The sequence below is a fragment of the Vitis riparia genome, chromosome 19 (genome assembly GCF_004353265.1).
Source record: "Vitis riparia cultivar Riparia Gloire de Montpellier isolate 1030 chromosome 19, EGFV_Vit.rip_1.0, whole genome shotgun sequence".
Taxonomy (NCBI): domain Eukaryota; kingdom Viridiplantae; phylum Streptophyta; class Magnoliopsida; order Vitales; family Vitaceae; genus Vitis; species Vitis riparia.
This window is the reverse complement of record NC_048449.1, coordinates 9,345,296-9,408,900: the sequence shown is the minus strand read 5'-3', so window position 1 is coordinate 9,408,900 and position 63,605 is coordinate 9,345,296. Positions and strand designations below refer to the sequence as shown.

The following is a 63,605-nucleotide window of genomic DNA, read 5'->3' as shown; positions in this document are numbered from 1 at the left end:
ACATAAAAACCACTTTTTAAATGAAGTCACTTCCAAAAAATTTGATAGAATAAGAATTTTTTAATAAAAGATAAAAGAAAGAAAAAAAAGGAATTTAAGAAAAAATAAAATTATGTCTAGGTTTCAACTACAATGTTTATAATAATTATTTTTAAGATAATGGTCAAATATCTTAAAATATATTTGAAAGTTTAATACGATAGACGACGGTACAGATTTCTACTTATATTTAATTAAAACCTTACTAGATCTTTCTAACAAAGTTTATGCGAAAAAAGGGAAATACGATATTTTTAATAACTTGAATAGTTAGAATTATCTATAAAAAATTTTGTGAATAAATCTTCATAAGAAAAACCCTACATGAAAACAAAAGCAAAATAATGTAAGAACATTGATATTGTATATTCTCCCCTAAAGTAGATATGATTATGCTTTATTAATAATGATGTTATCAAAGAAATCTTTTATGTTCAATGATCTAAATGATAATGATCAATATTATTCGATGGCTATGGCGATTCTATTAAGTTAAAATTTGATACTTATTATAAGGAATATAGATATATCAATTGATTGATCATATAAATGTCGAAGAATAAAAATGTAATTCACATGGTAGATAAAAAATTCTAATTTGAATTATAGATATCTACTCATAAGTAACATCCTAAAATGATATGGTAGGTATTGGATAAAATATTTATTACTTAATTACTTATAATTTTTTATAAAATTATAGAGTGCAATTAATCTTTAGTGGAGTGAAGGTTAATTATAATTTTTGTAAATTTTTTCTATAAGACCCATTTTATTAATGTAAAGCCCTTAAAAACAACGACGTGGTACAACATTTTATTTCATTATATATTTTATCCTATTTATATTATTATGGTCTATTTAAGCATTCAAATATAATCACTTACATTGTATATGACTTAAATGTATTAAGAGTTACATAGAAGGTTCAAGTCATGGACTTTTTATAAGTTGATAAATTTATTCATAATTGGTTTATAGACTCAGACAATTCATTAAAAATCGTAGTCACTACCTCCTAATTGATAAAATGACTTGTCTTAGTTATTGAGATATATTTCGCATAATGAATATGGTAATGTGTATTTTATACATTGAATATGAACCTATGGAGAGTCATGACTCAATGACTATCTGATTGTTATGAGTACTCCAAACTACTATGTTGTATGAGTTCTCAACCCTAAAAGAATATAACTTTAACTTACGAATAAGATCTTAAAGTGATCACACATTTCCTATGATATTTTATGGGTTTGAAACACTATATTATCTCAAGTGAGATTTGACTAAGGTTTAAAATATTTGGATACGTCCACAATATATCATATTTTGTCATATTCTGACATAAAATTTGTGAAGATATATCTAAGGACTATTTTTTTTATTTATCAAAATTTTCTAACATTTATCGATTTTTGTGTGCGAAAAAAAAATTAAACATGTATGATAAATAAAATTATAAATATTTGTAAATGGAAAAAAAATGACACATGGCATAAAGTAGATAAATTATTATTTTAGTGTTAAATATATTTTCAAATTCTATATCTTACCTAACTGATTGGAGAAAGAAGACTTGATTGATATGAAAATAATGACTTCAACCTACTTTAGGCTAGGATAATTTGATTCTCATTGTTTGACCAAATTGAATGAACTAATCTAAGTATGGCTCTTCCTAAGCCTATAAGGAAGCTTATAAAAAAAACCCCTTAAAGGTTAGGGTTTTAATCTTAATGTTCATTTTTCTGAAATTCTAAAGAGATGAACCCTAGCTACCCATTAGAGAAAAAGAGAGAAGTCCACCATTCTCTCCTACCAAGATTTATGGAGGAAAATATTGTGTAGAAGATAGTTAGGTAGATGTGTTCTACAATAACCACTACCATTTCAAAGTCTTCATTGGATGGAAATCAATTTGAGAACACCCAGATCGCAAGTATGAAACTTTAATCTTTATATTTAATATGGTTTATGGTTTTTAAAACCATTATTTTTCGTTGCATTAGATTTAGAGGAGCCTAGGATAGTTTGCATGCACCCTACATGATCCAGGGCAAAGAATGGAGCAATCTAAATTTCCCAACATCTAATACCGATCATTCCTGACCATTCTAGTACACTAATGTCTCATCATAGCGCAAAAGTTGTTGTACAACCAAACCAATTCATGTATTTAGGAGAGGTTTTTTAGACAATCTTAAAGAAACATGATATCAATCCCACAAATTATGATGAAGTAATTAGAGATGTGGATCTACATCTTTAGCAAGGAGTTATGAAAGCAAAGCAATGTGGATGCGCATCTTTGGCAATGAGTTATAAAGAAAAAGTAAGTATATATATATATTTTAACAAAGTTTGGGAGCTTATAGAATCGCCTAAAAAGATAAAACCCATAAGGTGCAAGTGCGTTTAAAAGAGGAAAAAAGAAGTAGATGAAAAGGTTGAGACATATACGGTTATGCTTATAGCAAAGTGTTATTCAAAAACCTGGTTTTGACTATAAGGATGCCTTCTTGCCAGTATCCATGCTCAAGTCCATCAAAATACTCCTATGTATTACGACACATCTCAATTATGAGATATGACAAATGGATGTCAAGACAACATTTTTGAATGGTTATCTTGACAAAAGCATTTACATGATGTAATCAAACAATTTCATAGCAAAGGATTAAGAACATTTGGTATGCAAGTTACATAAATATATTTATGGATTAAAGCAAACATCGCTTATGGAACAAACGTTTCAATCAAGTAGTCAAGACCTTTGACTTTGATTAAAATAAGGATGAGTCTTGTGTATACAAGAAGGCATAAGATGTTAGGATAGAGTCCTTAAAAGTGAGACATGATGTAACAAACTCAAACTTGAGTTTCCACTTCTCTATCCATTGAATGCATTGATAATAATTTGAGGATTTAGTGTTATGATAGAACCCTTAAAAGCATGACATGATAAACTTTGGAGTTTATTATTTATTAATAATGTATTATTTCACTTTTTATCTATCCTTATTCCATATATTATATTTTGTAAGCATTCTAGCCTACACCTCTTGCATTGTACATAGCTTGGATGCGTTAGAAGTTGTATAGAAGATCTAAGTTATGGGTTCCTTGGAAGTGGATGACTTATTCACAGTCAGTTCATGGGCTTGGGCAACCTATTAGAGTCTATAGTGCACTACCTTCTAATTGGAGGAATAGTTGGTCTTGGCTTTCGAGATGGGTTTCCATGGTGAGTGCACTAGTGTGTATGGTTACACATTAGACATGACCTACAATGAGTTGTGACATAAGACTATAAAGTTGTCATTTGTTTCATTGTGTTTTCTCTTAACCTTGAGATAATATTGAGTTTATGCTAAAGTTAGCAATGGTTTTAATCTACGGGTGAGATCCTAAAGTGATCATATATTCCCTATGGATTGGGTCACTATTGATAAAAGTATATAGTAATAGGTATTCTTAATAGAGTCATCATATATCTCATGAGATTGAGACAAATTGTCTTTTTGGGTGATCCTAAGGAGGTATGTTCATGTAAGATATGGTCATAGTAATTCCTTAAGTGGAACTTGACATAAGTTCTTGGAGAGCTAAGATATCTCAATTGATTACATAATAAGAGGATCCATAACTCAAGTATAATAGACGTAGTCTTAAGAGGCTTATAACTTTCACTTTGTTAAACTACATATACCAATTTGTAGGGAGATTGTACGCAATGGATAGCAAGTCACAAACTCAAGCACTCAGTGTCTCGTTATCATTTACATAAGGAATTGGAGTGTAGTTGATTCTCTGTAATGAAATATTGAATCAATTGTAGAATTGGACTCTAAATGAGCCAATACTGCCCTATGAGTCCTAATGATCCATACTCGAATTCATATACCTTGATGGCATAGTTTATGAGGATTGGATTAGATCTTGGTTCACTTATGTGCATAAGAGTGTTTTGGTAATATCACAAGATTATACAAAGGTTAGTGAACGGTATATTTGGATTGGGTTAATTGATTAATTGGACAACAATATTGGGTAAATTAATCAATTGGAACCCTTTTTAGACTAGATTTAATGAATGAAGTCCTTCATGGGCTCAAGTCATTTAAGCTTAGTATGAAAACCTATAAATACCCCTATAAGGGTTAAGGTTTCTAGTTAGTCATTTTCTAGAACCTAGAGAAAAAAGAAAGCCCCAACCTTCTCCCTCTCAAACAACCCTACCATTTGTGTGTCAATGATCAAAGTAAAGCCATTAGGAAGAAGATCATGGGTCTATGGGACTTCTTAAGACCGTAAATCTTGTTTTCTCCAAACAAAATTGATTTAGGAACATCCCAATCAAAGGTAAGCACACTAAAATTGATATCTAAATCTTATAATCATTTTTAAATGCATGTTTCCATTGTATAGGATTTAGAAAAGCCTAAGGAGTTTTTCAACCCTCCAACTTGGTCTTGGGATAGGGAACAGAGATATTTGTGTTTCTCTACAACTGGTATCTAAGTCATAGGTTACCAAAAGCATGATACAACATTTCTAGGATGTGTTAATCTTGGTTTTACAAGATATTATTATACATCAATGACCCAAGGGATAAATGTTTGTGCATAATACATTGTTATCTTTCATATGATGATTATATATTGTGATTGTTGTTAGGATTGCTTTTTTTTTTTTCCTAGATAAGTTGTAAGCCCCATAAAAGGCATAGGATTTTTGTTGTTGTTCTTTTATAATAGATTGATTTGTAAACTCTAAATAACCAATATAGGAATTTTTATGTAAAGATCTAGTTTTTATCTTTTTATGAAACCCACAAAAAGTATGGAAACAATTCGAACTATCACAAGGAGTTCATGCACATTACCCCACCGGAAAATGAAGATTTTTTTAAAGAAAACAATCGTTAGAGATTAAGAAAATAGCTCTTTGAACCTATAGATTTGCATCAGCCCTTGAGTGGTTGGATTAACACTCGAAACACTCAAGTGTTGCATCTAACGCTCAAAACTGCATCCAACACTCAAAGCTGCATCCAATGCTCAAAGCTTTTTAATCATAGCAAAAGTTATCAAGCATTACTAGCAGCTCCTTTGGCCATTTTAGGGTTTTTAAGGTATTTTGGTCCTTTAAAAAATTCATCACCCCTAATTTTGTTGTAGGTACATTTGGTATGTTTGAATTTATGGAAATCTAAATATTTAGGTTATCAAATAAGCAATAGAATCCCTAAGGATATGGGATTATCTTTTATTTATTTCCTTATTATGCTTTATTTATATCACATATGTGATAGGAAATAACCTTTGAAATTTTTTCTAATTTAGTAATTTTGGATTTTCTTAAAAGAATAAATTTTCTTCAAGATTGCTTCTTTTATTTATTTATTTAAAGAATTGGTTGTTACTATTTAAATTGCAATTCCTTTTGAAATTTCCTAATTACAAATTAGGTGGTTCTCTAGGCTTTCCTACCATGAAATAAAGAGAACAATACCTAAGGTGGTCCTTTAGACTCACCCACCTAGAGAGAAAAAAAACTACGTTTAGGAAAAGAAAGTTCAAGCATAAGGAATATAAATGCAATTTCGTTTTTAGCATAGGAGTCCTAATTCAAGAAATAAATAAGTGTTAGCCCAAGGGTTCTCCTAATCAGGTTTTAATGATAACAAATCATGGTTAAGTGACTAATCGGTTTGAATGATAAAGAATCTCAGGTATAAATTTGGAAATTCATCAAAGGGCCAAATGGATACAAGATCGAGACTTTTGGAAAACTTTTGATCATAGGAAACCAATGTAAGATGAATGCATGGGTGCACTTAGGTTTTTCATATCTTTTCATGCATCTTTGAAAACTCGGTTTATTCTTTCAAATTACAATTTCATTAAAACCCGAGTTTTATCAAATGTACCTTAGGCAAAAGGTTTCAAAATTAGCATATTAATTTACCTAAAGACCTTGCCTAAGTGTTAGAAAGGAAAAGAATTGAAAATGATAGGTTTTCGGGGCCAAAAGGTTGAATCGATCGAGGGATAGGCCAACCGGCCAAGGAACCGGTCGACCGGTTACTCTTGTCCGGTCGAGGTCTGGTCAAGGAGTGTCAAAAACACTTTCTCTCTTCCAATGACCTTCCCTTCCTGGTTGAGGTTCCCTCCTTCCCAGTCGATCTCCGGTTGAGGCAATGATAACTTGCCAAAGCATTAAATGTTCCAACGACTAGTGAATCGATCGACCCCCAACTCGACCGGTTGAGGTTGTTTTTAGTTGTTCTTGGTTCCTAGGCTTAGAAACCTATAAATAGAGAGCTTCAATTCATTTATGATATAGATAACACTTGCAATCAATTGTCTACCCACTTGTTCTTGCCTTAAAAGCTCTCATTTCTTTCTCAGTGCATTAAATCCTCACTTGCATATCTTTTAGTGCACCCTTATGAGTCATCCTAGCTTTGATTTGTATTTGTTCTATCATTGAGTTAGGTTGAGGAATTTGTTCTTGTAAAAGTTAAGTGTTAAAGCCTTTAAGAGGTTTGAATCTTGAAGAGTTTGTGTAAGAGCCCATTAGAGTTGGAATTCAAGTGTACAGAAGTTTAGAAGCTTGGTTGAAGTTTCAAGTTAGTAGAACCCTTACTCGGTTAGGAACTTGAGGAGAGTGGACATAAGCAAGGAAGTGTTGAACCACTATAAAATCCAAGTTTGAATTCTCTAACTCTATCTCTTTATTTTTTATTATATTGTGCTTGAATTTGTTATATTGAAAAAGTTTTTTGAAAAACCCAATTCACCATCCTCTCGAGTGTTTTTCTCATTTAAGTATAGCCTTATTTTCTCAATTGGTATCAAAGCTAAACATCTTGTTTAAGACCTAATAGTCTAAGAGGAAATGGTTATTCCATCAAGCTCATCTCACAATGAAATTTTTGCAAAACATAAAGCTCCATTTTTTACGGGAACCGACTATCCCTATTAGAAAACTAAAATGACTTGGTATTTACAATCAACCGATTTAGACGTATGGGACGTCATTGAAGATGACCCAATTTTTCCTACAAAACTAGTTGATTGAGTCATGGTTCCAAAACCCAAACAAGAATGGAATGAGCTTGATAGAAGAAATGTTCAATTAAAAGCTAAGGTCATTTTTACTTTGTAATGTGTTGTGGGTAGAAATGAATATAATAGAATATGTCAATGTAAATCGGCTAAAGAAATTTGGAGATTACTTGAAATAACTCATGAAGGAACAAATCAAGTGAAAGAGTCAAAAATAAATTTACTTGTTCATAACTATGAATTGTTTTTTATGAAAGAAAATGAGACTATTGTTGAGATGATCACTAGGTTCACTGACATTGTCAATGGTCTTAAAGCATTGGGAAAGACCTACAAGGAATCCAAAAAGGTGATGAAGATATTGAGGTCACTCCCATCAAAGTGGCATACAAAGGTCACTGCAATTCAAGAAGCAAAAGACTTGACCAAGTTACCTATGGAGGAGCTCATAGGGTCATTAATGACATATCAGATCAATTTGGCAAAGTATCTACAAAATGGTGAAGATAAAAAGAAGAAGAGCATAGCTCTCAAAGTTACAACTAAGGAAGAAAATGTTGAAGAAGAAAAAACAACTGAAGAAGATGATGATTAAGAAGAAAAAACAACTGAAGAAGATGATGATTTAGCCCTCATCACAAGAAAGTTCAAAAAATACATGAGAGATGAAAGGTTTAAAGGAAGAAAATTCACCTCTAGAAGTGACCTTTCTAAAAAGGAATCTTCATCTCATGGTGACAAGGAGAAATGGGAAAAGAAAAGAGATTTGGTGTGTTTCAAATACAAAAAATCGGGACACATTAAATATGATTGTCCTCTCTAAAAAAGTGAAGCCAAGAGAATAATGAAAAAGGCAATGATAGCCACTTGGAGTGAAAGTGAAGAATCCTCCGAAGAAGAAAATGAGAAAAAAATGGCAAGCGTGTGCTTCATGGCAATGGATGAACTTGATGAGGTAAACTCTAACTTTAGTGATAAAGATATGTCTGATGTTTTTGAAGAAATATATAAGGATTTTGAAAAACTTAGTTTGAAAAATAACTCTCTCAAAAAGATAATTCAAGAACTTGAATAAATGAAAGAAAAATTTTCAATTGTTGAAATTTCTAAAACCCATCTTGAAAAAGAAAATGAGATTTTGAAAAAGAAAAATGAATGGTTGACTTCCTCTCTTTCAATTTTTTCTTGTGGAAAAAATTCTTTTGAAATGATTTTAGTTAGCCAAAATTGTGTTTTTGACAAACAATGACTAAGATTCAAATCTTCAAAAAATCAAAAGTATTTTAAAAACTACTTTATAAAAAAATCCTCAAGTGCAAGTCTTTATACCACTTGCAACTTTTGTGGAAGAGGAGGGCACATTAGTAGTACATGTCCCTTAAAAAATTGTTCTCAAAAGAATTCAAATGCAAAAGCTAAAAAGGTTTGGATTGAAAAATCCAAACTCACTAACCCTCAAGGACCCAAAAAGATATGGGTACCTAAATCAACTTGAATTTTATTTTGTAAGGTTCAGAGAAGGATAAGTGGTTCTTGGATAGTGGATACTCAAGACACATGACTAGGAATGAATCCAAGTTTGCTTTCCTTACAAAGAGAAATGGAGGATATGTTACCTTTGGAGACAATGCAAAAGGAAGAATCATTGGTCAATGCAACATTAGTAATGACACATCCTTTATTATTGAAAGTGTTTTATTAGTGGATGGTTTAAAACATAACCTTTTAAGCATTAGTCAACTTTGTGACAAAGGTTTTAAAGTGATTTTTGAAGCATTTCATTGCATCATCATGGATATTCAAAATGATAAAACCATCTTCATGGGCCATAGATGTGATAATGTTTACGCTATAAATATTTCAAAATATGATGGTCATAATATATGTTTTTCAAGCATGCATGATCAAAGTTGGTTGTGGTATAGGAGGTTGGGACATGCTAACATGGACTTCATTTCCCAACTCAACAAAGATGAACTTGTTAGAGGCCTTCCCAAAATAAATTTTCAAAAAGACAGTTTGTGAAGCTTGTTAAATGTGAAAGCAAATAAAAAACTCTTTCAAAAACAAAAATTTCATTTCAAACTCTATGCCTCTTGAGTTGTTGCATATGGATTTATTTGGTCTCTCTAGGACACCAAGTCTTGGAGAAAAATCTTTTGCATATGTTATTGTGGATGATTTCTCTAGATACACATGGGTCTTGTTTTTAAGTCAAAAGAATGAAACATTTTATGAGTTTTCAAAGTTTTGCAAGAAGGTTCAAAATGAAAAAGGTTTTACAATTACTTGTATAAGAAGTGATCATGAGATAGAATTTGAAAATATTGATTTTGAAGAATATTGCAATGAGCATGGTATTAACCACAATTTTTCGACTCCTAGAACTCCTCAACAAAATGGAGTAGTTGAAAGGAAAAATAGAACTCTTCAAGAAATGGATAGAACCATGCTAAATGAAAACAATTTACCAAAATATTTTTGGATTGAAGTGGTTAACACTTTATGTTATATTTTAAATAGAATATTATTGATGCTCATTCTTAAGAAAACTCCCTATGAGCTTTGGAAAAATAAGAAACCCAACATTAGTTATTTCAAAGTTTTTAGGTGCAAATGTTTTATATTAAATACCAAAGACAATTTTGTAAAATTTGATGCAAAATTGGATGTTGGAATTTTCCTTGGTTACTCAACTTCAAGTAAAGCCTTTGAAGTTTTCAACAAAAGAACCATGGTTTTAGAGGGGTCCATCCATGTTATTTTTAATGAATCTAACAATTCTCTTCAAGAAAGAGAGAGTTTTGATGATGATTTAGGCTTGGAGACCGCCATGGGAAAATTGCAAATTGAAGATAGAAGGCAACAAGAAGAAATTAGAGAGGATCCCAAGAAAGAAGAATCACCATTAGCACTACCCCCTCCTCAACAAGTGCAAGGTGAATCAAACCAAGACCTTCCTAAATATTAGAAGTTTGTCATCAACCACCCACAAGATCAAATTATAGGTAATCCATTTAGTGGGGTAAGAACTATATCATCTCTTAGAAATATTTGCAATAATCTTATTTTTATCTCTCAAATTGAACCTAAAAATATAAATGACACTCTAGTTGATGAAAATTGGATGATCGATATGCAAGAAGAGTTAAATCAATTTGAAAGAAGTGAAGTATGGGAATTAGTGTCAAGACCTTCAAATCAAAGTGTTATTGGAACTAGATGGGTCTTTAGAAATAAAATTGATGAAAATGGCATAATTGTTAGAAATAAATCAAGATTGGTAGTCCAAGGTTTTAATCAAGAAGAAGAGATAGATTATGAAGAAACCTTTGCCCCTGTAGCTAAATTGGAAGCCATTAGGATGCTACTTGCATTTGCATGTTTTAAAGACTTTATTTTATGTCAAATGGATGTGAAAAAGTGTTTTCTTAAATGGCTTTATAAATGAAGTATATGTTGAACAACCACCCAGTTTTCAAAGTTTTAACTTTCCTAACCATGTTTTTTGAACTTAAAAAAGCACTTTATGGTTTGAAACAAGCACCAAGAGTATGGTATGAAAGATTGAGTAAATTTCTTTTGGAAAAGGGTTTTAAAATGGGAAAATTTGACACAACTCTTTTCATAAAGACCAAAGAAAAAGACATGCTCTTAATTCAAATATATGTTGATGATATTATTTTTGGAGCTACTAATGTCTCTCTTTGTGAAGAATTTTCTAAGTGCATGCATAGTGAGTTTGAAATGAGCATGATGGGAGAACTCAACTTCTTCCTTGGACTTCAAATCAAGCAACTAAAGGAAGGAATCTTCATCAATCAAGCAAAATATATAAGAGATCTTCTCAAAATGTTCAACATGAAAGAAGCCAAAACAATGAAAACTCCAATGAGCTCATCCATCAAGCTTGATAAGGATGAGAAAGGTAAATCCATTAACTCAACTATGTATAGAGGCATGATAGGTTATTTGCTATATTTGACTGCCGGTAGACCCGACATCATGTATAGTGTATGCTTGTGTGCTAGATTTCAATCTTGTCATAAAGAATCTCACTTAAGTGTCGTAAAACGAATTCTTCGATATTTGAAAGGGACAATGGACATAGGTTATGGTATCCTAAGAGTGATAAATTTGAATTAATTGGATTCTCGAATGTCGATTATGCCGGTTGTAGGGTTGAAAGAAAAAACACTAGTGGTACTTGTCATTTCCTAGGACACTCACTTGTTTCATGGCATAGCTGATAACCCGACTCTTGGTAGCTTGGCATGTAAGGGTATCAACAAAATTTATACCTAAGGTCCTTACACTAAAGTAGCAAAGCTACTATAGCATAGTGGCTCTAGGATCGAACACTGGGAAGGGTTTTTACTTTAACTGGTGAAGTTCGGAGGATGGAGTGAATTTTTCTTAATAAAAATTAGGTTAAGATGAAAACATAAAAAGATGAAGGTGTTGTAAACTAAACTAACATGAAAATAGGTTAAAAGATGTAAAAAGAAGTTTCTCAAAGCTTTGGATAGCCATGCTTAACTCACTGTGTAAAAATGGAGATTTTGGGACTTTTCACCTCGAGTTGGGGAAGCAACTAAGGTGATACTTACTTCCCGAACCGGTATGAGTTTAACGACTGAGTTTTAGTCCTTGAAAACTTACAAAAAGGGTAGTTGAACCTCATAAATTCTCTTTTATTGATATAGGTCATCTCCTCGACTTGCAATACAATGGCTCGTAGGAGATAACTAATGAACGTCAGTGGATCTAACAATAAGAATCCACTGAGACCAAAAGATTATCAAGTATTGGCCATTCAAAGCAAGTCAGAGGGATTAAAAGCTTTACTTTGAATGAAAACATTTATGACGCTCAACTACTTACATATATGGCTTGGAAATCTCCATCCTGACACGGGAGCTTCACATGGCATCCATTACTTCAAGAAACTAAAAGGTTTTAGCCTCTCATCCTTGGGGATTTCATCCCCCAAGGATGTTTGGCTACTAAGAAAATGAGAAAGAAAAGAGAAAAGAAGCGTATGAACAAAAGTGCTCTTATAACTTATAAAGTTACAGGTTACAAGATTCTTGTCTGAGGCTCTTCACCTCTATTTAAAGACAATAACAAGCTAAATTACAAGAGCTATTACAAAAGCAACCTTTTCATTGGTTGATTACAAGGGTAAAATAGGTATTTACAAAGCTAAAAATCAAGCAAAATATCTTGGAGAACCGGCAGTGGAATATCATCAACAGCGTCTCAAAACAGGGGATTTCAAAGGCATTTTCGCAAGGGAAAAGATGAAGGGTCCAAATTTCGCAAGGTGAAAAGCCACCTTGCGAAAATTTGGCATTTCGCAAGGTGCCTAAATCCTCCTTGCGAAATTTCGCAAAGTGGTTTCTTCATGGTGCGAAATGGAAAAATTTCGCACCATGAGGAAAATCCCCTTGCGAAATTTCGCAAGGAGAAATTCACCTTGCGAAATTTTCGCAAGGTTTGATGCAGTTGCCTTCCGAAGGCCATATCTTCCTCATTTCAGCTCCAAATCATACACGGTTTGAAGCGTTGGATTCTTGACTTCCTCAAATTTGAAATGGTATATATCATGTAGAAAATGGACTTCGAGAAGTGCCCCAAAAGTGTGAAAGAAGACTATAGCTGTTGTCCTCTATTCTCCTCTTTGCTTCTCTTTGCTTCTCTTTGCTTCTCTCCTTTGCTTAGCTTGTCTTAATGATCCAAAAAGCTGTCAAAACACTAAAACTAGCCACAAATATGATTAGAAGTCATTGCTAGGTCCTTAACATGCCAATTGGAATAAGAATGGAGAACTACTACACAAAAGTGCTTAAAACATAATGACTTAAAGGTGTAAAATAGCACTTTTTGGGTAGTAATCAATAGCAAGAAGCAAAATTCGGTAGCTTTGTCGATAGCAGAAGCTAAATACATAGCAGTCGGTTTATGTTGTGCACAAATTCTTTGGATTAAACAAACATTTAGTGATTTTAATTTTTATTTTGAGCATGTTCCTATTAAATGTGATATCACTAGTGCCATAAATATTTCAAAAAATCTCGTGCAACACTTTAGGACTAAGCATATAGAGATTAGACATCATTTTCTTAGAGACCATGCACAAAAGGGTGACATTACACTTGAATTTGTAAGCACAAAATATCAACTTGTCAATATATTTACAAAACTTCTAAGTGAAGAACAATTTGTTGATATTAGAAGACAACTAGGGATGATTTCTTCATGATCTAATGATTACTTAGTGAATTCTTGATTTATATATCTTTTGATTGCATGAATTTCATGTCATATGCATCATATATACACATACTTAGATAAATAGTCAAATTTTGACCAAAAATCAAAATTCCCTTGGTATTAGGCATCAAAAATTGGGGATTTCAACAGAAAAATGCAAGAGGGGTCACGAGACGAGAAAATACACAAAAGGTAAAAAGTCAAATACGTTGACCGTTGACCAATGACAAGGCAGTCGACCGGATCAGGACCGGTCAACTAGTTCGTCGAGGCTGTTGTTTTAAATACCCCTCCTGCGCTTCATTTTCTCACCCGTTTCCTCTAGTTTTTCAAGGATTGTGTCGATTCAGCTGCCAAAAAGGGATTTTTGAGGCCTTTGTAGCATATTGAAGGCTTTGGATTGATTTTTGGAGGCTAGGGCTTTGGATTTGGGACAAATTCTCCTCCTTCAGCGCACTTCACAGTTGGTTTCAGCTCTTTTTTCGCGCACCTAGGGTTTTGGGTGTGTTCTTCTCTCTCTTTACCAGTCCCATCTCCTTCATCTTTGCCTTTCTGATGGCTCATAGGAGAGAGATGGTTGCCTTTAGGGCTCAGGGCAAGCATCTTATTGAGTCATCTCAACCTGCTCAGATGAAGGCTCGCTGAAAGGCGAGGTTTGACACAACCCTTTTCAGCATCGTGGAGGATTATCAGATGTACAAGCAAAAGTTCGCTCAGAAGAAATTGGTTTCAATGAGAAGTATCAATTTCTCCCAACTGCAACATTTCGAATTTGAAGGCCTCTTCAGTCGGATGGGATGGCTACCAGTAGTTACGATTTTGGAACCGATTTTCCCGACTCTAGTGCGTACATTCTATTCGAGGGCTACATATGGACTCGGTGGCCCGATCATTTCCACCGTTAGAGGTGTTGAGATCCAGCTAGACCCGGAGAGCATCTACCGTATTTTCAACATTGTTCTAGTTGGACTCAAGGTGTATAAGTCCAAGGCTTGGCCCACTGTGTCGGGTTTCGAGCCTAGAGAGGTCATTCAGAGGATGTGTGGACTTGCAAACGCCTAGGGGATGGGCAAGTCATCGGCACATAACCTGACCGTGATCAGTTGAATCCTTCACCACATGATCTGCTCCATCATGTTGCCACGACACAAACACTGAGATGAGGTCTCCTACCTTAAGGCATTCCTCGTGGACTCCATTCTAATAAGGAGACGAATTCACGTGGGGTATTTGATGATGATGCACATGATATTATGCTACGAGAGCACGACCCGCGTACTCGCCTATGGTCACTTCCTCACTCGAGTATTCAAGAATGTCGGGGTCGATTTGAGTAGAGAGACATATTTCAAGGCCCCTAGTATTTATGATACATATGACGAGTAGTCTTTGGGGTGGATAAAGTTTGAAAAGGCCTCCGATGGCTCCTGGGTTAGGAGAGTAGAGCGACCACCAACATAGGCCTAGAGATAGGGACAAGTGCATCCCGGAGTAGAGGAGGAGGCCGAGATCCGAGAGATGGATGGTGGGTTAGACTCTCAGAGAGGCTTTGAGTAAAGAGAGCTCGAGCTTGACATTCTTCCACTCCAATATGAGGGTGTTCAGTTTGAAGCCACATTCCCTAAGGCGATAATGTCTGAGTCAGTTTACATAGCAGGACCATCTTCTCAGCCATCATTCATCGAGCCTCCTCACACAGAGACATAACCTCATTAGGCATCTCACACTCCTGATCATGCACCTTTGATGGATTTATCTACTCAGATTGGCTCTCTTAGCACTCATATGGAGAAGCTTGCAGTAGTCAGCGATACTCGATTCTACTCCATGGAGGATCGCATGGATCAATATCAGACTGGCTTCACCTCTCAGTGTGAGTATCTGCAGTAGAGATTTGAGCATATGGAGGATCGCATGGATCAGTAGTAGACTACATTTGAGCATCTCCAGCAGAGGATTGAGCACATTGAGAGTCGCCAAGAGAGTCAGCATGAGGAGATGATAGCTTACCTACGCTCCATGTTTCCACCTCCACCTCCTCAGCCTTGATTTCATAGAGACCCCCTTTGTTTCTTTTTTATGTTGCCAAAAGGGGGAAAGATATTTAGGATCTAGGATCTAGGAGACTTACATGCATATCATTGTCATATCATCTATTTGGATTAGCTTATATGTTTATGTTTCATGTACATTTGACTTTACCATATATATATGATATGATATTTTCATGATTTACACTGTTTCCTATTGAAAATTCGCATGCTTTGATTATCTTGGTTTTAAATTCATAAATTTTGATTGATTGATCCATGATTGGTTTGAAGGAGAGATTTTTTTTCTTCTTCTAGATAACCAAGGTTTGTCATCATCAAAAAGGGGGAGATTGTTAGTCCAAGGGTTCTCCTAATTAGGTTTTGATGATAACAAATCATGGTTAACTGACTAATTGGTTTGAATGGTAAAGAATCTCGGGTATAAATTTGAAAATTCATCAAAGGACCAAATGGATATAAGATCGAGACTTTTAGAAGACTTTTGATCATAGGAAACAAATTTAAGATGAATGCATGGGTGCACTTAGGTTTTTCATATCTTTTCATGCATTTTTGAAAACTCGGTTTACTCTTTAAAATTATGATTTCATTAAAACCCGAGTTTTATCAAATGTACATTAGGCAAAACGTTTCAAAATTGGCATATTAATTTACCTAAAGACCTTGTCTAAGTGTTAGAAAGGAAAAGAATTGAAAAAGATAGGTTTTTGAGGCCAAAAGGTTGAATCGGTCGAGGCATAGGTCAACCGGCCAAGAAACCGGTCGACCGATTGCCCTTGTCCAACCGAGGTCCGATCGAGGAGTGTTAAAAACACTCTCTCTCTTCCAGTAGCCTTCCCTTCCCAATTGAGGTTCCCTCCTTCCCGGTCGACCTCCGATCGAGGCAACGATAATATGCCAAAGCATTAAATGCTCCAACGGCTAGTGAATCGATCAACCTCCAGCTCGACCGATTATGGCTTCTTTTTGTTGTTATTGGCTCCCGAGCTTAGAAACCTATAAATTGACAGGTCCACTTCATTTATGATATAGAGAACACTTGCAATCAATTTTCTACCCACTTGTTCTTGCCTTAAAAGCTCTCATTTCTTTCTTAGTGCATTAAATCCTCACTTATATATCTTTTGGTGCACCCTTGTGAGTCATCCTACCTTTGATTTGTATTTGTTCTATCATTGAGCTAGGTTGAGGAATTCATTCTTGTAAAATTTGAGTGTTAAAGTCATCAAAAGGTTTGAATCTTGAAGAGTTTGTGTAAGAGTCCATTGGAACCAGAATTCAAGTGTAAAGAAGTTTAGAAGCTTGGTTGAAGCTTCAAGTTAGTGGAACCCTCACTCGGTTAGGAGCTTGAGGAGAGTGGACGTAGGCAAGGAAGTATCGAACCACTATAAAATCCGAGTTTGAATTCTCTAACTCTATCTCTTTATTTTTATTTTTTTATTATATTGTGCTTGAATTTGTTATGTTGAAAAAGTTTTTTGAAAAACCCAATTCACCCCCCTCTTTGGTGTTTTTCTCATTTAAGCATAGCCTTTATTTTCTCAATAAGGATACTAAAAAAAATCTCATAATGGATAATTTATATTAAGATGGTTACCAAAATTACTTAAAATCTCTTATTCAAAATATCAAGTAGGAGCAAGCCATAGACATGTCTACAGCCTTCAAGATCGAGCATATCTTAACTTTAAGCTCATCAACATCCTAAAATGGGGTAACCTAAGGAATCAAGGGATATGGATTGTCTTAAAGGACAAGACTATATATGTTTATTATGGGAATGGTCAATCCTAAAGATGAAACTCTTCACTTGGAAACATTGATGTCAAGGATCTTGGTTATCTTAACTTAGATATGAAGTAGTAGAATCACCTAAATTCGTCTCACTTGCATATGCTAAGGTCTAAAGACAAAGGCATGTTAATCAATGCCTTAGGATAAACTTTTAAGGTTTGAGGCAAGTTCATTAATTAAAGATGATCTTTACCCTAGTAATAGGAATCATGACCTACCTAAGTAAACTTGATTCTTATGATACTAGGATACCTTACGTAAATATATGTAGTTTGAAAGCACTACATTTTTTGCTAAATTAATTACCATCTTCACCTTGAATGATTAGTTTCCTTATTAATGTATGGAATGTTTTGTTTATTACAAGAATCATGTATTCTAACCCTAGTATCATAATTCTCACTAATAATAAATTGATTGGACCTAACTATGTTGACTAGAAAAGAAACTTAGACATAGTATTCATAGTAAAACAACTTAAATAGGTAACTCAAGAGTTTACTCTACCCATTTCCAATGAGTTTTCCTTGAAGGAAAATAAAAATGCTCATTCTTAATGGCAAAAGGCATATGAGAAAGCCCGTTGTATTATACTTAGTTCTCTCAATAATGTGTTGCAACAACAACACATGGGCATTGCCACAACTTATAAGATTCTCTTGAGCTTGTAGAAGATGTTTGGTGATAAGAGAAAGTCAACTAGGCAAGTTTTTCTAAGGACCATCATGAATACTAAGATGATAAAAGGAACTCCTGTTAGAGATCATATGATGCATATGATTACACTTTTTAATGAGATGGATTGAGATCCTAAAAGTTGAAATTGATGGTAAAACCTAGGTTGATATGATCTTAAAGACCTTACTGGATTTTTTCAAGTAGTTTAAGCTCAATCATACTATGAATAAGTTAATGATGAGCTTGCCTGAATTGATAAGGGCTAATAGGATTCTCAAGGATGATAGAGGTGTTCACATGGTAGTGAAAGATTCTCTAGATTTTTCTTATAATAAGAAAAAAAAAATAATACTTAAATAAATCGGATTATTCGGTTTATTTCAATAAAAATGTTTTTACTAGAAAAAACGATTTATTTATTTACTCAAGTATATTGGTTAACAATCTCTTTCGTATCACTCTTACTTCAATATTACCTATTATTGAAAAAATAATCATTTCTCACTTAAGAGGAAAGTACCTAGCAATAACAAGGCTTCTCTATGACATTTACACCTAGATCTTATAAATCTAAATATGATCCAAAAATTGGTTAAGTTTAGGACATTTCATTCATTAGCTTTAGAAAACCTTTTAATCTGCAAATCTTGTATGAAATTTAGGTTTAATTATAAGATTTTTAGACTTTTATCACTTTGTGTAGATTTTCTTTAGTATAGATAACAATTGTAAAACCTCTAATAACTAAGAATCAAGAATTATTAAGAATTTTTAATAACAAGGAATATGTGATTGTATTATCTCCTAAGTCAAACTTGTTGGGATTGAACCCTAGAAAGTGTGACATGATGTAACAAATAGAGATTTATTTACAAATTTATTTATTTATATTTCTGTGTTTCCTTTTATTAACTCTTCTACACTAATGACTTATCTGAACATACACGCCCCACATCACTTGCATTATACATGACTTGAGTACATTAATAGTTACACAAAAGATCCAAGTCATAATTTTTTTGCAAAGTGATGAGTTGTTTACAATTAGTTCATGGATTTGGGCAATCCATCTAAAATTATAATGCACCACTTCCTAATTAAATGGATAGTTTGTCTTGACCATCAAGATGGTTTTCCCATGGTAAGTACACTAGTACATTTGATGTGCACTAGATTGGACCTACGATGCATCATGGCGTGAGGCTATTAATTGTCATGATTCACCAATATACTGTATGGACCCTTAACTTGGAGAAGATATTAAGTTTGTGTCAAAGTCAACAAGAGGCTTTAACCTATGAATGAGACCCTAAAGTGGTCATATATCCCTATGGATTGGGTCACTATTAATGGAGGCTGGTGATAACAAGTATTTTCAATAGAGGCAACATAATATCTCATGGATTGAGAAAGTGTGTCCCCTTCAGTGATCCAAAGAAGATATGATCTAAAAAACTATAGTCGTAGCATTTCTTTAAGTGAAAAATTTAACATATGCTCCTTGGAGCTAAAGAATGTCAATTAATCACATAATAAGTGAGATTTATAACTCAATGATTGGAGAGGTAATCTTGATAAGTGATAGCACTATCTTATTAGATTACAAACATTAGTTCATAGGGAGTTTGCATGTAGTGGATAATAGGTCACAGACCTGAGCTTTGTCTCGTTGTTATTTACATAGGGTATTGGAATGTAGTTAATTCTCTTTAATGAAATTTTGAATCAACTTCAAAATTGGATTTTGAGGGAGCCAATACTCCAATAGGTCCTAGTGGTCCCTGCTCTAAGCTCATATACCATGATGGCACAGTTTATAAGGATTAGATTGTCTCCAGGTTCACTTTTATGCATAAGGACGTTTTGGTAATTATGTAAGGTTGTACAAAGGATAGTGAACAAGTTCTTTAAATTGAGCTAATTGATTAATTAAATGGCCCTATATGGTTAATTAATCAATTAAGACCTTTTGAGCTAAATTAAGTGACTCAAGCCTTGGTGGGTTCAAGTCACTTAAGCTTAGTAAGAGAACCCTATAAATACTTTTTTAGGGGTTAAGGTATCCATCACTTTTGGTGAGAGTCGTCTTCTACCTCCAGAGAAAGAAAGCTTGTGAGAAAATAAAGGGTTAATCTAAATAGATAAAACACCCAAAAAGAGGAGTGAATTGGAGTTAAAAAAATAAAAAATAAAATAAAGTTCTTTTTAAACACAATAAAATTAAGCACAAGAAGCACAAATATAAAGAGATAAGGTTATAGAAAGCAAATTCAGATTTATAGTGGTTTGGCACTTCCTTGCCTACATCTACTCTTCTCAAGTTCCTAACCGAGTGAGGGTTCCACTTATACTTGAAGCTTCAACCAAGCTTCTAATCACTTTTTACACTTGGATTACGGCTCCAATGAGCTCTTATACAATCTCTTCAAGTCTCTACTCACTTGAAGGTTTTAACCCTCAATTAATAAGTTTGAATCTCTCAACCTAGCTCAACAATGGCTCAAATACAACTCAATGCTAGGATGAATCACAAAAGTGCACTAAAGAATATGCAAATGGAGATTTAATGCACCAAGAAAAGAATGAGAGCTTTTATGGTAAGAACAAGTAGGTAAACAAATAAATGCATGTGTTATCTTCTTCATAAATGAAGTGGAGCTCTTATTTATAGGTTTCTAACCTAGGGATCCAAAAAGCCAAAAAAACAACCTCAACTGATCGAGCTGAGGGTCGACTAGTTCACTAGCCATTGGAGCATTAAATGCTTGGCAAGTGACTGTTATCCTCAATCGAACCTCGACCGGGAAGGCATATCCCTCAATTGGGAAAGAAAGGCTACTAGAAGAAAGAGAAGGTTTTTCGCATCTCTCAACCGAACCTTGATCAAGAAGGAGTAACCAGTCGACCAGTACCCTAGTCAATTGAGTCGGTTGGCCAATGCCTCAACTGATTCACCATTTTTGGCCCGAAAACCTAGTTTTTTCTTGTTTTTTTTCTTGTAACACTTAGGCAAGGTCTTTAGGTAAAATAATACGTCAATTTTGAAACGTTCTGCCTAAGGTTCATTTGATAGAACTCAGATTTTGATGGAAATGTAACTTTAATGCATAAACCGAGTTTTCAAATATGCTTGAAATGATATGAAAATCCTAAGTACATTTATGCATTCATCTTACATATGTTTTCTATGATTAAAAGGTCTTTCAAATGTCTTGATCTTGCATCCATTAGAATCATTCTTGATTTCAAAGAAATTACAAAAATTTATTCAATAAAAAAAAAAACCAAGAAAATCTTCAAGTCTTTTTTCTTCCTCTAGAATCGTGAAAAGATCTCCTCTCTCAACCTTCCAAAACCTAAACTTGGAGTTCTTATAGGAAAATTTAAAAACTAACATATGACATGTTCATATTGATCACTTATTTCCCAAATAATTACCTAAAAATAACTAAAAAGAAATACTAAAATCTTGATTTCCAATCATGAGGGGCCCACTTGGGGTTAATGGAGTGCCAAAGATGCAATTCCTAAGATGAAGGAAGCAAAATCTTGAAATGGTACCGTGTGATTTCAAAATTGCGTAATTTCGATATGGACTTCAAAATCATAAGTTGAATTTTTAAGCTCAAAATATATGTTAGATCCATAACTAGGGTCTTAGCATCAATTTGAGTTAAGTTGAATTATTTAAACTTTTTATATTACATAAATCATATCATATATGTGTCATTCAAGCACATATTTTAGCTCCAATCAATGGGGTTCTCATAGTGAGTGCACTAGTGTATATAGTTACACATTGGATAAGACTTATCATGAGTCATAATGTTTCTTTAAATCCCAAGTTTTTGATATCTATATTACTTCTATTGCTATGGTTTAGAGACCTACGAAGAATAAACATGCACCCTAACTCTCAACAAATAGAAATAGAAGAATCTAGATTTCTTTACAATAAAGAATAGAAATCATTAGCTTGGAAAAAGGTATGACTATAATCATTCTAGAAAATAATTTTATAATTTTATAAAATAGGCATATTCTGTTGCACATAAAGATATCAGATGCATGCTTTTCATCATCTCTTGGATATCAACAACTATTATCAAAGCCCTAGCTAGGGAAAAACATGTTAAGGGGTGCTAGCCCATCTTTGCGGGCTTTATATTAAGCCCATGGCCAAAATGATTCATGAATTTTTATTTTTTTTGTTATTATTATTATTATTATTATTGAATTGTTAATTGATTATTTTTCTTAAATTGGGTTACGCTCCCTTCGAAAAGCATAAGATTTTTATTTTCCTAAATGGGTTGTAAGCTCCTTAAGGGAGTCAATGTTTTTATTGATATGTAAAAATATCGTTGTAGTTAATCCATGGACACCTCATGCAAGCAAAAGGGAGCATTGGGGTTCAATCTTCAAGATCTAACCAATTCAAGAAAATCCATGTGTGGGTGAGTAAATATTACTTTGAAAACAGCTTCGTAATATGACCAAAGGAGTCTTTTACAGCAAAACGTAAAATAACCATGTTTCAATCATAACAATTATAGTAAAAATATTTTAAAGTATCAAAGTGATGGCTAAGATTTACAAAATCACACATTACCGACCACAACTATAAATGTAAAAGGATATATAAAAATAAATAAATAAATAAAGGAAAAACAAATGAATAAATAAAACTCATATCAACTTTGGATTGCAAATTTAGTTGGCAAATAGTAGGGCTAATCCAAAAGCCAAAAATGGCTGGTAAAAGACAGGTGGTATTAAAAAAAATATTACAAAAAGGAAGATAACAATAATAATATTATGTATGAACAATGAACAAGACTTTGCGTCTTGTGAGATTCTGTATGCACTGCAGATCATTTGTCAAGGGCTGCCATGAAACCGAAAAAATAAATACAGTTCCCAGGCCAAACTTGTTGCTGCAGACCCCACACCCTCAATTCATTTTCATGTCTCATTTTGAGGGTGGATTAATGCTTAAAGCTTAATGGCTTTGCTTAACTTTTGCCCAAATTGGGATGTTCTTCCCTCTCTACTTGTCATATTAAGGAAATTCCCGACATTTCTTCAAAATTATTGCATTGTATTTGACCCAAATTAGTTTGATCGGTATCTGCAGCAACAAAACACACCAGAGAAGAGAGTTAGTTTTCACACAAACGCCCCACACCAAAAATTCATAATAAGAGCTTTTTGAAGGCATTTATACCCAACCTATTCGGTTTAACCATCTCAACCACCCCAATTTCAAGATATTGCCTGCTTTCTAGTTTTACAAAGATTTTGGTGAGTTCTTCATTCTAGAGCAATGGGAAATAATATGGAGATAGTCCAATTTAAGAAACATGAAAGCACCCTGTAATTTTTCTGTCTTCGAAATTGAAAAAAGATGAATTCATTCTCTATGGATTTCAATGTCCAATTACTACATGCTAAGGGTTTTTTCTTTTCTTCTCCTTTGGGTTTGCAGGTGTGTGAGCAAAGTGCATGGGGATGGAGGAGGAAAATGTTGTATCCTCTCTAGACGAGGATTGAAATTTCGGAGGTCGGCCGGTATTTCTCACCCCACCCCAACAACAAACACAAAAACTGCACCCATCCAGCTGCTACTTGGGTCTCCTACTCAGGGACAGGGATAGAGGAGCTATCCTATGCATGCCCTATTCTTAATTCCCTATTGATGATCAATACATGTAAATTAACTTATTATCCTATTAAAAGAACTGCAGGGCGCTTAAACAAGAGTTCCAAATAAAGGAAAAAGAAGACTGACATGTACATAGACAAGTTGAAGATTGACTGCAGGAATAGCTGTGGCAAGGGCATCAAGAACTTTAGTTAACCGAAGCCAAACCCTTCACTAGCTTCATGGATAGCAAGCAGCAAGCGCTCTTGAAGCTGCTCCTTGGAAGAATACTCAGGGAGGTCTAGTTGATTGAAGCTGAAGAAAAATAAATATTAGGAAGAGAAATTGCAATCCCAGACAACTGTAGTTGGATGCAAGAAGTAACATATTGTAGTACACTAATCCCACGATCTTAACACTGACCAGGTATGAGCTGATGGCAGCCGCTCTGGAGCTCCATATGCCTTGTGGATTTGAAATTTTTGAGGCCCAGATATACCTTGCAATGCTTTAAAACCATCCAATGGAACCTGAAAAAACACAAGGAAATACTACATTAAATAAAGTTCATGGTCTCAGAGTCAGACATGCATTTACCAAAAAAATTGATCATTTTTGGACAACCATGAAATTCTTGTAATAAATAAACTCAACAAGCCCTTATCCTAACTTCAGCTTTAGCCCAAAAACAAGAAAGCTAAGAATCAAAACTTGCATACAGCACTTTTGCATTCATCTATCATGTACAGCATCTCAAGGAGAGCTTTTAGCAAGATATCAAGTGACCAAGTGGCAATGCAATTCTTCCTCTATATCAGTCCCACACTTAACTAGGTTCCACCTCCATGCCAAAATAATCAAGGTTATTGAGAAGAGAAATGAACAAAAAAAAGACAGCAAACTAACATATGGCCCTGATGACAAATTTATGGAGCTAAGACTTTCAAAATCATCCAGGAGACAAAGCGTTAACCTATAAATCAGATGTCAGAAAACACTTCAAAATCAACAAAGAGCACAAATGTAACCTAAACCTCCATACCAGATGATAAAATCTATGAGGCTGTTTAGAAACTGTTTTCCAAACTCGAAAACATGTTTAGTAACTTTTTAACAGAAATTTTGAGAACTTATTCTAAAAACATGGTGTTTTTCTGATAACATATTTTAATTATTTTTACTTGTTTTCACCTATTTTCTAAGTTGTTTTAAAAAATAATTGCATAATTATGGAGAATGATTGAAAATAAAATACTACAGATAAACATTATTTTTAAATATATTTGGAAACACAGAAAACAGATTGAGAAAATTCCAAGTTCCCAACTTCCCAACAAGACTATTATTCTAGAAAACATTACAGAACTGTTTTTGAAAACTGTTCTCAAACAAATCCCATGATTTTGATAACATTCCATCAAAAAATTTATTCACAAGCAAATGGTCCAGTACAAATTTTGAGGAAGACCAAGCATGCATTGTCATATTAGATGAACCCATTCGGTATGGATGATCAAATTACCTTTGATGTTCCAGTAACAAATTGCAGCAGTCTTGCCATGTCTTCCTTGTTGAAAGCTTTAACCACCTCCCAAAACCACTGAACAACACTAGATGCTGCAGTGTACCCTGTGTACTCAGTGTTGGCCTTCAGATCATCCACTGCAAAAATAACATCATTTAGACATATTAAAGGAAGCTTCTGGATTGTGCATACACAAGATATGTGCTTAGGCAACACAACTTACAATCAATTTCTGGGAGTCCACTAATAAGCAGCTCAAGTTCTTTATCATTGAAAATAGAAATAAGTTCTCGTGGAACCAATTCATTGAAGCCTTCAAGGAAGGAATTGATTTGAGGACGAATAGCATTTGTCAAGATATGCTCAGCAACAAGGTCTATATACTCATGCTTTGTTTCTTCTGTGACCCTTATATTCCTTCCTCCAGGTTTAAGCTCATAATCGGTAACCTTTTTGAGCAATAACATACAATGAATAAGTTGATAAAAGAAACTTGGACAGAAACTCCACCCCACAAGAAAACCAAGCATTTACATAAAAAGCAAGATGGAATTCAAGAAGACCCATACCTCAGTTTTCTCATAAAGAATGTGTTTTTCCTCATCTGGATCCATGCTAAATGTCATTTCAGGTATGCAACTCACATCATTCTGTTACAGTAAAAAATGCAAAGAGCAAAAACTGTCACTCCACGCAAAACACTACCTCCATGACAAAATGTCTTTTAGAAGCAAAACAAATTCTGTATAATTAAAGCCACACACCTCCAGCATCCACTTCAAATTCTTGTAGTAATCAGGATCAACAGCCTCTATATCATGGTAAGTCACCTTCACACCAAGAATATGCTTGTAAAACGACCGAGTGAAATAAACATCCAAAAGTTGACCATCAAATAGCGCCTTTGCAACCTGCAGAATAGATAGTACCAAAAGAAAAGATGGCTTTAACCAACAAAAACATAATAAATTCCCATTATCAGAAAGCATAAGGTTCAGAAAATTACCACTCGACCCACAAATTTAAAGTAGGAAAGGTGTTCAGTCTGGTAGACTGAATTGGGGTTTGGCTGGAATGTTGAGTTGTTTCCCACAGTGGTGAAAAGTAAAGCTCCTTTGTCAAATATGACTCTTGACAGCAATTGATACCATTCTCTCGTCAGACCACCAGCATCAATACCCTCTTCACCTTGAAACTGCACATTCAAACGCCCCTTTAATTCCTGAGTTGGTCGCAAGCGCAACTGATTGTATGAGTCCTCTAACACATATGCTCGCCGGACACTAATCCGCAGTGAACCAGAGAGGTGTTGCTCATGCTGTTGCCTGATTCTTGAGCGGAAATATGCTCTTTTATTGTCAAAATCAATCAGCCTTGGTGCTTTCAGCACCAACGAAAGTGATTTCTCCAACAAGCCTGGATTCTGTCTGATAAAAGCATTTAACAGCCGGCGGTGCTTCTCAGCAAACCTTACAAAAGTGACAGAACCATCAAGCCTTCTCTGAGAATCCCCTCCATATTTTGTGGATAATGGAGCTGAACTCCCAGCGAACTCTTTCACTTCTCTTGCAGTTATATTGGCATGATCTTGATGCATGACAGAATGGTTTGCTTGTAGTTTTTCACACAAAACAAAGAAGGCCTCAATGAAGGGCAGGAGCCTTTGGGTTCCGGGAGGAAGAGGAGGTGATAAAGATGAGGTACCCTGTACATGCTCACCAATATTAACATTTGACATAGTTGGAGAGAAAGAGCTGTTCCCAAGCTGTGTCTCAGTCGTGCTTATACAGTCACTCAGTTCTTGCCACAAGGGTTCAAGTGCAACATTCAATTTCCACATAATGGTTTGCTCCTCTGGTTCCCCATCACTCTCCATACCCTTATTCCCATCAATGTTTGGCGAATTGAGTGAACTAAGCACTTGTAACACGCGTAAGATGGCAGCCCCAGCCATGGAGGCAGCACTCAGACCAAGCATGTGTGTATTCCTCAGGGTAACAAGCTCACTGACAGCTGAACTACTCAAATGATGAGCTAAATCTGAGAGCTCAGAAGTAAAGAACTTCCGATGGGGAACAGCAACTGAGGCCAACTTCTTCAGCACCTCGCCAGCAAATTTGTAAACTTTATCCGGAAGCCTGTTAGGTTAATGGTTCAGATTAGGCAATAAGAGAGAGAGAGAGAGAGAGAGAGTACTAAGGATGGAATACGGATATCTCAATTAGGTTAATGCCAAAATGATAAACAACTAGAAACTCTAGAGGATGGAAAAAGGATATCGCAATGAGGTGAATGCAGACTGCTAAATAAACTAACCACCACAAAAGAAACTGCTTTACAAGGTACCAGTAAGTGCAGAAAATTTTTGGCAACAGTAAAAGATAAGAAAATGAGAGCACATATTGTAAGTACCCTTCATAGCCAAGAAGACTACAGAGGTTGTGCAAATCGGACTGTGGGAGCTGCAAGAAGATATCATATGTATTGATGCATTTCTTTCCATCTGAAGTGGACAACTCAGCAGAGTGACCTTTATCTTCCTGATTAGAATTTTGTTCTAACAGAGTGGGATCACCCGATGCTTCATTGGCAGGCAAATTTTGGGAATCATCTGTTGCCTGTTCAGACTGAGTCTGACACTCTAACTTTGAAGCTGCACTATTAACAACCACTTGAAGCAGGTTCATGACCTGCACCATGAATTCATAAACAATAAATAAGAAAAAGGGTAGAGCAGAGCTATTTATAAGACTGAATATAGATCAGTTTCAGCAGGAACCCACTTGTACCTGATCAAGATGAGCAATGCTTTGTAAAGATATTGGTCGATCCAAGAGCTTCAGGAATAGTATCAGGGGAACATCCCCTTGCTGAGAACTACCTGAAGGATTCGGTGAAACTCCTCCTTCAACAATTTTCTCCTTGCATTTATCCTTCTTGGTTTCTGTGTATTTTGGACTTGAAGACTCAACAACAGATGATGGATCAAAGTAGAACAAAAGGTTTGCAACCACAGGATGATTTGTTGCTAAATAGGTCAAAATCTCAATAACTCGACGCAACACCACAGGAGGAAGACCTGTAAAAGAATGACCTAATAGATAAAGAAAAACCGTAAAGCATAAGGGAAAAGAGATGAATATGTCACATGAGTTGGAAGTAATACCATCCAACAACTGTGATCGTCCATACACAACATTGGACTGACAACCATAAAGCCTTTGAGAATTAACTGTTGCCAATTCCCTGATTGATCCCTCAGCCTCAGGTTTGATCATATCGAGCAAAAGACGAACAAGAATGGCCCTTGTACCACTATGCACACATAGGTTCAACAAGAGTCTCTGCAGAAGGCCTTTACCAAGAGGCTAGCAGTGTGAAAAGAAACAAACCAACCATGTTAATGTGGCATATGCAATGAAAATTTAAATGTCACTCCCAAGGTTAAAATAAATAAATAAATAAATAAATTTTTAAAAATCAGATGAAATTTGGAAATGTACTCCCAAGTAAAGGAAACTCCAAAAATTTTGGCATTCAGAACTAGTAAACAACGACCTTTTCCTACAATGCTTTTTCAATTTTGAAGAGAACTTTAAGATTTTGTTTTGAATTAGTTTATGATATTTATCCAATAATTAATAAAGCATCCACAGCAAGTTAAAATGGAGAGCAGATATTAGATACTTGATTCAATGTCTAGATAATTCGTATGTGTGTTTGTATATCTATAAGAATTGCATTCTGACCAATGAAAATTTATACCTTGAACAGCCCTAAGGCATAGATGCACTTAAATAAAGTATAATTTGTGCTTTTTATTTTCTTTGGGGTGGGGTGGGGTGGAGGTCATACCACTTGTTTGATGCTTATGTCAAGAGTAACATTATACTTGAAAAACCAAGCACAACAAAGGAGGAACCCAGGAACCTTCCATTGTTTTGAAAATGAAACATAAAGTTAAATAACAGAGGAAATTAACATGTTAAATTCACTTTTCAACTATCAAAATGCATTTTTTACATACATATGAGCATTTTTAGTTGGATACCTGAGCTTCGCTTGCAAGTTGTTTTACCCAGTAACCATAAAATGAAATATAGCATACCTGTGCCAGTCGAAGGAGCCGGATCAGTGCTTTCAATGCATTTGCACCCAAAAGTGGCTCGCCATCAATTTCCTTCACCTTTAAGCTGTCTGAAATAGCAGAAGCAGCTTTTCGATGAAATGAAACCCCAACACCTCTGTCTATCACTGTCTGTCTATCAAACCCCAAACCATTCCTCCTATTATTAAGCCTGTGGCTAGTCCCAAAAAGGCTGCGAGCCTGGTAATGACTCATTGCTCTGTCCCTGAGCATTTGAGCTTCAGCGATTAATGGAGACGGTAAAGCAGACAAGACAGCTTCAGAAGACGTCAAAAGTACCTAACATAGAGGAAGACAAAAGATTATTAAACTTAATTTAGTAAGAAAAAGCAATGTTAAGAATGTAAACCTCTTCACGCAATTCAGCAGGAAAAGTAGCTATGATTGAAGCATTGTCCATGTCCACTGGTTGTCCTTCAGCCTGCTGTGCCACCCTCTGTGCTCTTTGCTGAGCCAAAACTTCTGCCTGGATATCTGGGGGGAGAGCAGCTAAAAATTCAGGATCAATATCTTCTCCAGAAGGCGGTGCATAAGTTGGAGCTTGAACAGGCTGAGCTTGCTGGGAAGCCAGAACTTCTGCCCGTAAATCTTCAGGTAATGCCTCCAAGAAGGTTGGATCGATAGCATTTGCACTAGGAGCTTCACTATTCATACTATTTTGATCTGTCTGATCAGCATTTACAGAAACCAGAGTGTTTTGCCTTGATTGTGGCTCATCCGTACCATATTCAGAAGCAGGCCCAATTTGCTCAGTTTGATCTTCAGTGCTGGCACCATTCATATCAACATCAGCGCTAGCATGAAGAGTATTAGCATGACCATCACCTGCATTAGGGATTTCTAAACCAGAATTCACCATCTCACGATTATTGGACTCATCATCCATTCCTGAAGATCTATCAGAATTCCCAGGCTCAATTGGTGAACCGTGCAGATTTGCAAGCATTTCAGGACCTCCTGGGCATTGCTGATCACCATGCAAGTCTGCAGATAAAGTAACCAACTCTGGCATTCTCTCCACCGGCTCACTGGAAGTGCCATTTCCATCACTAATTTCCATGCCATCATGCACATTTGGTGTCTCATTTGGCACAAGTGACTGAATTGACATAGGTTCATGTGCCTCTAAGCACTCGCCTGCTTCTTCAACAGCCTCCAAGGCGACATGTTCTTGACAGGAAACAGTTTCAACTGTTTGACTAATTTGATGATTTGCAGTTTCATTACTGTTTTCTTCATGCTGCCCTTCACTTCTTTGACTTCCAGTATTATCTCCCCCTTCTGCCGGTTGACTATCATTAGACAGGGGAGCATCCAATTGTTGATTATGCTGAAGTCCTGAACTCTGGGTTTGCCTTTCAGCATGAGTGTTTGCTGGAGCAATACTGCGTAATTGAGATATGAAATGCTCCTCTACTGCTTGTGCGATAATGGTAGCCTGACTACTCCCTTGTGGCTGCCCATCATCAGTCCACCGACCATCACCTGGCCCCCTTCTTCCCACCATCTGAAACGAGTCCATACCTATAGAATAATCAGTCAAAGGTGGGGGAGCAGCCCCACCCAAACGGTCACCAAAGAGACTAGTTGGCATATGATCGTAAGGAAGAACCGGAGCATCAAACATGTAGAAATGAGCAACATCAAAATTTCCGGCAGACAATGCTTCTAAATCCCTCGACGAGTTTGTACCTGATGACCACATTGAAACCAGATCTCCAGACTGGGATGGTCTCAAGAGGAGAGGATGCTGAAAACCATTTATTTCTGTAACAGATCGCTCAAAGGATGTTCTACCTGTCTGACGGCGGCGTTCAAACCCTAAAGGCCTGCGAAAGCTTAAAAGATCATCCACATTCACCCCTCAAAGGGTTCAGCAGCAACTTCAATTAGTCCACTTGCAGCCCCTGGCTGCCCAAGTACTTGTAAATGATCTAATCCATGAAGCGCTTCCCTCCACCTCACCTCTATGACACGATTTTCATGGAAATCATCATCCTCTTCATCAACCATCTCATCATTATAATCATCTCCCAGACCACCATCATCATGATCTTCAACATCAGTGTCCGCCAGAGACATAAGACCAGCACCATCTTCTGCTATATCCTCATCCTCGTCCTCCCCATCATCATCATCCTCATCATCCTCTCCATCATCCCCCATGTCATCATCTTCATCACCCATATCATCATCTGCCCTATTCTCTACATGATAAGTCATCTCAATTTGGTCTGTGTTGTGCAAAACTCCACCTTCATCCATTTCTTCACGCATGAAATCCATCCCAAGCTCCATAGGTGGGTTGGCAGTCATAGCCTCTTCCACTTCTATTCTCATTTCTTGCTCCACTGACTGATCCTGATTTGCATCATGATTTCCTTCGCTTTGTGAAATTCCTTGAGGCTGTCGCTGCTCTGTTCCTGCTGCATCCATGAGTTCCTGTTGGCTGCTTCTATTCTGATTATCCCCACCAGTCTCTGCAGCCAATGGTGCAATCAACTGATCATCAGATCTTCCATTTGAAGCTGTGGATTTTTTCTTGTTCAGACCATCAGACTTGAAAACTTGATCACTGTTATTAGCAGCTCTTGTCAGGCTTTCCAAAGACTTGACTATAAGATTTGAAATTTTGGGAGCATCAGGATGGTCCAAATCAATCACCTCAAGAATGCTAGTTAGGCACTGAACCATTCCTCCATCTATCATGCTTTTTGCTATGTCGGGTGAACAGCCAGATCCAGGTAAGTTGCTTGAGGATGAATTTTTTGACAAAATAGAGTATACCAAGTCGGAAAAAGCAAAAACCTTTTTATCTGGCAATAAAATGCTCTTCGAAGAATTGCACTCCAGGTTTGAAAATGAAGATAATGCTTTAACAAGTTCACTGATTACTCGCCTTCGCCCTTCAGTAGAACGGCTGCATAGAACAACCAGAAACCATGAAGCTTTTTCGGACAATTTGTCCCTCCATTCATCAGGCCCTGCAGTTTTATCTACAGATAGTGGAAGAAGCCGATGCAGAATATGATGAAGAATCCCACCATTTCCAGGAATATCTAATTGACTAGATCCTCGAAGTTGAGACATTTCCAGATCCCTTCTTAATATAACCCCAACTGAATGTACATACATCAGAAGAATATCACTTAATAACTTCAGAACAAAAGTTACCTTAGCAAGTCCTGCAGATCGTTCAGAAAGATTGTCCGACTCAATCTTCTTAGTCTCATCAACCTTTGATTTACCCTTTACCTTGGTAGTAGGTTCATCCACCTCCATAGCAGTTGAGTAACCTGTACCATCTTCTGGGCTTTTTGGAGCAGGGTATTTCAGTACAATTTCAAGAAGAAGATCAATAACTTGAGTGAGATTCGCAGGGATCTTTTTGTGGCCTTTAGGACACTTTCCTGGTCCATCATGTATCTTATTTTCGTGAATCCGCACACATTCATTAGAAGATAAACCAAGTTCAACACTGGAGGATTTTGGTTTGTCCTTTTCTTTTTCCTTTGATAACACGATGACAGTCCTCCCTCCTGATGATTCCAACTGACAAACTGCAGCTGCAGCTTTCATGAAAACCACAGGATCTCTAGAGATAACCGGTGCCATTGATGTTAAAAAGGCTCGAGGGAGCACACGGCCAGCATGCCGGCTTCCACTTAGAGTTTGTCGTATCTCCAACTCCATAGCTGTTTGAAGTGTCTGCGGATCTTCAAGGAGATGCCGAATGATAGCAGATGCTACCGTGTCATATCCAGGAAAGAAGCAGCTTCTTGGAAGACTGAAAAGAGCAGCCATACCTCCATTTTCAAGGAACTCCAAGGCTAGAGAATGTGTTTTTGTTAGGCGAGCACACAGCTGTAGAACAGCCTGCATGACCACAGCAGGAACTTGCTGTTTTAACAATTCACAAGTAACTAACAATACCCTACGACTCTCTTCAATTGTCAAATAACCAGTAGATTTGCCTAATATTTTCTCAAGGGTGGAATCAGGTTCCTTCTCATGGGCATCAGAAGCCAACTTGTTTTCTGCATCTGGTGGAATGGACAAAGGAGCATGCTCTCCAGTCGAGTCAGGTACAGATCCTACTGCATTTCCTTCCGTAGTTTCAGAAGAAAATCTAGAACGGGACTGCAACAAGTTATCCAAGATAAGCAGTAGAGCACTTATGCATTTTGGGACTAGAACCTCATTCCCGAATTCATTTCTAGCCTTGAAGCTCATCGAAATATCAATTGCAGCAGAAACAATACCATTACGTGCAGCAATTTCTCGTGTACTTCCATCTTCAAACAGAAGCAATGCTAAAATATGTGATATCATATACAGTGCACTAGCATCCTTTGAAAATTCCAGTGGACAAAGCTTTAGCTGCTGAATAAGATAAGTGACCACCTTTGATCGATCTTCTCCTTTGCTCCGATTGCAAAGAGTCACAAGCAAATCTGTCAATGGGAATGCCATTGTATCACTACTCTGAAACAACTTCATCGATGCAACAAGGATATCATCAACAGGCGGTGCCTTTGTTTGTCCCTCTTCAGTCAGAATGTCCATTGACTTATCAATGCTATCCACTTTAGATGTTTCTGAAGAACTTCCTAGTGACAAAGCAAGTGCCCGAGCCAGTTCATCATCCTCCTGCACAGGATCTTCAGGACGACTAAACAGCCATTCCATGGCCAGTTCAACACTATTTGTTTCCACCCTTCTCAGCGCTTCCTCAGCTCTTGCCCTTGTAAAACCCATCTCGACTATGGTAGCTATAGTATTTTCATCAGGAGGAGGGGGCATGAAAAGTTGATTTGTGCTTCCACCATTGCGATTTCGCTTAACATCCCCAACACCAGAGTATATATGAGTAACAAGTGAAATAATGGAAGTGATGAAAGTTGAACTACAACTTGGGAACATGGGGTGGTTCCAGACAGGAAGCATTACATCCAGAACCTGAGACTGAAGCATACGAACAAAAGCTTCTGGGTCCCTCGGAACAGGGAACAACCCAATGGACAACCCAACAGCAACAGGCTGAACAAGTAGCTGTGCCTGGGATGCAGAGTTTGGAGATAAAAGCAATGCAGAATTGATAAAATACTCAAGGGCACGACAATAACTTTGTAAAGTATCAAGCAGCCATGAACTGTGAGATAATTTGCTTCCTTCACCCACTTTTTCATTATCAATGCCTTGAGTTGGAACAGAGTAAGGAAGGGTCCATAACAACTGACTTGTAGCTTCAAATGTTGTGAGTAGCTCCTTGAAGGTTCCATGGACATAAAAGTTATTAACCATTGCTGTGTAACAGGTACGCCGCCTGCCATCAAACGTGAGAACTGCTATGTCATCCACAACCTTTCCAAGATATCGGCACTTCACAGAGAGTGACAAATCAAGCCCATTTGAGCTAGAATACCCTGAGAAACTAAGTGCCTCAAGGAATACCTTAGCCAGTGCAGTCCCCAGGCTCTTTGAAGCTGAACTCAAAGTCCCTGAGTCAGCTCTACGACGGTTTGGAGATGTGAAACCCTTTACAAGAGCTGTGAAGAAAGAACGCAAAGTGGAAGCTAGTTTATTAAGATTTTCTGAGACAAGGACATCAGGGCTCTTCTTTTTTAAATCCTGGGAAGATGTTTCTGGCATATTGGCAGAAGCTTCTGAATCAAAGTTTAATGCCTCCAGATGACGGCCAGTTCTTCCACCCCGTATGCGTGTCAATCCATGTCGACTCCGACGGTTTAATCCTTCACCAGAACGAACCATCGAAAGAAACTGACGTTCTCCACCCCACTGAGGATGAGAAGTACTCCTAACAGAAACAGGGTTCATGTGTCTGACCACAGGAATGCCATCATCATCACTCTCTCTTCCAGCAGCATTAGATGTTGCTGAATCTGTGCCTTCAGGTTCTAGATCAACATTCTTCTTTTCATCCACCTTGGAATCACAGCATAAAGATATTTGCCACAGTATTTCTCTGTATACTTTGCCAAGGTCTTTCAATACATCAGCATCTGCAGTACCCAATTCAGAGACCACAGTGGTAGTTCCCTTCAATAGAAAATTGGAAAGAGATAGAATACCTTCAAGAGAAGCAAGACATTTCAAAACTTTTGTTTGCTTTGCATTTTCTACTTCAGCAAGCTGGGCTCCCCCAACTGAAAGTAAGAGTTCATTTGTTAACTTCAAATGTTCTCTCAGGAATAAACACACAGCCCTAGCCAGGGAAGCAGAATGCTGTGGTGAGAAGTTCCTGAAGGCAACAGAGATACTCTGACCTACTGACACTGAAAGAGGCATTAAAGGCAAAGTAAATAACTGCAGAACAGCTTCAATTCCCTTCTTCTCAACAAAAATGCGGCATGTATCAGCATTTTGAAGAATTGTTTCAAGAAGACGAGCAGCATTGCTTATGCATTCTGGAAGGAAAGATTCAATATTAGCCAATGAAGCATCAGAAGAGGGCTCCATGGCCTGCTCAGAGCTTTCCATCTTGGATGATTCCTTATCATCTGATGCAACCAAATTCCTGTCTTCAGCATCGGTTTCCATGGGAATCGGAGTAGAAGGACACATAGAATCACTGGATGATGGAGGAGATTCAGCCCCAGATCCTATCTTTGAAATGGCATTCAAGATCTCAATCAGCATGTCCACTCCAGGTCCACGCAATGAGGAAGCATGGCGCATTAGTTCATCCAGTCCACTGGACAAGGATCCTGGAGTATCACCAGTCAGGGCACGCAAATATGTCCTGGAAGTAAATATTTCACAAAGCACCTCAAAGCATTGCGATCTTTCACAGCCTGAAGGCCATTGTTATTCAGGCATAAGGCATCCAAGCACTGAGGTATGCATGCTATGGCTTCAGCAGAGCAGAGAATGCCATCCATTATAGCATCCATGAAGGCAGAAGGGAGACCAGCCGCATCTAAGACAGGAAAACAGGTAGGGTCTTTGTGAATGAGATCACTCATGACGGTTGCCGCAAGCGAAAACACCCCCCCACCAAAATCTTTGGCTCTTCTAAAAATAATGCATAAGCAATGAGGCAACAAACTCTCCTCAGAACCATAAATACGAGTGGTACTTCCAGGGGCATAGGTTCCAAGAGATATGGCCCTTAGTAAAGCTTTCATTAGTAAACGACGGTGATAGGCGACCAATGCCTCAGAATAAAGAGGCTGTATGTCATCCAACTCAGTAGAAGTACCAGAAACTAGTTGAGTTTGCTTCCTGCTACCATCGGAATCATCACCTGGCTGCTTTGAACAATTTTCCACATGAGATACTTCTACTTTCAGGCGAGAAATGGTATCATCCAAACCCCCCAAATCTCTGAACAATGCAGCAGCTGGATTACTGTAATCCATAAAAGCTTCTAGAATATGTACAGCTGTGCTGACCAAATGCAAGTGTTGGGGCTCTGTGTCTTTAAGAAGAGGGAGAAGAGTTGGTATGAATCCTGCCTCACGCATGGCTGAGCAACCTGATGATGATGAGACCAAAGCAGTAACAACAGATAATAGAGCCTCAGCGAACACAACAGACCACTTTGAATTATTACTTATAACAGAATCAATGGCTTTCTGCATAAGACTGGGTAAGATGCCTCGATGCCCACCAGATGTTACAGCATTCAATACAGATGGCTGGCGAGACCGATCTTGACAAAGAGCAGCCAATGATAACAGACTCAGAATTCGAATTTTTATAGGAATGGCATCTTCATAGCTCAATAATGATACCAATTCATTGGTCACCTCTGGCACAGCAGTAAAAAAGGAAGCCAAGTCATCAGCATCACTGCCTGATTGAACAAGAACCATAAAGGCATAGAGGCGAATGCATGTGTACTGCTGGCGAGCAGCTAAAGAGCCAAATGCCCTTGCGAACCGCAATCTTGTCAGAAGAGAAAATCTTAAACTAGTGGGTACTTCATACTCTATAACTAACTTATTCAAAAGCTCAAGATCAGTCTCTTGACAAGTATTAATATTAGGCAAATGAATTATTTGTAAACCTTGGGCAGATTTCTCAGAACCTGGTTGTCCATTTGATGGCTCATTCACTGCATAGAACTCAAAATGGAGAGTACAACCTAAGTCATAAGCAATTTGATCACACCCATCTTGTACACTGCATGCAATTAATCCAAGGCCTTCTTCCTTTCCCCCCAACCTTGTGCAAAAGCAAATAACTTTGAATTTAAAGAAGCATCCCTTATGGGGTATTTTCCAATTGATTTCTTCAAGAAAGCTGCTAAAGTTTGAAGACAAGCCTCAACCACATCTGCGTCCGTAGAAGCAAGCAGAGCTGAAAGATGCTGCTGCATTGATGTAAGAACCCCAAAAAAAAAAAAAAGTTAATTGAAAGTTGGAAGGAAAAGGCCAAATGGAGGGAGAGATTTTTTTAGAGAGAGAAAGAGAGAGAGATACTTCATATGAACTATAGAAATGCTTATTTGTGCAGTTCTCCAAAATTATTCTTATGACACGGAGAATTTGAAGAACAGCTTCTCTTGGGAAGGGAGGATCAGATTCTAAAAAGTTATCCTCAACCTGCAAATCCTTCCTTGGCTTTATGTGCTTCTCAAAAAACGAATCAAAATGATTAAAAAGATCAACCCAATGATGGAAATCTCCCTGCACAAACAATAATAAGCATCAATCAAACTTCAAATACAGCAAAAAATAAAATCATTCTAGTTAAAGATTATAAAGGCACCTTATCGAACTCCCAAATAAAACATTTTAGGGGTTCTTCTATATTCTCAAGCGGAGTAGATGTAACACCATTGATGAAGGATCTAATTTTTGGAGGCTGAGACAACAAAGAAAAAATGTCATATTTTCCAGGCATAGTACATTCCTGAATATCACCATGGTGTCTCACCAACACAAGCATATAGCAAAATAGAAACTATACTTAAAACTTAATTGGAAAAGAAAGACCAACTGCATAAACAAATGCACTTATACTACAATTTTAGAACAACTAAAACCCATGCAATTGCTTTCTTATATACCTATGTATGTATGAGTGTATGTATGTGTATGTGCTTGTGTATATACATGTATGTATGTTAGTATGTACACATAAAAGAAAAACAGAAAAGAAAAAGGTTGTCACTTACATTTCCTCGGGTGCATTCAATTAGTAAACAGTTCATACGCACATGGATGGAGAAAAGTTACATACACACGTAAATGAAGAGATTGACATATAAAAAAATGAGATAAATAAATAAATAATAAATAAAAACACAAAATAAACAGTTTCACAAGGTCAAGGGTCCTCACGCCTATGGGGTTGATCAACTGTATCTTTGCTAAGCATGCCAATGGGGTTGCTCAACATGCACACACATCATATGTGCTGGATAAACATAAGTTACATGAACATATCAGCATACAAAAAAAATGACATAAATGGGTGCACAAAATCCAATGTCCACACCTATGGTTTTGATCAAGTCAACATTGGCCGATCACACCAATGGGTTTGATTGAAACACACACAAGTTACATGGAAGAGATCAGAATAGAAGAAAACAAGATATAAATAGGGTTGATCGACTCAACATTGGCTGAGAATCTTGAGATAATGAGTCAGCAGTTTACTTAATTCAGGAAGAATAATTTTTGGAGTCTATTGCAGCTTGGTTGCCTCTTGGTTAAATCACACGTATTTCCTCATTATGGAGGTAACCACTTTTTTCAGTTGTGTAAGTTTGGGCTCTTTTGCTCCCTCCAAAAAGAAGTTCTTTGTTTGGATGCAGTGCAGGAGAATATCTTAACTGAGTATAGGGAAAGAAATATTAGCATGTTGAATCTTTCTTTTTTTTGGACAAGTAAAATCAAGTGTATTAAGAATAATAACTTGTTGAATCTTATGTCTTATATCGTTTGGTTTATGGGAAATGAAAATAGAATCTCAACTAAGCGAATAACCCCTTTAGGTTCAACTGAGGATAGGGAACTAGCTCATGAAATGAACCAGGACCCTCATGAATCAGTGCTGCAAGTGCTAGAACGAAAAGGAGTTCTCCAACCAACTCTTGATCCACCATTCTAGGGCCCAGAGCCTTTGGTCCTTGGTACTCATCTTCTTTGGGTGGCTTAGGTGTTTGCCAAGGTTTCTAAGGAAATTGTAGCCAGGCATGGTGCAATTGTGAAAAGAAGCACCCAAAGGCATGGAAATCAACACTCTTGTGCCTAGCTTTGGCCTTTTGTTGCCAATAAATTGTAAAATTTTCAAAGGAATTGGATTTTTGGAGGGTACAATTTGAAACAAATTGTTCTAAGATCTTAATACATTTTGTAAGTGGATTCTTTAAGGGAGAGGAACATTTATGGACTTCATTGATACACTTTTAGGAAGAAGATTGAGGCCCCTGTGCGAATAAATTGAAACAATTTTTTGCAAAATCCCAATACTGAACTACTAATCATTGTATTCTTCAATGGATGGGAACATGGGTTCTCTCTGGACCTCATTGATAGATTTTTGGAGGATGGTATTGAGGTCTCCTTGTACACATATTTCTCTTGTCTGCCTAGAAATACCGTAAGTTGAAAAGTGAGATATCTAATTGGATGGTTCGCTCTTGCTATTGCAGTACTCATTGCTGTCCAGGCTTTAAATTACTCCACTTCGAAATACCATTTCTATTGCAACCACTTTTTAGTGGAAGTTAACAACCAAATAACCAATGATTCAAGACAGTAAAAATGAATGCTCGCTTTGGCAGCTAAGAAAATGAAGAAAAAAAGGCAATTAAAATTGTTAATCTTGGATCTTTATTCATGCAGTATCAGAGAAAAAAAAAATCTCCACTCAGTTGAACCTAATACAACTACTGGCTTAATTGAGATGCTATTTATATTTCCCATAAACCAAACAACATAAGACATAAAATTCGAACTATTATTATTTCTTCTCCTAGCCTCAGCAAAGGGTAAAGAAAAGAAATAATAATAAGAAGCAGAAACAAGAATTACAACCATAAAGTATCAACTCTTAAGTCCACAAAATCACTTGCCAAGCTCTCACATATATAACACGGGAGTAAAACCAGAAAACTGACAACATCATCTTCTATCGTATTCAATTATGTGACCAATCATTCAACCTTTTTTTTTTAAATTTCTTCTTCTGTTTTCCTTCTCAGTTTGCTCGGTGAAAAAATGGATGGTATAAAAGAATCAATTTTTACCCCAATTTAGTTGCTTCCCAATATGTCATATCAACAGCTGGTATTATGATGCTATTAACAATGCTAGCATCACCCATTCAATGTAATTGAATTAAATTCCTCAATTTTCTGAAACAAAAGTCAGGATAAAACATAAAATTGGAACTTTTCTTTTCTTTTCTTTTCTTTTCTTTTCTCAGTTTTTTCATAAACCAAACATTTAACTAAGTCATGCAAAGAAGGAACATTATCCATCAACAAACCAGCGTACTTCATCAAAAAAATTTGCCATATAATTCAATTTAGTGCTATGAACAACAAAAGGCGATCATGAAGAAAACACATTACTTTGAAACCACCACCAACAAATCGCAACATCGATCAACAAAACCAACATGAAAACCTAAACAACCTAAGTCTCAACAATCTACAGTTCCAATCAACACAGAAACAAACATATCACCAAATTTAATCAAACTAATTCGTAACTATATCGCACTGACCACTTCTAGTGCCCTCCTCCGCTTCAACTTCATCTTGAAATTGAAAGCATTGCACGAATCGAAATCGCAATAGGGAATCGATCAATCCTCCGCGACGAGAACTGATCGACAACGATCGAATGACGGAGATTCGACGGAATTGGAGAAAATGATAAATTAAGGAAAAATAGTAGGGCTTTTTTCTTATCTGTTGTTCTCACAAAGATCGGATCGTAGCAATTGAGTTCCGAGATGTATCGGTAGCTTTTTCTTAAGGTTTTGCTATCGAATTTCAGGGTTTTGGATGCGATCGCATACCAAGAGAGAGAGAGAGAGAGATTCTGACTGGGAGAACTGAGGAGTGGTATTTTTATAGAGAAAGGAAAAGGCGAGAAAATGAGAGAAATGGCACAGGAAAACAAGTGATTGGCAGGAGAGAGTGTGTGTAGGAATTTCATTTTTTTTTCCTTCTGAATTTTGAACTACCGAAACTGCCCTCGAAGTTTCTGAGTCTGTACGAGTCTATCTGACTCGGTGGTTTTGCAGAGAAGCCCCTTTACAACAGAATAATTTTAAATGTTATTTTGATTCTGCATGTTTGAGGATGAAATCATTATGATGCCATTCTATGTAACACCATTCATATATTCAACAAACTATTTATTACACTTAATTTTTTTATCATTGTTTAATAAAAAGTCAAATTTTATTATGTTTATCTTATTAATCGGCTAAAATCTTTGTATTTTATTCTTTAATTTTAAAAAAAAAGTTTCAAAAAATATGATCAAACTGACCTATTTTCTCTTTTTTATTTTTAGAAATTGATAAAAATAAGAATTAATTGATTAAAAATGATGAAAACATCCTAAATTTGTAAAACTAATCTTCCCCGTTTTTTAACTTGAAAAGTAACCCATTTTTTACATAAATGCCCTTCAATATTTTCATTTTTTAAAGAAATGTTTACTTTTGCAAGAAAAAAATGAGGGCATTTTTGTCAAAAATTGATATTTTTTAGGTTGAAAAAAGGTAAAGGATTAGCTTTTTAAAGTGGAGAAGATTTCATCTTTTTTAATCGGTTATCCCTAAAAATAACTCTCACTTATTCTCCAAAAATTGTTTTATTTCACTTTATTTTTAAAAAGTATTTACAAAAAAAAAAAAACGGCCAAACAATATTAGAAATTTTTAAAAACAATTTTTTATTTTAAAACTTGTTTTTAAAAACTATTTTTTATTTTTTAACTTAAAAACAGTTTTTGAAAACAAGTTTTGGAAAACACAGTTAAATGGCCTCATTTTTCCTTTTGTTTTTAAAAACTAACAAAAACAATTATTACTTATTCTTGAAAATTTGTTTTATATTTTATTTTGTTTTTTAAAATTGTTTTAAGATAATAACAGTCAAATAATGTTAAAAAAATTAAAAATAAAATTACATGATCAAACAGGCTCTCAAAGGACGTCTTTAATGGCATTTATTCTATTTATTTATATTTATTATATAAAATTGTGGGACAGCAAATTAAGTATATAAACTAAAAATAGGTTTTATTTCACGTGATAACTTTTATTTCCCATTAATTAATTTGAAATTATAAAACCACCCATCAGAAAGGAAACCTGGGTGACAAGTAACGGGAGGGTAGTTTAGTAAGATACAAAATCGTCAGCAACAGGAGAAAGGTCGTTTAGTAAGGTAAAAATTTGTGGAAAAGAACCGTGGTAAAATTAAGAATTACCAAAGAGTGACCTCATTCCTAAAGGTGCATTGCAATTGGAGGTTGGGGTTTCTTAGTGAGGAAGTAATAAAAGTTGGGTATCATGAAGGACAGACCCGGCCCATAGAAGACCAAATCTTTTTAGCATTATGGGCCTTGGGCCTTGGACCTTGGGGGGACAGAAATGTTCCACAGGAACCTGAAGACATCTACACGTGTCCATAAATGAGAGAGTCCTTAGAATGGTATGAGTCGTATGACTACTGACTTGTCCAAAAAAATTCTTACCAAGTCTTGTAAATGCCTTGTATGTGTCTTGTCTGTTGAACATTCTAGAATGATAGGAAATCATATTATATTTGTAACATTAATGGTATGTTGAATCAATTGGGCCAAAAATTAAGATTTGACCCATAAAAGTTGCATAATTGATGAAAAGAATATAAAATATGAAGAGACCAATATACCCTTCAAAACTATTTTGAGTATTTTCTATCACAATATTTGACAAACTTTTTTATCTTAATTTTTTTTAATAATTATTCTGAAAATTTATTGTTTTTAGGAAACTAATTTTTTTTTAAAAATATATTCTAAAAATATATCATTTAAAAAAAATAATTTTGACATATTTTTAGTTATTTTTTACATACCTAATTTTAAAAATATATATTTTCCAAGATGTTTAATTTTTAAATAATAATAATAATAATAATTTACTTTTATTTATTTAGAAAACGGTGTATTTTTTTCTAAATCACTAGATTAAATTAAATTTTATTGAGATTTACAAAAGGAATAAAATTTAAATTAATGTTTTTTTACTATTTTTTTTTTCATAGTCAATAAAAGTAATTTTTGGAAAGATAAAAAATTCATATCCTTCTTCTCAATTTTCACACTTCCTCTAGGTCTTTAACTTAAATAGTGAACTTGAACCAAAACTTAATTTTTGGGCTCAATTAAGTCCAAAACACAATTGTCCCTGTTATAAACCCGCACACCTTTGGTATGGTTGTTGAATTTTCAATGTAAAATATCTATAATTACTTTAATGAAGAGGGTATTTGTAACTGGGGAAAGGTTGCCAAATATATTGCAAGATGAGGTTTGGATGAGGTTTGGAATCTAAATTTGAACAAGACTCCTCGTTTAGGACAATGGTAAACCTACCAATGTAAGTTTTTGGCCCTTCATTTTCTTGGGAAAGCTAACATTTTCCTTTCTTTAGGTTAAAAATTTACTTGTTCAATCCAACTATTCTTTGCTAGTTGTCAGTCGGATATGAACACCCAGAAGAGAGAAAATTCCCTAGAAAAGTTATCTGAAACTTTCTCCTACCATTCGTGGGTTTCTTTTAGATTGGGAAAAATGGATTCTTAAAGTCATTCTTTTTCTCTTTATATCAGAAAGGACCAGAGAGAGAGAGGGTGGCTGCAGAAGCAATTGATTCCTTACTTTGGCCACAATTCATACCAAGTCCCAAGTATCCCAAACCCAACAAAAGCACATTACAGGGTTGTAGGCTTCATTTTTCAACACAAAAATATACAACATGTGAAATGCAGCAGTAATGATAAACACAGCTTTTGATCTTTTATTTACAGCAATTGAGATCAAGACATGGCTTCGTCACTGCTATACAAACACAACACTTTTCATAACCTCCAAATGGAAGGGGAAAAAAGACGATACACATGCACAAGACAGCCCTTAATAAGTAGATTTTACAGCAAACTGCATGGGGGTTTACGTTTACAGCCTTTGCTAATCTGGAAAATGAATCCCCACTGGTTCTGTAGGCTAGATTAATGAAAACGATGATGTACAGAAACTGACATGGTAGAGCAGTGGCTTTACAAATGATAAAAGCTCTAGTTTGATTCTTTACTTGTAGACATATTAGGACATAGCAATTTCAGCAGTTGTACAGTGTCCAATGAGTCATGCTCTTAAGAGAAATAGGGTATCTTGTTCATGTTCTTTTGTCTCAGGTGGGCTCACCAGGTGAAGTATAGAAAATCTTGATTCACCAAATATATGTTCTCACACAACAAGACCCTGGGAAATCACCTAATGATTAAGAAGGAAAAAGAGGAGAGAATCGATATAATATGCATTTAGGATTGCTTGAGGTTGTAACCTCTAGTTTTTGCAGCATAGCACTGTATGAGCATAACAAATTAATGCATGGACATACCAGTCTATGACATGGGCAACTCGGGTTTCTTCAGTCATCATCATCACTCATTTCAAAGACCATACTTCTAACAAGAGAAGAGTCAAGTCCTAACAGTTTTCCATCTTTGAATCTGCTAATAGAAATTGCCGGCCTTTGCTTACTTGAAGAAATACCAAGAGTATTCGAGGCCATGACAAGGCGTTTCCCAACCTCAGTTATTTCAAGCTTATCCCTGGAAGTTCCAGGTCTTGAGTTAGTTGACAGTGAGAAAGGTGTCTCCCTTGCTGGTGTTTTGGTTGTGAGCAGTGGCGTGGTACCAATTTGTATGTTTGAGTGATTGCCATCTGTTGGCACCCTCAATGGTTCGTTTGACCAACTACAAATCACTCTAGAATTAACCTCAGAGCTTGAAGGACTTCCAAAGTGATTCATGACATCAAAATTTGAGAAGTATCTCTCAATGATACCTGAAACTGATACTACTTCGGATGACCTTTCACTAGGACACTCAACCACTTTGCTGATCCATTCTTTCCTATGCTCTTCTTCATTCCCCGATGTACAGAAGCTAGACCTCTCCTTGGCAGAAGGACCTGGAATTTTTTTACTTCTACCAGGGCATCCATTCTCAATGCCACTCACTGTGCATGCCAGGGAGCGATTTTTCTTCACTCTCTTCCTTCTCCTACTTTTCCTTGAAAAATACACAGTTCTTAGAAGCCCCCACAGTACAGCTTTGAGGCAATGATATCTTTTTATTCTCCTCCTCTTACCTTTACTTTTGTTTTTATCCCTTACAGCAATTGCAGTATAGCTTTTGGGTTCCATAGGATCAGTTACATTGCTACCATCACAAGTTTGATTCCTCGTTTCTACAGTTACATGGTTGGATAAACCGGACAAATCAGAGCCACCTAGGGAACTCGCTTCTGTGTGTAAAAACCATGTTCCTTTCAAACCCTGGAAAGCATGCTTTATAGGCACTGATTCAGGCAGGTGGTAAAAGCACGATTTCCGCTTCACCTACCAGAACCAAAAGGAAGATGAATAAACACATTTACAACCATGCAATGAAGATGAAGCAGAGCATTAAAAAGACAACCCATTAGAAAACCAGAACTTCAAAAGAATCCAAAAGGAAAGGCACATTTGAAGGATGTACCATTAATCCATAAACCCTGATCTCTCCCAGTTCTGGGAAACAATTGAAGTGTGTTTTCTCCAGCTCTCCTGCAGAACAGATTCAGATTGACTAAACTTCCCATAAAAGATAAAAATATGCAATATCATGCTCCAAGATATACAACAAACCGAGAAATATTTGACTCTTGAATCAGATGTAACTGACTGAGACATTCTTAAGTATCTTTTAGGAGATATCAATGCCCAAAACCAACTTGCTCCAAGAGACATTTACATGCCCATTTCGATGGAATTTTAATGATCAATTAAATCCTCAGTCAAGTACCTTAGGTCGAGTGCAATCATCAAAGAAGTTCCACATATGATAGAAAACCTATCAATTCAATACACAAGAATGAACCTAAATTGAAAACACTGAAGTCAAATAGGAAAAATATCTACAAAGCATGTTGTGACTATGCTAATACTGTAGAAACTTGGAACTCGATGACTCAATCAAATAAACAAATAAAAACTGAGTGCGTGTTTGGATACATTTCCTAGTTTTTGTTCTCGAAAATAGAAACTCTTATACAAAATTTAAGTAAAAAAATTTTACTTTCACAAATCTTTTAAATTTTGAAAAGGGTTTGTAAGAACACAAGGTAAATTCCTTGTTTTTGTATAAGAATTCTTTTATTTTGTATGGGTTGGACCTTCATTTTCTTTCCCCTGTTTCTAGTTTCTGCAAGGTTCTTATCTTCATGTTCAGAAGTTCTTTGATTTATGGGTCATTGGCCTATATATTCCTTTCTACCAATAAACATTTGCCCCAAATGCAATTTCTACAGTACCTCTGCTTCTTCTAGCAAACATGTTTCTTAAAAAGTGAATCAACAGAACCCAAGAAAAAAGAAAGTAAAGAAAGAAATCAAAACCACCATTCCAGAACTCTTCCCAACGATCACTTCATTCCTAAATCTCTTTTCACAACACATAGCAATATAAAACAGCAATGACCCACAAGGATTCATGGCACCATTACAAAACAAAGCTCCATTCCGCCCCCCCAAAACAACCAATTTCGTGAATCACACACAACTAGCTACAGAAAACAGCAATACCCAGAAAATTCATGGCACAAAATTTCAAACCAGAGCGCCATTGCCCCAAAAGAAGCAATTTTTTCCTTTATTTATTTATTTATTTATTTTGTGAAAAAACACATAAAAATCAGAATTTGATCATCATTTAGAAGAAATACATGACCAGAAAATGAAGTGGAAAAATAAAGGATCAAGTAGAGGAGAGGCATACTCATGAAATCTCCAGACGTAATATTTGGAGAGACAGAGAGGGCTACGTGGGTGCCCATGTTGGTGTCAGTGAACACTGGGACTTCAACACTACAACCCATCACTGGCGGGGCGAAGACAAACCAACTTTTGGCTATATTGGAGTCATACATATATATATATACTATGTGCTGTACCATTTGCTTTCTCCAAAACGCACCGTTTTATCTACAATCCAAATCAAAACGCGCCGTTTTGAGGAGCTTTTCTTCGAACGCCGTCGTTTTATTACGCTTTTATCTCCCACCTCACTCTCGCCCCCTCTGGGACGAAGGTCCAATGGCGCAAGTGCTCTCCTTTGGATTGAGGATTCGGTGTTCGGACGCCCGCAGAACTTCTTCTAAGCCTTTGAAGGTTGCGAAGACGAGGCCCAACACGGCAATTCCAACTCGGTCAACAGGTAAACTCGGTTTACTTTGTTTGGGTTCCGAGAAAATGCGGGAAAAAGGAAATGGTTTGGTGAAAAAAATTTATCTTAGGTTCGGTTGAATTGAGGCTTTTGTTATTACGCTCAGTTGAGTGGTGGCTCACATTTTCTCCGCGGTGTATGAAGATTGGGAACTTAATTTTGTTGGGTGCCTAGAATATGTAGGAAAACGATTGGGTTGCTTAGAGACTGCAAAATTTGAATATTATGTTTTACGTTGTGTTGGTTTCCAAAAAACTGAGTAAAGCGGTGGCTCTGTTGAAGGAAGGCTTTTGCTTTTGCAGATTTTCTCCGAAACCAAACATAGCATGAGCAGCATGAGAAAATAATTTTATTTTTTCTTGCCTTTGCTTCAGTTTTCACAGTGGCCAAACAGAAGATTGGCTCAAACATTGCCATGTAGTGAATGCCCATGAATTGTGTTTGTTTGAGGCTGGTTTAGCAGCTTCTTTTTGTGACTCACCCACAGAATGTGGTTAGCAGGTACTCGTCGGAATGCCAACAGAACATACGATATCAATTTGGAGATTTCCCCTCATAGAGCTGGTATTTTTTTTTTATCTTTTACACATTTTTTATGTCTCTCTAATCTCTGTGCATGCATAGCGTGCCTTTTAGTGGTGTATGATACAATCTTTGGCCTATGCAGTCTCTGCAGTGAGATTGATGAGAATAGAGCTGGGCGGCGCTTTTGCTGACCTTTTGAACGAGAGAGGAAAGGGTTCTGGTGATAATGAGATGGGTTATGTTGAAAGAACTCTTGGTTTTCGAACCCGAGATTTGGATGATCGGGACCTTAGATTGGTGTGTCTTCCACTTTTGCCCTCTTGTTTTGTAATCTTTTCTTTTGTATCATATTGTGTATGTTTTGATGAAATTGAGATAATGATGCTTTGTTGTATCTCCTTTAATATTTTGAGGACTAAATAGTGGATTGATCTGTGCTGGTTGTTGGAATAGTTTATTATGGGAATGACATGCTGTGCTTTAATACTAGTGTTTAACCCATATATATTTTTCCTTATAATTTAGGTTACGGATATTGTTGGAGGTTCTATTCGTTGGCGAAGGTACCTTGACCATCTGATTGTTTCGCTATGCCATGATTCAAAAACATTTAGAAGCATGGAACCTCTTCTCTTACAGGTATATATGTTTTGCAAATTTCCTAATGGGTGGTGCATGGTGAAAATATTGTTTGAATAGTAGCCAGAGTGTGGAAAGTATAGTAGTTGAATAATTCTTAAGAAGCCATGCATTATATTTTGTTGTGGATTTTTCATGATGTCCATTCACGTAAAAGAAAGAAATTCTTACATCCAAATGAGCTCTAGTTCATGTGGGGGCATGCTAACCGAATGATGATCTGTGGAACTTATTTAATCCTACCGTATGCCAATATTTCCTCCTTCCCATATGTCAAAGTTTTACCTCTTTTTGCAATGGTAGGGCTGTCATGTTGGTGAAACAGTTCAGAGGTCGACTATGCAGTTATCCTCAAATGTCTGAATACCTTGTTGTTTGCATAACTGCCTTAAACAATTATTTGTACATTACGACTTCCATCTAATGGAAGTATCTCATCCTTCTATCTTAACATGTTCTTTGCATCTTTGTTCTAGATTCTCCGAATTGGTTTCTACGAGATTGTCAATCTAGATATGCCACCATATGCTGTTGTAGATGAGGTAAATCTTTACAGTTTGGTTTCCCCCTAAGTTATTTCTTATCATTATTTTTAATTTTAATTATAAGTGCTTTATTCTCAATAGGAAGTTCTTCCTAAGATAGATAACCATAAATGACAGTGGAAATTGAAGTAGCCCTTACGGTTCAAGGAATCAGTAGAATATTCATGGATAATGAGCTTTTGATTTGGAACCTGCCATTCTGTATCTGCCATTTAGAGATATATTTCAATGATAATTTACTGGGTGATGGTTGGAGATATGTTATTTTATGTAATTTTCATTAGTCAAAAATGAAAGTTTGACATAGATTGATTTCAAATTTTGCTAACTTGGGAAATTTGGACTGGAACATATGTTCAAAGATTGTATCACCACTCAGCTGATTTCCGCTGTACCTACCCAAAGGACCATAACTTAGATGAATGTAGAATATTTCTCCCAGACTTGATTGTCAGCATGGTTCAGTCATTTAATGTTTTGAATGGAGGTAGCCTACGCTTACCAAATTATGGATGCCAATTTCTTTTTCAATTTGTATATTGGTGGAGACCAGATCTGATCCCAATCTCATTGCAGCCCTGGCATGTAATCTCTTCTTTAAATGCTGTCTCAGGAATGTGCCAAGTATTTTGGGCTTAGAGCATTTTTTGCCCCAGTATATTTCCACAGCTTTGGCCCGTAATCTCCTTTAAATATTCCCTTTGGTCAAATTTCAAGTGGTCTTCTCTATGGTTTTTTTTTTTTTTTTCAACTGCAGAATGTGAGGCTTGCAAAGGTTGCCCTTAGACCAGGTGCTGGTAACATGGTCAATGCAATTCTCCGGAAACTAGTTTTGCTTAAGGTTTGTGCTATTATATTTATATAATCAAATGGTAACCGCCATGATTTTGGTGTATGGCTTAATCTTTTAGGTATGCAGGAAAAAAACTCCCTTCCTTTACCTAAACTCGAAGGCGATGATCGTGCACAAGCACGTGCTCTTGCAACTCTTTATTCCCATCCAGTTGTAAGTTTGTAACTGCAACCTGAATTATTATGTCAACATATATTTATTGTGTCGAATAATCTGGGAGTGAACAAAGAGCTAGTTGAGATGAAGTAAACTATTTAATTAATCCATGGTTCTGTACAAACCAATATTCAAGGAGAGATATTTTACTGTCATACCCTATTCTAATTTATCTTCATTGATGAGTAAGGGTCCTTTGTTAGTCTCTCTTACAATCTAGGTGGATAAATTCAGCTGTTCATGATGTTACTGCTCATGGTTGTTGCTTTTCTGTTTTTGTACTTTCTAGTGGATGGTACGGAGATGGACAAAGTATCTTGGGCAAGAAGAAGCTATTAAATTGATGATATGGAACAACAGTGAGCCCAGTTTTAGTCTGAGGTATTCTGATACATTTTACCTTTTTTCCATTAATTACTAAGTGGATCTCATAGCTACCTCTTATAATGCTAATGTCAGAGCAAACAGCGGAAAGGGGTTTACAAGAGCTGATCTTGTGATGCGGCTTAAAATGTTGAAGGTGCTGGACAGATGTTATAATGACCTTAAAATTTGAAGTTGCTTTTATAGGGACCCACTGTGGGTTGTTTTGCTCTGTTAACATATACTTGTGAAAGATTTTCCAAAGTTCTAAATTATCCCTTATGCGCTTGCCTGTTGAAATATTTTGTTGTATCCATGGTCTTTGCTGCTAAATTGCTGAAATTGTTATTTTCACAAGTTCACTTTTTCTGGTCATGCCTTACTGCTGGGAATCCCGGTTTTCTTGTGCTGATCTTCAGGTTCCACATGAGCTTTCTCCACATTTGGATAATTTTGTCCGCATCAGAACTGGAATGCAGGTTAGTGTTGAATATGATTGCTTTAGAAGTTGATCTTTTGTGAAAAAGTAAAGGTCCATCTACCTGCTATGTTGGCACTGTGGCCGGCATTATGTTTTGTTCTATTTAGTTGCTAGCAGACGTCTTTAGTCTCTGCAATACAGTGCAAATATTGAAGGTAGCTCAACCTGTTAGTCTGTGAAGATTCTCTTTGCAGGATTGAGTTCCTAGATCACACATTAATTTTGATGTTGCTTTAAGGTCATTGCTTGATCAGCTGCAACCAAATACAAATTTGTCTTTGGACTTATATCATCTATTGTGTTGTGGAGCTAATTGCAAGGCTTCCTACAAAAAAAAGGGGAGAAGGGGAGTGGGGGTGGGGGTGGGGGGAATCACACTCATGCGACTTAGAATATTGATTTTCATTATTATCCGGTTCTTTATTCTGACCTTTTTTTTCACTGTTCTCCAGTTCTAATTTCCTGGATTTCCTTACTTCAGATTGTCATACAAGCTCAATTACTGAAAGAAGGTTTATGCTCAGTCCAGGATGAAAGTGCAGGTCATTCACCCTAACTTCCACCAGATATGGCTTAAAGCATAGAGTTTGAGTAAAATAAGATATGAATTTCTGGTTCAAACTTTTGTTTCTCTTGGAACATAACTTTATATGCATGGGTTCTGGTAAATTCTTGCTCAACCAGTTGGAAGCTTAAGGCATATGTGTTTTTGTATATAGCACTACTTGGTTATTTTTCTTTATAAGTTTGCTTCACCATTGCCTTGTTTTCACAAATGTATGTGCACCATGCCAGCATGAAAGTGAAAAACGGAGCACAAATGGCACTGTCATGTGTGTGTGTGTGTGTTTTCCAGATTGAAATATAATCTATTTCTGCTTCAGTTCTCCTCTGCTCTGATCTTTCATTTCAATTATTTTGAACCTCGTTTAATCGCACAATCTTTACTAATAGAACACAACCTTGCTGCAGGTCTGGTAGTTTCTGTCGTGGATCCACAACCTGGTGAGAGCATTATTGATTGCTGTGCTGCTCCTGGAGGAAAGACCATTTTTATGGCATCCTGTTTAAGTGGCCAAGGTAATCTTTCCTCTGAGAAAGGTCATATCTTGCACTTGAAGTGTTTGTTACTTTTGAAGCATCATGTAAAAGTATTATTCTTTTCCTTTTAAAAAGGGAAAATACCAGTGAAATTTATTGAGAAACTCAGTTTAGTTCTGAATGATATGGAATGTTCCTTACTGGATTTTAGGTATGGTGCATGCAATTGACATTAACAAAGGTCGGTTGAGAATCCTTAAAGAGACAGCCAAGTTGCTCCTAGTTGATGATGTTATCACTACCGTTCATGCTGATCTTTGTACCTTTGCCGTAAGTTGCTCGCCCTAGAAAATGCAGAAAGATCGACGAACCTTTTGGAACATCTAATTTCTTTTTTTGTTGATTCTTTCTTCTTCTTTTTTTCTTTTTAGAAAAATAATCCAGTGAAGTCTGATAAGGTTTTGCTGGATGCTCCATGTTCTGGACTGGGTGTTCTCTCAAAGGTATTTGCATGATGTTATTTTTCAGCAAGTTCAACAAACTCTTTTTTCTTGATCTTTTCTTCTGGGCTCGTCTTTTACTGGTTAATATTTTAATGATGCTATTTAATTCTTGAACTTGTTAAAGAGAGCGGACTTGCGTTGGAATAGGAGTTTAGAGGATATGGAACAACTCAAGAATTTACAGGATGAGCTGTTAGATGCTGCTGCCATGTGAGATCCAGAACTCCGCTCTTCTGATGTTTTTTTCTTTTCTTTCTTTGTTTCCTCTGTCTAAAGAAAATAGGTATTGTTGCACAGAAATTCAACACAATCATGTTTTTCATTGGATGCAACATAATGACTTGGTTAATAAAACTTCAACAAACTTTGCTGAATCTGGAAATTTAAATCATTCATAGAATTTACATGAAATTTATAACTATGAATAGTTTTAGCATAACTCCAGGCCTCAGCTGTTGTTTATCTAAATGGCATGCCTTTGATAACATGTCTTCTATTTTATTTATTTTATGTTTGTCTTGTTTTCAAAGATTGGTTAAGCCTGGTGGAGTCTTAGTATACAGCACATGTTCCATTGATCCCGAAGAGAATGAAGAGAGAGTGGCTGCATTTCTTCAGAGGCATCCGGTAGGAGTGATTACTCAAACTTTGAAATGCCTTCAAATGCAGAAGATAAAAAATATTTTGTTTGTTTTTCCTTGTTCTGTCAATGACGTTCTAACTAGTTTTGCAAGTGATGATTTATAATGCCAGGAATTCTGCATAGATCCTGTTGGCAGATATGTTCCATCCGATTTTGTAACAGAGGGTGGTTTTTATTTCTCCAACCCAGTCAAGCATTCACTAGATGGTGCTTTTGCCGCCCGTTTGGTTCGATCCTCATAAAACAAATGTAAGTAAAGCCACCCCTGAGTTCTCTGAGAATTTTCTCGATGTGATTCAATGGATAAAGGTCTGTGACCCTGTTTTTGTTGCATGACAGAACTCCATGGTTCTCCAGATATATTCTATTACTGAACCAGAGCAAGAAGAGAGATGCATGCCTGGACCAACCCTCTTCCTCAAATGCTTGAGAAGTACACCCTACAGGAGTTGTAGGATTAACTCAAAAATCAAGACCTGATGTATGGGATGATACATCATGTGTTGGCTTGAGTTGGGTGAAATTGAAACTGAATGTTGTTGGGAGACAGAGACTGGACAAGTTCTTAAAGATGAGGGGCTCTGCAACAAGAATGAAGAATCAGAGAGATATGGCCCAAGGCAGCATCCTTGCAGCAGTGGCATAACCCCCCTCTAACTCAATGCCTATATCCAACTGAATATCCATAATGTAATATTACTACAAATTATGCATGTGAAATCTCTCGAGTGTTATCACTCCACCAAATATTGCTGGTAGGGGTTTATATAAATATTCAATATCACTGAACATAAAAGAATTTTTTTTAATGAAATTTTAAAAAATAATAATAAATACTAATATGAAGATAAAATTTTTATTTTATTAAATTTTATGTCCTGTTTGATCCTTTTTTTTTAAATAATAATTTTCTATTTAAAAAAAGAAAAGAAAACACGTTTGACAACTAAAAAATAAAAAACCCATTTTTATTTTTAAAAACAAGAAACATGATTTTTTTTATTTATTTGTTTTTACTTATTTTCTTATGATTGTTTTAAAAAATAATTAAAATAATGTATAAAATGATTAAAAATAAAGCATCACATTTAAAGTTATTTCTAAAATATATTTAAAAACATTGAAAACAAGTTAGGTACATTTTAAATTCTCAAATAGACTTTTTATTCTACAAAATGTCAAATAATAGTTTTTAAAAACTGTTTTTAAAAACTATTTATGAAAATGTTTCCAGACATAATCTTAATATTTAAAAACATGGTATCATGCGTGATAAATTAGTAACGATAACTTGATAGGTTCTATTTTGACTTAATAATATAAATACTATCGGATGGTTGGTAAATCAATTTAATAACTTAAAACGGCTTAATAACTTAATTTAAGTCATTAAGTAAATTAAGTATGTTTGAAAAGTGAGTTAATAGTATTGCTTAAAATCAAAACAACTTTAAGTAATAAATATAACCAATTAACTTATTTTTAAGTTAACATTTTTATTTTACTTTTTTTACTACTTCACAATCATTATTGTTACTCAACCTTTTTTATCCTAATTATAATTTATAAAAATAAATATGTCAAATTGACAATTTATAATAAGTTTTAAGTTAATTTATTAAACAACCTTAATATTTAAAGTTACGTTATTGAGTAATAAACATTAAATTTTACCAAATACCCATCTCTTACCGATATTTCAATGAGCTTATCAAGAATATTATTGATTTTTTCATTGTCCCACTCCTTACCAATTTCATTTATGATCCAAACTCAAAATTATTTTAAATTTTTATATAGCCCAAAATTAGAATTATTATTCAATTAAAAAATAAAAATAAATAAATAAATAATAAAAACAAAAGGGGAAAAAGAAGTAGAAAAGAGGAAGAAAATAAAATAATGGGGCCTTACACTGAAAGTTCTATATCACAAGGCCCAAAAGAATCACGCCCACAAGCTCAGCCCAGCCTATTTTAAAACGACGTCGTTCGCTAACACCTCCCTAAGGACCTTAACCCATCCTCTGTGTATGCCCTAGTCATCTCCCTCCCAACAACGATGCGCAGAGAATGAAGCAATGGCATCTGCTTCGTTCTCTCTCCGAAAGCCTAACCCGAACCCTAGCTGCCCATTCTCCTGACACTGTTCGCTTCCTCTCCTCCGCCACAGCCTCACCAACCTTTGCTCTCAAGAACGTTACCAAGTCCAACTTCGAATCCTCCCTCGCCGACCTCCGGCGCCATGTTCGCGACGCCGATTTCGTGGCCATTGACCTCGAGATGACCGGCGTCACCAGCGCTCCTTGGAGAGAATCCTTCGAGTTTGATCGGTTTGATGTTCAGTATCTCAAGGTTAAGGACTCGGCGGAGAAGTTCGCTGTTGTCCAGTTCGGTGTTTGTCCCTTCCGGTGGGACAGTTCTAGGCATTGCTTCGTGGCTCATCCGTGAGTTCTTCGATCTGTTTGGCTGGAAAAAGTTGTAGGAACGAAAAAGAAAACTAAATTTTAAAATATTTTTATTTCTGGTGGCTGTAGCAGTGTCAGTTCGGTGGACGGATTCTGTTTTTTTGAGAAAACTTTTAGTTTGATTTATTGTGTTTGCCGCATTTTCTCGGCAACCAAAAGGAGGACTTGGTGTGGTATCCTTAGAAACGTTAAACGTAGAAATAAAGGCCTTATAATTGTCATGTTTTCTCAAAGTAAGAAACTTCTACTGTTCTACATACGCTTCTTTATAGCATGACGTGCTACCAGTGGACATGGTATTCAATTTAAAGAAATCAAATTAGCAAATGAAGGAGATAGCTTTTGGAACTTGAAAAGAAGTGTATAAGATAAGGAATTGTCACCTTCTTAAGAATAATGTAGATCTTCCTAAATGCATTTCATCTGCATGTAAAATGGGCCCATGAATGAATCTTACATGGTGACCTTCTTTGACAGGCACAATTTTTATGTTTTTCCTCGGCAAGAGCTTCCAGTTGATGGCCCTTCATATGAGTTCCTCTGCCAGACAACGTCAATTGACTTCCTAGCTAAATACCAGTTTGATTTCAATGCCTGTATATACGAAGGTAGTTCATTTTCAATCTATATGCAGCTTTCTTTTTCTTTCTTGTGCCTTAATTTGTAAATATTTTTTGAAATCTAAGTTTTTGGGCAAATTTGCGATAGAAGGGTTGTAATGTTTATAAAGTTTAATATGTCCTTTGCATATTAAATGGCCCCTATTCCATTTCCCTCTTTAGATGGTTAAGACAAAAAGTGAGGATTTATTGAAAGTGCCAATGGGCCACAACCCATTTCAATGCAGGGCATAAAGGATTATAAGAGAAAAGCTATTAGGAAAAGAAGAGAGGGAAAGGGGCCTGTAAAAGAATATGTAAATCACTACACATCATAGAAGAACTCAAAAAGTGAACCTCTCCATAGCCCACTGCATAATCAGGACCAGAATGACCAGGACTAATGAATAGGATTTTTGTCTTAATGAGAGGCAGCGCTTTCCCTTCAAAAAATCTTGATTTCCTTCCATGTGATCCACTGTCCACAGCAAGTACAGACCCTTGGCTTAGGATTATTATCACTGATCATAAATGTATTTATATCATATTATTCTGTTGTGTCATCTGTCATGGTTTTATTTTGAGGACTTCACTCTTGGATGATCTCAGGAGTATCTTATTTATCCAGAGAACAAGAGAATGAAATGCTGAGATGCCTAAATTCCGAATGTGATGATGAGATGTCACTATTGTGGCGTAACATGAAAGAAGTTAGAGACACGCCACTGGTTAGTGTGGCAGATGTTCTCTTCAGCGAAAGAATGAAGAACAGGTTCAATGAATGGCGCAAGGAGTTATTACAGGATAGAAAGGGAGGGTCTCAATTTCTGGAGACCTCAAATGACATGAAGCAACAATTTCAAACTATTTTCTTTAAGATGCGACCAGCTCTTATATTGAATGGGTTCACTGCTCATCAGCTGAGATTGATTCAATTGGTAATGTTTCATTTTAGGTTTATCTTTTATTATCTAGTTTGTGACTTGCGAGAAAATTGTCCTAGAATCACTCAAGGAAAATTTCTCTATGATTGTTCAAGTTTTGAATACAAGTTAAATTTAAAAAATGTTGGCATGTTTTGTATGTGAAAGAGTACAGGTAAAATAGAAACCCTCTTGGTATTCTAACTGTGTTCCTGAGTGTTATATAATTGGGCTGTGCATATTCTTTTTAACTTCATACACTTCTTCAATTGTTAACCAAAGGCAATTTAAAAAATGCAGCCATTTTCTTTGTCAACTCTAAGAATCCAGCCCCAGTCCGACTCTTTCCTCCAGATGTGCTCTTCAACCATACAGGATTATCAATACAGATGGATAATCCAATGTTTGCGATCATATTTATGGTTAAAGCCACTTCTAGTCAATTCTCTCTTCTTCTTTTTTTCCTTTTTCTTTTTCTTTTGGGAAAAGCAGAAATAAAAACATCAGCAACAACTTCTTGACTCTGAGAATCAAGCCCCAGTCCTACTGTTTCCTCCAGATGTGCTCTTCAACTATGCAGGATTATCAATAAAGATGGATGATCTAAAGTTCATGGTCATATTTATGGTTAAAGTCACTTCTAGTCAATTCTCTCTTCTTTATTTTCTTTTTCTTTTCGGAAAAGCAGAAATAAAAATGTCGGTAACAACAGTACATAGTACCTACTGGAAGCACCATCAATTTGTCAGAAGAAAGAACCCAAATAAATGGAAAATACACCTAAGAGCAGAAGATGAATTTAAACCACCAATTAGCTATCATGTTTGCAGTGCTTTGGCAGTCCTTGGTTCTCATAGAGGGCCTCAATTGTCTATACAGGGCTCTACATTTGGTATTTTTCTGAATCAGAGTGGACCATTTGGAAGATGTCCTCTTGCGTCTTATTTGGGGGCTTGATTTATATGGAGAAAACAATTTTTTTAAAAAAAAAAAGTAAAAAAGAATAAAAAAAGAAGTAGAAGAAAATCTCTATAAGATTGTTGTCTGCATTGTGTAAGCCACTTTGAAATGTTTAACACTCAATACTCATGAGCAGAAAAATGTTAAACTTTGTGTATATGACATTAAAACTGCTCTCTCAATTTCAGAGCCTAGTATTTTGAATGTCTGATATTGTCTCTTGGTTTGTGGTTTAATTAGTGAACCTCTTACATTCATTTGTTAATTAAACCTTTCCATTTTCCTAGCTTCTTGCATCTTTTCCTCTGCTTCTGATGGATTTCCTCTTCTTTTATGCTTGTGCAGTTGATTTGTCTGAAAGTTGTTGTGGATGAGACCATAAAATTCATATTCTGTGTCTTCATTGTTTGTAAATTTTTGAGGATTGGAATATCTATGGCTCTCTTTAAGATTGTTGCTTACCCCTTCAACCAATGCAATTATTCGTTTATGCTATGTCTGTCTTCTACACTACACATGTATAGCCCGGTTGTTAACTTGTATTTATTTGTTTTGGCTACTATTTTTTCTCTAGCATGTTCAAGTTAATCATTTTGTTAATTTCTTGTACAGTTATCAGTACCAAATACCATGCTTGTGTTTTTTCACAGTGGTTTAGTTTACACCTGCTGATATTTTAGCATTACTAATTTATGAAACTTAAAACATACAGGTCATAAAGAAGCATTTTAAAGATCTTGTTTACATCCGTTCAAGTGGCGATGGTTCCTACTCAGAACTAATAGTATATATAGACTCTGACAAGGACAAGAACCTACTTATGGTAAGATATGAGTCTTAAGACTTTTGGGAAGTAACTGTTATTGAGTTTGTACACGCAATATAACAAATATATGGAGGTCACTAAAGCTATAGTTTATATTGTATTTTGTCTTTTCAAGAGGTATTAATTAATGGAAGATTAGATTGGCTATGCTTTCTGAAATTTCAACAAAATAATTAATTTCTTTGGACGGAGGGAGGAGTTAATTATTTATATATATATATAGATAGATAGATAGATAGATAGATAGATACTTCTACATTTAATATATGAGCATGATTGAGCTGAAGAATGAGATGAAAAAAGAACATCTGTATTGTTCATTACATTACCTGCACCTGATTGAAGACAAATTTTTATCTACAGAAAGAGGTGAAGGATGGGCTTCGCAGAGAAGCAGAGATGAAAATTAAAACTGCGGTTGGGTTCCGGCATGTCATTGACCTTCTTTCCTATGAACAGAAGTTGATTGTTGGCCACAATTGCCTTTTAGGTGCAAACAGATATCATTTTTATTTGGTGGCTATTTTTATATTGAATAAGATTTAACCAAAAGCTCTATTTATGTGACACAGATATTGCACACATATACAACAAATTCTTTGGACCTCTTCCATTGACTGCTGAAGATTTTGTCTCCTCTATTCACAAGTACTTCCCATACATGATTGATACAAAAATACTCTTGAATACAAATAATGTACTTAAGCATCTGATGAAGAATGGTAGCACATCACTATCGAAGGCATTTGCCTCATTGTGTCCGCAAATTGCTTCCAGTTCCAAAAACTCGGGTTTGGCTTTCCAGCCATGGGTTGAAGTTGAGGTGCAAGTGGATGATATGAGGTTTGGCTTCCCTAGTTTTCCTTCTAGGATATGGAATTCTACTATTTTGTTACAATATGACATTATTTGAATCTTAGAACTTTAAATTTAAAGTAAGAAATCAAGTGCTTTAATGATTATTACATCTAATTTGTTGACACAGAGACAAGTGTCAAAGCCCTACATGATGCAGGTGCTAGATGTTGCTACTTATAAATCTGAACACAGCAGCATGCACCTCTGTTTAGAGTTAGTTAATAAGTTTGACAACCTTTCTTGTAGTGAAGTGTGACATGTGTTCTTTTCTTCAAAACATATATGAAAGTTGATTGAGGAAAAGATGGAATAAGAAAACAAAAATGGATAGCCTTCCTTTCAAGAACATAACGATGACCTCAGAACAATACATTGCTACTTATCCCTGCCTGTTCTCTAAGCTGAGATGAGCCAGTTATTTGTCATTTCTTTTTCTGACTCTAAATTTAAAATGTGTTTGCAGGTCCTCCAACTGGAACTCCGGAGCCAAGCATGAAGCTGGCTATGATGCTTTTATGACTGGGTGTGTCTTTGCTCAGGCATGCAGTAATTTAGGAATTGATTTCAAGAAACATTCTTCCTCAGCAAACTTGGCCCACAATAAAAATCTCCAGAAGTATGTCAATCACCTCTACTTCAGCTGGGTTAATGGAGACATTATTGATCTAAGTACTGGAAACAGAATTGCGGCAACTACAGTTTGTTATAACCTGAAAAGGCGGTACCCAAAGATTTTGTTCTCTAATATTGTCATAGTATGGGGATTTCCTTCCCAACTCTCATCAAAGAAGATGAGAGAGTGTATCTCTAAAGTTTTTGGTCCAATTTCTGTTACTACCATCTATCACTTGGATGAAACTGCAGTTTTTGTTCAATTCAGCAAGCCAGAGTTGGTGGCTGACTTTCTGGTTTTAAAAGAAACCTTAGAGACAATTCAAGATCCAATCTCAGTTTTGCATCCCCTCTCAGTACTGTTGGAAGGTGGAAACACTTGTGCTGCCAGCTATGAAACTTACAAAGAGATTTGTAGCTCACCCATCTCCAAAGTTATGTTTGCAGATCAGGCCAAGGCTGTTGGCATTAAATGGAAAACCAAATTAATTGAATCAAAAGAAAAGGTGAAGACTCAAGAAGACGAAAGTTTCAGCAAAGAAAATGGAGCCACTGATGCTGCTTCTGATTCTGCTGCTAAAAGCAAGACCAGGAAGATCGAAGATGTGATAGATAATCTTTCAGATGACCGTAACTCAGGTAGTGAAATCATAGATTCTTTGTATGCTGCCCAAACCAAGCTTAGCAAGCATATGAGAACTACAAATTTATGAGCCTCTGGCCTCATTGTAGGTAATTTTCCAAATGCAATTCCCTGATTCATGTCTTTTCATATTTTAACAAAATAGAATAAAATCTTTAACCCTGTATTTTAACAGGATCCTTGTAATTCATTTATGTATACAAAAGTCGAGAGAACTACTTGTCTTTATTTGAACCAGTCTTCTCAATCTGAGTAAGCATTTTTCTGTACATGAAACATATATGCATCAATGGCAATTTACAATTTTGGATATAAATGAAATGATTGTTTCTTTCAAATTAATCATCTGCAGCTAAGTGAACTGAAACTACATGGATCATGATATGAAGGTCTCAGACAAGGCAATCATCAATCAACTAAAACTACAGCAAAAAATGAAAATCATCCACATTGCCTATTGCTCTTAAATGAACAAATAGAGAATGATCCAGACTCCGCCAAGGGCGGTCACAAAATATGATGCTATAGACAACTTGGTGGTGGAATTTAGCGACGGCGGTGGCACCCAGTTGAAAGAGCTCCGGTCATTCCCACCACCGGCTTTAGGCGGAAGTGCAGATACATAAGCGGCTTCAGGTGAAAATGCAGATCCATCAGTCTTAGGTGAAGGTGCTGGCTCTGGAGGCTTGACTTCGGATTGGGCCATTACTCGAATGATCAGTTTCTGACCTGACTGGCAGTGATCAGGCTGGCCACTGATGAAATAGAAAGCCCCATGGCCATCCAATCGGAAGAGAGTGTTTCCATCTTCGAATTTGGAGATGGGGTTTGAGGTGTTGCAGTTTGTGTAATCTGTGTAGTTCACTACCAGCACTGAGTCCTCCTGGTACTTGAAATCTGAAACATTCACAAACAGGAAAACAAAGCAAGCAAATTCATCTGTAGTATCACAACACTAAGGCTCCATTTGGTTGCAGAGAAAATGCAGGAAAAGAGAGGACTCAAAACCTTGAAATAAAAGAATTGAACTTTTTTAAAACCACACAAGCTTACAATGCTCCTTGACTTACACACAGAATCACCGACATGGAACCTGTTCTTTTCAGCCCAGCCATTGTAAGTTTCTGTCTCATTTCCTGTAGGTTTGGTCCAACCTCCCTCACCCCCCACCTGGAAGGTGTACGAGGACACAGAGACAACAGCAGTGGAGACTAAAAGAGACGTAAAGAAAGCAGAGTTGCAGATTTTTGTTGCTAAAAGGAAAGCCATGACTAACTCTTCTGCAGAAAAGCAATGCAACTGAGGTTACTCTCTGCGAATTAGGGATTTTTTGGTTATATACAAAGTAGTGGGATAGCGGTTAAGTCAGTTATTTCTCTCATGGATTGAGAATAGAGAGAGAGAGAGAGAGAGAGAGAGAGAGAGAGAGAGAGAGGGAGGGAGGGAGAGAGAGAGGTGGGTAGTGGGGCTGGGTGGTTAAAGCCTGAACTAGACATTGGTTTACTTAGCATATCATCATCATCTATGGAAAGAAGAAGAAAAAAGTTTGAAGAACTTCTTGGAGCCAAGAAGGCAATCTTCAAGTAGCTAGAATTGGCTTTGTTGGGGCCACTCACACCACCTTACATTATTAGTGACCCAAAGGGAAAAGCTGACTGCTTCACCACAACAATTAAAGCCTGAAGGTCATTTTTTTCACCAAAAAAATTCAAATAATATCCAGGTTAAGAATGTTTAGCAGGCAAAAGTTTAAGATGATGAACTTTTAACAACTTCTTGCAATGTTTTTTTGGAGTAAAAAGCAAATGAAATAGGGTAACATTGTTGCCAAAAAAAAACCTTAGAGAACTTAATTTAACTCTTAGTATATGTTTTTTTAAGTTAATGCAGATACAATTTGCTTTTAGACTTCAAATCATCCGTGTTTTGATTTTTTTTTTTTACAACTTAATACTTATTTTTAAAAATTTTCAACTGGATAAAAAAAATTAAAATATTTGATTTTTTGTTAAATACTAAAAATAACTTTTTGAAATAATCAAAATACAAACTCAACACAACTTTCACCCTATTGATACTTAATACTTAAGAATATTAAGTATTAAGGTGTTTTTTTTTATTATTATTATTTTATTTAGAATTAAATTAAATTAAGTTTTATTTTGACTTAAGTAAAAAACAAAAACTGCCTAAATACAACTTAATAGCATTAAGTTATTTATGTTTTATTATTTTATTTCTATTAAGTATTAAGT

The 63,605-nt window shown here is 36.0% G+C and overlaps 5 protein-coding genes across 10 annotated transcripts; 2 read left to right on the top strand and 3 right to left on the bottom strand.

The window, feature by feature from the left end:
• Positions 1 to 22,592: 22,592 nt before the first annotated feature.
• On the bottom strand, positions 22,593 to 41,328 carry LOC117908477 (E3 ubiquitin-protein ligase UPL1). Its single transcript, XM_034822074.1, is given in 19 exon segments — positions 22,593 to 23,048; positions 23,709 to 23,876; positions 23,985 to 24,091; positions 25,084 to 25,223; positions 25,310 to 25,535; positions 25,656 to 25,736; positions 25,851 to 25,997; positions 26,093 to 27,224; positions 27,499 to 27,776; positions 27,876 to 28,165; positions 28,253 to 28,454; positions 29,195 to 29,512; positions 29,583 to 31,093; positions 31,096 to 36,009; positions 36,012 to 37,418; positions 37,421 to 37,571; positions 37,681 to 37,887; positions 37,970 to 38,065; positions 40,943 to 41,328. Coding segments are annotated over 18 exon segments (11,343 nt in total). The 5' UTR covers positions 40,976 to 41,328; the 3' UTR covers positions 22,593 to 23,048; positions 23,709 to 23,773.
• Positions 41,329 to 44,219: 2,891 nt separating this feature from the next.
• Positions 44,220 to 47,381, bottom strand: LOC117908478. 3 transcript variants are annotated; one of them, XM_034822076.1, is made up of 4 exons: positions 47,267 to 47,381; positions 45,990 to 46,057; positions 44,846 to 45,850; positions 44,220 to 44,706 (listed from the first exon to the last, which is right to left on the bottom strand). In XM_034822076.1, the coding sequence occupies exons 1-3, from the start codon at positions 47,364 to 47,366 to the stop codon at positions 44,876 to 44,878; spliced, it is 1,143 nt and encodes a 380-aa protein (XP_034677967.1). In that variant the 5' UTR covers positions 47,367 to 47,381; the 3' UTR covers positions 44,220 to 44,706; positions 44,846 to 44,875. The 3 variants fall into 3 exon arrangements, with proteins under 3 accessions (XP_034677967.1, XP_034677966.1, XP_034677969.1); XM_034822075.1 differs by having other exon boundaries at positions 44,220 to 45,850; XM_034822078.1 differs by lacking the exon at positions 47,267 to 47,381 and adding an exon at positions 46,296 to 46,339 and having other exon boundaries at positions 44,220 to 45,850.
• A 158-nt stretch (positions 47,382 to 47,539) lies between these two features.
• LOC117908429 (probable ribosomal RNA small subunit methyltransferase B) lies at positions 47,540 to 54,251 on the top strand. The gene is made up of 18 exons (XM_034822009.1): positions 47,540 to 47,704; positions 48,215 to 48,277; positions 48,381 to 48,535; positions 48,764 to 48,877; positions 49,354 to 49,419; positions 50,180 to 50,263; positions 50,342 to 50,428; positions 50,721 to 50,812; positions 50,891 to 50,951; positions 51,214 to 51,273; positions 51,757 to 51,817; positions 52,248 to 52,355; positions 52,528 to 52,646; positions 52,748 to 52,819; positions 52,944 to 53,029; positions 53,350 to 53,446; positions 53,573 to 53,711; positions 53,802 to 54,251. The coding sequence occupies exons 1-17, from the start codon at positions 47,584 to 47,586 to the stop codon at positions 53,702 to 53,704; spliced, it is 1,578 nt and encodes a 525-aa protein (XP_034677900.1). The 5' UTR covers positions 47,540 to 47,583; the 3' UTR covers positions 53,705 to 53,711; positions 53,802 to 54,251.
• A 1,246-nt stretch (positions 54,252 to 55,497) lies between these two features.
• Positions 55,498 to 61,971, top strand: LOC117909380 (poly(A)-specific ribonuclease PARN). 4 transcript variants are annotated; one of them, XR_004650349.1, is made up of 8 exons: positions 55,498 to 55,908; positions 56,407 to 56,537; positions 57,138 to 57,466; positions 59,124 to 59,234; positions 59,601 to 59,727; positions 59,810 to 60,080; positions 60,559 to 61,602; positions 61,703 to 61,971. XR_004650349.1 is itself a non-coding variant. In XM_034823400.1 (8 exons), the coding sequence occupies exons 1-7, from the start codon at positions 55,535 to 55,537 to the stop codon at positions 61,418 to 61,420; spliced, it is 2,205 nt and encodes a 734-aa protein (XP_034679291.1). In that variant the 5' UTR covers positions 55,498 to 55,534; the 3' UTR covers positions 61,421 to 61,439; positions 61,703 to 61,971. The 4 variants fall into 4 exon arrangements, 3 of the variants coding, with proteins under 3 accessions (XP_034679291.1, XP_034679290.1, XP_034679289.1); XM_034823400.1 differs by having other exon boundaries at positions 60,559 to 61,439; XM_034823399.1 differs by lacking the exon at positions 61,703 to 61,971 and having other exon boundaries at positions 60,559 to 61,439; positions 61,526 to 61,619.
• LOC117909381 (early nodulin-like protein 1) lies at positions 61,663 to 62,748 on the bottom strand. Its single transcript, XM_034823401.1, has 2 exons — positions 62,421 to 62,748; positions 61,663 to 62,247 (listed from the first exon to the last, which is right to left on the bottom strand). Exons 1-2 carry the CDS (start codon positions 62,617 to 62,619, stop codon positions 61,814 to 61,816), a joined length of 633 nt encoding a protein of 210 aa, XP_034679292.1. The 5' UTR covers positions 62,620 to 62,748; the 3' UTR covers positions 61,663 to 61,813.
• Between the last annotated feature and the right edge of the window lie 857 nt (positions 62,749 to 63,605).

Coding starts and splice junctions, on each gene's coding strand:
- LOC117908478 (XM_034822075.1), bottom strand. CDS start 47,366: ATGGGTTGTAGTGTTGAAGTCCCAGTGTTCACTGACACCAACATGGGC. Junction 46,058..47,266: donor TACGTCTGGAGATTTCATGA/GTATGCCTCTCC, acceptor TCTGTTCTGCAG/GAGAGCTGGAGAAAACACAC. Junction 45,851..45,989: donor TCAGGGTTTATGGATTAATG/GTACATCCTTCA, acceptor TGGTTCTGGTAG/GTGAAGCGGAAATCGTGCTT.
- LOC117909381 (XM_034823401.1), bottom strand. CDS start 62,619: ATGGCTTTCCTTTTAGCAACAAAAATCTGCAACTCTGCTTTCTTTACG. Junction 62,248..62,420: donor CCATGTCGGTGATTCTGTGT/GTAAGTCAAGGA, acceptor TGAATGTTTCAG/ATTTCAAGTACCAGGAGGAC.
- LOC117909380 (XM_034823400.1), top strand. CDS start 55,535: ATGAAGCAATGGCATCTGCTTCGTTCTCTCTCCGAAAGCCTAACCCGA. Junction 59,728..59,809: donor TGGCCACAATTGCCTTTTAG/GTGCAAACAGAT, acceptor TATGTGACACAG/ATATTGCACACATATACAAC. Junction 60,081..60,558: donor GTGCAAGTGGATGATATGAG/GTTTGGCTTCCC, acceptor ATGTGTTTGCAG/GTCCTCCAACTGGAACTCCG.
- LOC117908429 (XM_034822009.1), top strand. CDS start 47,584: ATGGCGCAAGTGCTCTCCTTTGGATTGAGGATTCGGTGTTCGGACGCC. Junction 49,420..50,179: donor CATATGCTGTTGTAGATGAG/GTAAATCTTTAC, acceptor TTTCAACTGCAG/AATGTGAGGCTTGCAAAGGT. Junction 50,429..50,720: donor CTCTTTATTCCCATCCAGTT/GTAAGTTTGTAA, acceptor TGTACTTTCTAG/TGGATGGTACGGAGATGGAC.